Source organism: Pelodiscus sinensis, chromosome 18, assembly GCF_052426305.1.
Source record: "Pelodiscus sinensis isolate ZL-2025 chromosome 18, ASM5242630v1, whole genome shotgun sequence".
NCBI classification, from domain to species: domain Eukaryota; kingdom Metazoa; phylum Chordata; order Testudines; family Trionychidae; genus Pelodiscus; species Pelodiscus sinensis.
The window spans coordinates 4583312-4651583 of record NC_143069.1 but is presented as its reverse complement, the minus strand read 5'-3'; the positions used below and the strand labels follow the sequence as shown (position 1 = coordinate 4651583).

Genomic DNA, 68272 nt, shown 5'->3' with positions numbered 1-68272 from the left:
GGCTGGGTTCCTGGATGATTACGATGGAGGTGTGCTGCGTGGTTACTGGAAAGAATTTGTTTCCTTCCCTACCATCCCCTATATATTTTGGATCTGGACTTTTAATATTCCAGTCATCTGAAGAAGTGGGCTGTGCCCATGAAAGTTCACGATACCATCTACACATTTTGTTAGTCTTCAAGGCGTTGCTATTGGTTGGTTTTAAGTTTTTCCAGTTACAGACTCACTCGGCCACCCCTCTGAAATTTATTTGGGATTAAGGGTTTGTAAGCCCAGATAAATGTGTCAGTTTTGACAGTGCAATAGGGCTTGTGGTTTTTGCTGAAAGAGCCTAATACGACTACCCCTCTGAAACGTATTTCTTTGGTATGTTGCGGTGATGTTGAATTCCCGCTCTCTTGATTTCTCACCCTCCACTCTGGTTTTCTTCTCCCTGGAAAAAGTGGGTGGGAATAATAGAATCATAGAATACTAGGACTGGAAGAGACCTCGAGAGGTCATCGAGTCCAGTCCCCCGCCCTCAAGGCAGGGCCAAATACTGTCTAGACCATCCCTGATAGACATTTATCTAACCTACTCTTAAATATCTCCAGAGATGGGGATTCCACAACCTCCCTGGGCAATTTATTCCAGTGTTCGACCACCCTGACAGTTGGGAACTTTTTCCTAATGTCCAACCTAAACCTCCCTGGCTGCAGTTTAAGCCCCTTGCTTCTTGTCCTATCCCCAGAGGCCAAGATGAACAAGTTTTCTCTCTCCTCCTTGTGACACCCTTTTAGATACCTGAAAACCGCTCTCATGTCCTCTCTCAATCTTCTCTTTTCTAAACTAAACAAACCTAATTCCTTCAGCCTTCCCTCACAGCTCATGTTCTCTAGACCTTTCATCATTCTCGTTGCTCTTCTCTGGACCCTCTTCAATTTCTCCACATCTTTCCTGAAATGTGGTGCCCAGAACTGAACACAAGACTCCAATTGAGGCCTGACCAGTGCAGAGTAGAGCGGAAGAATGACTTCTTGTGTCTTGCTCACAACACACCTGTTGTGTGTGGGAAATGAGTGTGTGTGTGTGTGTGTGTGTGTGTGTGTGTGTGTGTGTGTGTGTGTGTGGGAAATGAGTGTGTGTGTGAAATGAGTGTGTGTGTGTGTGTGTGTGTGTGTGTGTGTGTGGGAAATGAGTGTGTGTGTGTGTGTGTGTGTGTAAGTAAGATAATTCCACTCTTGCTCCTTTCCACGTGAAAAGTTTTGGGGGACAGTATTCTCAAAAGTCAGAAGTTCTTTCTGTTTTTAAACATCATTTCTCTCCTTTTCCACCGGGGAGGAAAAGAGAAAGGACTCCTTATTTTAAAAAACCCACAGTGATGTGGAGGGGAGAGGAAATGAGAGAAATAAATAAGTTAATAAATGGGGGGACTCCGAACATTGGGAGGGAACATTGGGAGAGCCACCTGTGCCGAACTGCTCCGGATTTCGCCCCTGAATCTGTGGGTGGGTTCCCGTTGCAGGAAATCCCACTGTCGGAGATCCTGGCAGTGGAACTGGCCCAGAACTTCACCCCGGTGCTGCCGGGCGCCAACCTGCACTGCTTCGAGATCGTCACGGCCAACGCCACGTACTACGTCGGGGAGAACTGCGCTCCCGCCCCGTGCTCCGCCAGCCAGCAGCACAGCGGGGTCGGGCTGGAGGTGGCCACGGCCTGGGAGAATGCCATCCGCCAGGCCCTCATGCCTGTCATCCTGCAGGATGCGCCCAGTGCCCAGGGACAGGCCCCCCACAGTGAGTGAGAGCCCCGAGGCCTCGGATGGGCTCTGGGGCTGTCGGGAGAGAGCCCCCCCCCAGCCTGCTTTGTGCATCACAGCACCCCCTAGCAGTGGGCTGGGACATTTGGGCCAGCACTGTGGGGAGAGCGCCCCTACTGAGCATCCACGTGCTCCCTGCAGCACAGCGCCCCCTAGTGGCTAACTGAGCATTTAGCCCAGTGCTGGCTGAGGAGAGCGCCCCCCCCCCACTGAGCCTTCAGCTGCTCCCTTCAGCACAGCGCCCCCTAGTGGCTAACTGAGGCCAGTGCTCACTGTGGGGAGAGCGCCCCCTACTGAGCATCCACGTGCTCCCTGCGGCACAGCACCCCCAGTGGCTAACTGAGGCCAGTGCTCACTATGGAGAGAGCGCCCCCTACTGAGCATCCACGTGCTCCCTGCGGCACAGCGCCCCCAGTGGCTAACTGAGGCCAGTGCTCACTGTGGAGAGAGCGCCCCCTACTGAGCATCCACGTGCTCCCTGCGGCACAGCACCCCCAGTGGCTAACTGAGGCCAGTGCTCACTGTGGAGAGAGCGCCCCCTACTGAGCATCCATGTGCTCCCTGCGGCACAGCGCCCCCAGTGGCTAACTGAGGCCAGTGCTCACTGTGGGGAGAGCGCCTCCTACTGAGCCTCCACCAGCTCCCTGCAGCACAGCGCCCCCTAGTGACTAACTGAGCATTTAGCCCAGTGCTGGCTGAGGAGAGCGCCCCCCCCCCCCCACTGAGCCTCCAGCTGCTCCCTGCAGCACAGCGCCCCCTAGTGGCTAACTGGGGCCAGTGCTCACTGTGGGGAGAGCGCCCCCTACTGAGCCTCCACCAGCTCCCTGCAGCACAGTGTCCCCTAGCACTGGGCTGGGACATTGGGGCCAGCACTGACTATAAGGGCACAGCACCCCTTGCTGAGCTTCTGCCTGCTCCCTGCAGCGCAGTGCCCCCTAGTGGCTAACTGAGGCATTGAGACCAGTGCTGATTATGGGGAGAGCACCCCCTACTGAGCTTCCAGCTGCTCCCTGCAGCACAGCGCCCCCTAGTGCCACTCTGGGACTTGAGGGTCCTATTGGGCATCCCCTTTTGGGTGGCCATCACTGTGGCCTGCAGTGCCCTGGGCATCTCCCATCCGAGCGCAGGCTGGTCCCTGTTTGGATTGGCCAGGAGCCGAGCCCAAAGCACCAGCGTCCTGTCAGACCCTTCTGGGCCTAGCCGGGCAGTGTCCCGCAGGTGGGAGACAGTTGTCCTGCAGGGGCGACATCGATCTCACCGAGGGAGAACCCAGCTGGTTCTGGGGACGGAACTTGGTCTCCATGTAGCTGGAAGGAGCTCAGCTCGCAGACGCTGGCGCCCCTCGGGGATCAGGGTTGGGAGCAGGAATTTGACACGCTTTGTCCCGGGTAGGATTTCATGTCTGGTACACAGTATGTGGGGGGGAGAGTCCTGATTGGGTCAGGCCAACCCTGCCTGGTGCCAGTGCCAAATCACAGGCCCCTTTCCCCTTCCTAGGGCAAGCGTCGCTTAGGATCTCCGTGTCCAACAGCCAGATCGAGGAGAACGTGGTGAGTATAAGCTCCCGCTCCCGGTCTCTGTGTAAAGAGAGGAAACGTGAGCAAACGGGCCAGGAGGAGCACAAAAGAATAACACAAAACCAGAGAAGCCCAGGGCACAAAACGAGCTACATTCCGCAAGTGACAGAAAGGGAGCTAAGGAGAAGCTGCACAGTTACCCCCGGAGCAAGAGAAAGGGAAAAGGAGAGTGCAGGCCCGCTACTCAGCCGGGAAGGAGCACTAAAAACGGGGGCATCGGGAAGACGGCGGCTCGCCTGCCTGTTTTGCTTCAGTGGTTTCGGAAAAGGTTAATTTGCAACCAGGCACTTAACAGCAAGAAGAAAAGGGAAGCGGAACAAGCCCAAATAGGGGAAAAATCAGGTAGGGCTATTCTAGTCATCGGGTGAAATGCCCCCGGTGGTACTTACGGAACTAGCTACAGCAAAATCGTGGAACGGTTGACAAATATCTTCAAAGCCCGTGGAGTGCAGGTGAGGTCTGTGTGTCTGTCCGGGTGTTCAAGGACTCCTCACTGGTAAGTGTGAGGACCACCAAATTCATTACGCAGCTTCCTCTGATCATCACTTGAAGCATAGTCAGGTTTGGCTGTGCCAGGACAATGGGACACGCCTGGAATGAGATTGCGTCTCAGAAAAGCATACAGAAAAGAGACAGAATCACCAGGCAGGGGAAAGGGGCTGGCGAGGGGTGTGCCCCCCCCATCCAGGACTGCCCCCTCCCTGAGCCTCCCACCCTGTAGATGTCCTTTAGGAATGGTGGGAGGGCTGAAGCCCTCCCCCCCTGAATTCATAGGGGAACATTGCTGGCTGCCCCTTCGGCAGGGAGCGAAAGGAAAGTGCACAGTTTGCTGCATTCCTCACTCTGGCTGGGAGCCCACGGAGCAGATGAACCTGGACTTGCCCAAACCGGGGGTCATGCACCCCGGCTGTGCCCGTTGGAGCTGTGTCAGCCATGGAGAGGGGCTTCTCACGTGGCCCCAAGCTGCTGCGGTGGGCTGGAGTCGCCCTCTCTGCCCAGGGCAGCCTGCACCCTGAACCCCTCGTCCCCAGCCTCACCCCAGAGCAACTATTTACATGAAGCCTGGACGTTTTCATTTTATTTTTCAAAATCCCCTTTCAGCCGGCTGGTGGTGATGTCTCTTTTCTGTGTGGTTCGAAGAGACGCGGTCCCATTCCTGGCACATCCCCATTGTCCTGGCACAAACAAACCCATCCCTTGCTTTAAGTTATGCTAAGAGAAAGCTGCCTGTGAATTTGGTGATCCTAGCTCTTTCTGTGTAGGAGGAGTTCTCAGGCAGATGGACAGGCAGACAAACTCAAATTTAGAGTAAATTATCTATCCCTTCTGTAAGGGTGCGAAATAAGCGACGCAAATTCTGAGCTATGTCAATTGCGTATCATATTTCGAAATAGGGAGTGTCTACACAGCACTTATTTTAAAATCGAGCACTCTTCCTCTGACTTCTCTTATTCCCCGTACCATGAGGGTTACAGGAGTTGGAATAAGAAGTCCTCCAGCTGGACAGTATTTTGACACAATTTCGAAATAACTGCCTGCTGTGTAGACATGGAATAAGTTATTTCGGAATAGCGTTGTAGTGTAGACGCACCCTAACAGAGCCTAGCAGTCTGTTTGCTTTCTTAACTACGGCTGCTGCACATTGAGCGGATGTTTTCCAGGAACTATCCACATTGACTCCGAGATCTCTCTTGGCCGGTAATTGCTAATGTAACCCACACACCTAGGCTACATCTAGTCTACATCTCTTTTTCGGAAAAGGGATGTAAATTAGACGTATCGCAATTGCTAATGAAACAGGGATTTAAATCTCCCGTGCTTCATTAGCTTAAAAATGGCCGCCGCTTTTTTTCGGCACGGAGCTTTGCCGGAAAAAAGTGCCAGTCTAGACGCTGATCTTGCGGAAAATAAAGCCTTTTCCGAAAGATCCCTTATCCCTCTATGAAATAAGGGATAAGGGATCTTTCGGAAAAGGCTTTACTTTCCGCAAAATCAGCGTCTAGACTGGCGCTTTTCTCCGGCAAAGCTCCATGCCGAAAAAAGCGGCAGCCATTTTTATGCTAATGAAGCACGGGAGATTTAAATCCCTGCTTCATTAGCAATTGCAATACGTCTAATTTACATCCCTTTTCCGAAAAAGGGATGTAGTCTAGACATAGACCTAGTGTGGTTACTGAGTACTGCAAGTGGCACCTAGACCACTGGAACAGTTAAGATCAAGAGACCTCTACAGCATGGGCTGGGAGCCAGCTGGTTTTTTAGCTCAGCAGGTAGAGGCTCCTAGAGTCAGCTCCCGAGGTCCCAGGTTCTGGTCCTGTCCACCAGGGGGCAGCTAGCTTCCCTGGCCCCGCCCACTTCTGCCTGAGGCTCCTCCCCTTTGTGCCCCCCCTACCTTGCCTGGGTCCTGCGGTGGCTGTCGGCTCCGCTGGTGATCTACCACAGTTAGTTCTGCAATTTCATAATTGTGTTCCTTCAAAACTTGTGGTCCTGGGACTTGTTATTGTTTAATTAACCAGTTTGTTCCAAAAGTTCCTCTACAGACACCTCAGTCCGGCACTCTGTCCTCTGTGCCCCACCCCTACTCTATGCCCCGCCCCTCCATGTGGTGGACCCCCCCCCCCCCCCCGAGGGAGTGACATGACCCTTTTCCTTGTGCTCTTGCAGGACATTGCAACGGTGTACCAGATCTTCCCGGATGAAGTCCTGGGCTCCGGGCAATTTGGAATTGTCTATGGAGGTGGGTTCGGAGGCAGGGCCTGCCAGCGGGTGCTTCTGGGCTGGGCCGCGGGGGCTGTTTGCACAGGGATCGCTCCCCCCTGTGCTGAGATGCAGCTGCCTCTGGGGTGGAGCGCAGGGAGGCTGCAGACAAGTTTGCACAGAAAATGGAGGAAGCCTCCTGTGTCCAGCTCCTTTTTGAGTCGAGAAGACTGGCTGGCTTTGGGAGGGGGCGGGGGGGATGGGACACGGGCCTTCCCCTCCAGGGGGTGCCGGCTCTAACGTCTGTGTTCTGGCCCCCCCGCCAGGGAAGCACCGTAAGACGGGCCGGGACGTGGCCGTGAAGGTGATCGACAAACTGCGTTTCCCCACCAAGCAGGAGAGCCAGCTGCGCAACGAGGTGGCCATCCTGCAGGTGAGAGGGGACGGACGGACGGACAGATGACGCCAGCGTTTGGCTCCCCCCTCCCCCACGGGCCCCAGTTTTGGGGAGCCCTGGGGCTGGCTGGCTGAGAGGCAAAGCTGAGAGCTGGCCCTGAGGTTGCCGTTTCCTGCAGCGAGTTGCCCAGGTCTCAGCAGGGAAGGGAGACACCGGCTGAGTGGGCCAAGGCAGCACATGGGGCCGGGGCTGGGTGGCTAAAGGGTGGGGGGGGGGGTCACTAAATCTAGAGGGGGATTCCCTGCCCCCCACCCTGCTGTTATCCCTCCTCGCCGGCCCCCAGAGCCTGCGTCACGCCGGCATCGTGAACCTGGAGTGCATGTTCGAGACGCCGGAGAAGGTGTTTGTGGTGATGGAGAAGCTGCACGGGGACATGCTGGAGATGATCCTGTCGTCGGAGAAGGGCCGGCTGCCCGAGAGACTCACCAAATTCCTCATCACCCAGGTGAGCCCCCCGACTCCGCCCCAAACTGCCCCAGCTTCTCCTCAGCGCCACTGGGGGGGAGGGGGGAGCCCACATCTGTCCGTCCGTCTGTCAGGAGGGCTAAGCTCTGCTTGGGGCATGTCCCTGCAGCTCCTGGGGGTGGCTCGGTCCGGCCTGGTGCCTCAGCCTTCTCCCGGGCGGCACCGGCTCCCTCCCCTCTGGCTGACGGGCTCTGGCCTCAGACCCCAGGCTCCGCTGCCCCGGGGAAGCGCCCCCTGCTGGGCAGGTGGGGTGGAGGGGCCCCGTAAGCGCTCGGGGCAGCCCCAGTCCCGCAGGTGAGACCTGACCCGACCCGTCCTGTCCTGGCAGATCCTGGTGGCCCTGCGGCACCTGCACTTCAAGAACATCGTGCACTGCGACCTCAAGCCGGAGAACGTGCTTCTGGCCTCGGCCGAGCCCTTCCCCCAGGTGAGACCCCTGCCCGGCAGGGACCCTCCTCTGTCCCTGTGGGGAACCCCTGCCCCTCTGGGACCCCCTCTCCCAGCTGAGGACCCTCTCTCCCTCCATCACCCACTGTGGAGACAACTGCTGGGCCATTGGGAAGTGCCCCCCACCCTGCTCTCTGCAGCCCAGCGCCCCCTGCTGGACCCCCGCCACCCCACTCCCTGTGGCCCAGCGCCCCCTGCTGGGCCCCTGCCACCCCACTCCCTGTGGCACTGCGCCCCCTGCTCCCTGCTGGGCCCTTGCCACCCCACTTCCTGTGGCACAGCGCCCCCTGCTGGGCCCCTGCCACCCCACTCCCTGTGGCACAGCGCCCCCTGCTGGGCCCCCGCCACCCCACTCCCTGTGGCACAGCGCCCCCTGCTGGACCCGCACCACCCTGCTCCCTGCTGGGCCCCCGCCACCCCACTCCCTGTGGCACAGCGCCCCCTGCTGGACCCGCACCACCCTGCTCCCTGCTGGGCCCCCGCCACCCCACTTCCCGTGGCACAGCGCCCCCTGCTGGACCCGCACCACCCTGCTCCCTGCTGGGCCCCCGCCATCCCACTCCCCGTGGCACAGCGCCCCCTGCTGGACCCGCACCACCCTGCTCCCTGCTGGGCCCCCGCCACCCCACTCCCCGTGGCCCAGCGCCCCCTGCTGGACCCGCACCACCCTGCTCCCTGTTGGGCCCCCGCCACCCCACTCCCTGTGGCACAGCGCCCCCTGCTGGACCCGCACCACCCTGCTCCCTGCTGGGCCCCCACCACCCCACACCTTGTGGCACAGCGCCCCCTGCTGGACCCGCACCACCCTGCTCCCTGCTGGGCCCCCGCCACCCGACTCCCTGTGGCACAGCGCCCCCTGCTGGACCCGCACCACCCTGCTCCCTGCTGGGCCCCCGCCACCCCACTCCCTGTGGCACAGCATCCCCTGCTGGACCCGCACCACCCTGCTCCCTGCATTACAGCGCCCCCTCCTGGACTCCCACCATCCTGCTCCCTGCTGTGCCCCCACCACCCCGTTCCCTGTGACCCAGTCCCCCTCCTAGACCCCCACCACCCTGCTCCCTGCGTCACAGCGCCCCCTGCTGCTCCCCCTGCTCCCTGCAGCCCAGCACCCCCTACTGAGGCTCCCTAGCAGCACAGCACCCCTAGTATCCAGCCCTGCCTGCCATGCAGAGCGCCCTCTGCTAACCCCCGGCGCTCCCGCCTCCGCCAGGTGAAGCTGTGCGACTTCGGCTTTGCCCGTATCATCGGCGAGAAGTCCTTCCGGCGCTCGGTGGTGGGCACGCCGGCCTACCTGGCCCCCGAGGTGCTGCTCAACCAGGGCTACAACCGCTCGCTGGACATGTGGTCCGTGGGCGTCATCATGTACGTCAGCCTGAGCGGCACCTTCCCCTTCAACGAGGACGAGGACATCAACGACCAGATCCAGAACGCCGCCTTCATGTACCCGCCCAGCCCCTGGCGCCAGATCTCGGCCGGAGGTACCGGCTGGAGCGGTTCGGCTGGAGGCGCGGCCCAGGGGAGGGGCACCTGCGGGAGGGACTGCCGGGGGTGGGGAGAGGAGGCTGGCTGGAGGGCTCTGCCCCTGGGGGTGGGGTGGGGGTGTTCGGGCTGGGGGAGGGGGAAGGTGGCAGGACCCAGCTGTGGGGTTTGCACCTCAAGCTCTAATCGGGCGGGGCGGGGCCTCGTGGTTTGGGTCAATGCTGCCCTGTGAGGTGATAACAATCCCAATGACAGAACACCCCCCGGGCCCCACAGCACGGCCCCTCCTACACCCCCCCTTGGGCCCCATGGCAGGGTCCCCCCAGCATGGCCCCCCTGGTCACCCCCAGTCCCTGCCACACAGCCCCCATCCCCTGGTCTCAGAATGGCTCCCCTGAGCCCCACAGTATGGCCTTCTCCCCCATCATGGCCTCCCACCCTCAGTCCCTGCCGCATGGCCCCTCTCCCCCCAGTCCCTGCAATACGCCCTCGCCCCCTCCCCCCTCAGTCCCCCCTCAGGTCCCTGCTGCACAGTGCCCCCTCTCTCCCACAGCACGGTGCCCCAGCTGGAAGGCCTGGGTTTCCAGGGTGCCATATCTGCTATTCCCACACCCTGTGGCTTTCCCCAGGGCAAGCTCAAGCCCGCCCTGCCCCCACGGGCTGCTCCATGACTCCCCCCCTCTTTTCCCCCCTCCAGCCATCGACCTGATCAATAACCTGCTGCAAGTGAAGATGAGGAAGCGTTACAGTGTGGACAAGTCCCTCAGCCACCCCTGGCTCCAGGTAGGTAGGGGTGGTCCAGCCTCTGTCCGGCAGTCTCCCCTCAGACTCTGCAGCATCCCCCAGACCTGCCCATGTCTACATGCCATCACTATGCAGAGAGCGGGAAACTGAGGCACAGAGAATGGTTGGGACTTGCCTGAAACCTGAGTATGCAACTCAGCCCAGCGTGCAGCTGTTCTGGTCCTGTCCACCAGGGGGCGGCGCTGACACATGCTCCAGCTGGCCCAGGCCGGGGATGTTCTGGTCCTGTCCACCAGGGGGCGATGCTGACCCTGCTCCAGCGGGCCCAGGGCGGGGCTGTTCTGGTCCTGTCCACCAGGGGGCGACGGTGACCCTGCTCCAGCTGGCCCAGGGCAGGGCTGTTCTGGTCCTGTCCACCAGGGGGCGACGCTGACCCTGCTCCAGCGGGCCCAGAGTGGGGCTGTTCTGGTCCTGTCCACCAGGGGGTGACACTGACATGCTCCAGCGGGCCCAGGGCAGGGCTGTTCTGGTCCTGTCCACTAGGGGGCGACGCTGACCCTGCTCCAGCGGGCCCAGGGCGGGGCTGTTCTGGTCCTGTCCACCAGGGGGCGATGCTGACCCTGCTCCAGCGGGCCCAGGGCGGGGCTGTTCTGGTCCTGTCCACCAGGGGGCGACGCTGACCCTGCTCCAGCGGGCCCAGGGCGGGGCTGTTCTGGTCCTGTCCACCAGGGGGCGACGCTGACCCTGCTCCAGCAGGCCCAGGGCGGGGCTGTTCTGGTCCTGTCCACCAGGGGGCGATGCTGACCCTGCTCCAGCGGGCCCAGGGCGGGGCTGTTCTGGTCCTGTCCACTAGGGGTGATGCTGACACATGCTCCAGCGGGCCCAGGGCGGGGCTGTTCTGGTCCTGTCCACCAGGGGGCGATGCTGACCCTGCTCCAGCGGGCCCAGGGCGGGGCTGTTCTGGTCCTGTCCCCCAGGGGGCGATGCTGACCCTGCTCCAGCGGGCCCAGGGCAGGGCTGTTCTGGTCCTGTCCCCCAGGGGGCGATGCTGACCCTGCTCCAGCGGGCCCAGGGCGGGGCTGTTCTGGTCCTGTCCCCCAGGGGGCGATGCTGACCCTGCTCCAGCGGGCCCAGGGCGGGGCTGTTCTGGTCCTGTCCACCAGGGGGCGACGCTGACCCTGCTCCAGCGGGCCCAGGGCGGGGCTGTTCTGGGCCTGTCCCCCAGGGGGCGACGCTGACCCTGCTCCAGCGGGCCCAGAGTGGGGCTGTTCTGGTCCTGTCCCCCAGGGGGCGATGCTGACCCTGCTCCAGCGGGCCCAGGGCGGGGCTGTTCTGGTCCTGTCCACCAGGGGTCGGCGCTGACCCTGCTCCAGCGGGCCCAGGGCAGGGCTGTTCTGGTCCTGTCCCCCAGGGGGCGATGCTGACCCTGCTCCAGCGGGCCCAGGGCAGGGCTGTTCTGGTCCTGTCCACCAGGGGCGACGCTGACCCTGCTCCAGCGGGCCCAGGGCGGGGCTGTTCTGGTCCTGTCCCCCAGGGGGCGATGCTGACCCTGCTCCAGCGGGTCCAGGGCGGGGCTGTTCTGGTCCTGTCCCCCAGGGGGCGATGCTGACCCTGCTCCAGCGGGCCCAGGGCGGGGCTGTTCCGGTGCTGCCCCCAGGGAGCGGCGGGGGTGCACCCCTTCCCTGTTAACCCTTTGCTGCCCTGCAGGATTACCAGACGTGGCTGGACTTGCGGGAGCTGGAGGCCAAGATGGGCGAGCGTTACATCACGCACGAGAGCGACGACGCCCGCTGGGAGCAGTTCGCCGCCGACCACACCCTGCCCTACCCTGCCCACCTGCGGGCCCCCCGGGGGCTGTCTCCCGAGGAGGAGGAGGGGGAGCAGGAGCTGCAGGGGCTGACAGAGAGGGTCAGCATCCTGTGAGCCCGGCCCCCCACCCCGCGGCAGAGAAAAGACCCCCACCCTTGCTCCGGTGGAGGGACAAGACGGACGCCTGGGGACAGGGTGGGGTGGAGGACGCTCCTGCCCCCTAGCTGTGCGTTGGGGACGTGGCTCCCCCGATGGGGCCAGAGCGGACATGAGGGGCTCCCTTGCCTTGGCCCCCCTCCGCCCGCCTGTGCGCCCACCCGCCCTGCCAAGCTTGACTGAGCGTGGGGGCCACCCCAGAGCGAGCAGGCGCCCCTAGGGCCGAGGAGAGGCCGTCGGGATGTGAGCTGGGGCCCCTGGACGTGGCACGGGAGAGACGCTGTAGGAGCCCGGGGCCGGCCCCTTCCCCCGACCAGCGGCTCTGGGACAGTCAGGACCACGGGAGGGAAAACCGATCCTAAATCGTCCCTTCTCCAGGGGCCGGCCTGGCCCAGCTGCTGCGGTCGCCTGGCTGCACGGCACTGGGGTCCCGTGGTGCCCAGCCCCTGCCAGTATGGAACAGAAGCCGACGGGATGAGAGGCAGGGGCCTGGCTGGTGGGCGCATGTTGCCAAGGATCGGGCGGACCTGGCACTGTGATCTGGGGCTGGGCCGTCGGGGGAGGGGGTGCGTGTTGGGAGCTTGGGGGTGTCTGAAAGGTCCCAGAGATGTGATGAGGGGCATGGATGCAGGAGGTAGCAGGTTCCCATGGTTACAAAGGGGGGAGTCCCAAGGGTGGGGGGTCCTGTGGCTGTGGTTAGGGGCCTGCGCTATGGGTGAAGATTCGGGGTCCCTCCTGTCACCCCCTTTCCCATGTCCATCACTGGGGGCACAAGCAGGTCTCCATTTTCAGGCGCACTAAGAGCTCAGACCTTGCACCCCTATCTTCCGTGGGATAGACCCCCCAATCCCCGCACCTCTCCCCGTAAAGGGGTGCCCCCGCCGTCTTGGCCAGACCGAAGACCCCTGGCCCAAGCCCTGCAGCATCCGGACGCCGTGCTCCGCGTGCGGCCAGCGTGGTCGTGTGCGTCCTGGTCCGTGTTCCCGGCGGGGCGAGGGGACGGGAGAGACACCGAGGAGGCCGATGGAGCTGGGGCGGATCCTCGGGTGGATGCTCTTATGGGGACACTCGTGTGTGTGTGTAAATAAAGAATAAACAGGCCCTGCCTGGCCGGCCTGTGAACTGAAATGGGCGCAGCCCCGGCAGGGGGCAAGCCCCAGCCATTGCTCTCTACCGGCACCCGTGTGGGCGGCTCTGAGCCCAGGTTCGCTGCACCCCTCGGGTTACAGCAGAGCAGCCCCCGGGGGTGCACTTGTACGGGAGGGGGAATGTGCCATACTCCGTGGGCGGCAGGTGTGTAAGGCCAGGGGAGGCGTTGCCTTTCCCAGCCACCAGCCTGGCCCCGCCCACGGAATGCCCACTGGGGGTGGGGAGGCGGGGCCTCCTACTGAAGCTGGGGGAGGTGGGGCTTGGGCAGAAGGGGCGGGGCTGGGGGGAGGCTTGCCTTCACCCACTGCCCATGCATACTCCTACAGGGGGGCCGGTGGCATTAAGGAATAATCTCGCCCCCCTGACACAGGCGGGGGGGGGGGGGGGGAAGCCTGTCTCAATGTGCGTCCCGTCCTGTCTTTGGGGCTCCCCCAGCGAGTGGGGCTGGGGCCCGGCCTTTGCATGAACCGTGCCCTCGCTCTCCCTAAGGTGACTGGGAGGGGCTGGTGGCTGCGTTGGTTAGCCCGGCTGGGATTGCACCCTCCGGGGGTCGGTGTTTCCTAGCTGGATCGCGCCGTGTGCCCCGTAGCGCTGTTCAAGGGAGGGTGACGTTGTTCCCATTTTCTGGCCAGGGAAACCGAGGCACAGCGAGGGGCTAGATCCTGCCGGTGGTGGGCAGTGAATAGCCCCCCACATACACCCCGCGCTGCCCATTCCTCTCTCTGCTCGGTGCACAGGGCAGAGAAACAGCAGCGTGAAAGCGCACCGAGTTGGTTCACCAAATGGCCCTGGTGCAACCCTAGCCAGACACTACGGGCTGGACAAGCCCCGCTGGGCCCATCCACAGAGGGTCTGTGTCTGTGCCTGCCCTGCCCGACAGCTGCCGTGACACCCTAGCTCAGGAAGGCCCCAGTGCAATCCACAACGGGCCCAGAGAATCACCCGGCGGCTTGGCCCGGCTGTGCCTAGAGGGAAGCTAACTTTGCGGGTTCCACCGCTCTGGGTTCCCCAGCCCAAATGCAAGCTCCCCTGGTGCAGGGGGCGGCGTGTACGGAAACAGCGACCGCCCTTTACGCCAGGGACCGGCTTGCGGCCTGTGGGCAGGGCCGGATTAAGACTTTTAGGGGCCCTAAACACTGAAAAAAGTATGGCGCCCCCCAAATGTAATTAAAAACCCCACAATACTATACTGTAAAATAAAATTGTATTTTTTGAAATGACACAAAACTGACATGTCTTCTGAAACTAAAATAGCTTCTTTCTAGATTTTCTGATTGCAAAATTCGGGATACATTCATCGAAGCTGACTTGATCTGCTTCCGTACACAATAGGAAAAGTGAATCCGGTCTGTCCTGACACATTGTTGTTCCCTGAGGGGTTTATATTCTTTTCAGCTGAGAAAAAGAGCGTTCTGCGGAGTTCTGACTTTTCCCACCATGACAACTTCGATGCTTTTTTTGAAATATCAAATTTTTTCAAAAAAAACCCTCATTTTTTTTTGGTGCCCCTGCTTTGCTGGTGCCCTAAGCACGTGCTTAGTCTGCTTATTGGATAATCCAGCCCTGCTTGTGGGGTCTGGCCCGGGCGATGGCTGGTTACTGTTGTCCACGCGCAGGTGGCCGGATTCTACCCGTCTCCAGCCACGTGGCGTGTTCCCTGCCGTGCACATAAAGCCGGGACGTGAGGCGTGCGCTGATTGCGCACAAGTGGCTGGGAGAGCCGGGCGCTCCCTCCGCGGCCAATCGCAGCGCGGCCCCGGGTCCCATCGGCACCCCGCAAATCCGAGCTACGCTGCGCCGTGAGCAAACCTGTCCTAGCCCGGGCGCCCGGTTGGGTTATGACAATCTGGCCCCCGTTTCCAGGCCCTTGGTGCTGGTTGGGCTCATACAGGCTCCATCTTAAACCGCCGTCCTGCCCCCACCCACCGGGCAGCGTGCAGTACCTGACCCAACACTTCCCCTATCCCTGGATCTGGGAGCAGACGGGGGGCTGGGGCTCCGGGGTTCTCCTCTGAGCACTGTGAGGGGGATGGGCTCTTGTGGAATGGAGGGGTCCTATCCCCCAGCTCCTCAGTGTGTCCCCCTGGAGCAAATCGCTGCTCTGTGCCTCAGTTTCCCCCTCCATAGACTGTGGGGGATGACCCCCTGCACCTGCCCACTACAGAGTTGGTTGGCAAATCTTTTTCATCCCTGCCCCTGAGTAGGATGAGCTGGGGGGGGGGGGGGGTGGCACATGGGCACAGGGTGAAAACCCGGGTCTAGATGACCATCGCTTTAGGCTCGGAGCCGTTGGTTTCTGAGAAACGCTGGTTCCTTGCAGCGCTGGGGGCCGAATGACGCAGCGTCCCGCTGGGAACCACGCTGGAGCAGTCGGGCCCCTCCGCCCCCACCTCGGGGCCGCGCCTCTGGGGCTGGGAGGCTGCGCCGGGGGGACCCCGGGTTGTCCCCCACGTCTGGAGCCGTTTTTCAGTTCTCTGCTGCTGAAAATCCCCAGACGTAAACAGGAAACCACAGCCAGCAAGTATCAGATGGGGAGGGGTTGGTGTCTGACCACAGCTCTTGGGCCACACGGGAACCAGCGCGCCCTGACAAAAGACCTGTGTGGTCCGGGGGCCCTGCCAGCGATCGGGATGGGGGCGCAGCGCGCCAAGCCCTGCAGACGTGCCGGTGGGGCAGAGACGGTTGTGGGGGTGCACAAGCCCTGCTAGTTTCTGTCTCAGCACCCGGCCTGACTCACTTCTGGCTGACTTGTGACGGGTTCGTTTGGGGGGTTTCTGGGGAACGGGGCTTCCCGAGCCGCCGCCTCCAGCCACGCTTCATGCTCTCCTGCCCCCCCTTGCACCGTCCGCCCCCCTCACCGCCCCCAAGTGCTGGGGCCGCAGTCGGCGCCCGGGCTGGCCTCAGACCTCTCGAGTGGCAGGGGCATGGGACCCGTAGCTGGGATGTGGGGTGCAAAGCCTGGCAGGGTTTCCTAACCTGGCGGCCACTCCCCACCACTAGCTGGCCTGTCTGGGCTTCCCGGGGCGGCTAGTTCTGGGCAGGAGCGGGGCCGGGTGACTATCCCGATCGTGGATTTAACCAGCGCCTCTGGCAGGCTGGAGCCCCACACTCCGGGCGGGCGAGCCCTGGCGACTCCGCAGCCGTCGCCGACATGCAGCCACTTCTGGGGCGGAGCGGGGGGAGCGGTGACGCTATGCAGCTCTTTGGGTGCTGTCTCCTTGCCCCGGGCACTCCAAAGCCTCCCCCCCCACCCTCGGGCTTACAACAGCCCCTGGCGTGTCCCTGCATCCCCCCCCATTTGCTCCAGCCAGTGCCCACGGCTGGGGAGGGGGGGGTCCTCTCTGAGGCCACTCCCAGGCCCCCCGGGATCCAGCCTGGGTCCTTCCCCAGCCCCGAGCCACTCACGGCCGCCTTCACATGTTTGGCAGCGTAGGCCTGGGCTCACCGCCCCCCCCCCCGCAGTGCTCCATGGCTGCCCCTGCCCCTCCCTCCACACCGTGTGCACTAGAATGGACTCCCCAGCCCCTAGAGGGGGAGGCTGCGGTGTAGATTTGAATGGTGAGCTCGCTGCATGTCCACCTGCCAACCCCCACCCGCTGTCCATCCCCCCACCCATCTCTGCATCCTCCCCCCCACCCACCGTCCATCCACCATCCCTCTCCCATCACCCGGTGTCCATCCATCTGCCCACCACCCTTGCGCCCACCCACGCATCTCCCCATTGGTGCAGCCCAACTCATCACCTCCGTCCGTCCTGAAGCTGGGACCCCATTTCGTCGTGCTGGGCCTGGCCCGTATTGGCACCCAGAAGGGAAGGGGAGCCGGCCGTGCCACCCGTGTGTGTGCGGCGCCGGGCAAGCCACGGGCCAGCTGTGTGTGGCGCTGGGGAGCGTGTGGAGGGGCCACGTGTGATGGCTGTGCGTGGCACTGAACGGGTGTTTGTGGTGACTGTGCATGGTGCGAGGCGGCTGTGCATAGTGCAAGGTGGCTGTGCGTGGTGGCTGTGCACGGTGCAAGGTGGCTGTGCGTGGCTTTGGAGGAGTGTGCACGGTGGCCATGCATGGTGCTGGGGGCGTGTGCACGGCGGCCTGCTTGGCGCTGGGGGAATGTTCACGGTGGCCATGCGAGGTGCTGGGGGAGTGTGGATGAGGGCCGTGCATGGCGCTGGGGGAGTGTGCATGGTGGCCATGTGTGGAGCTGTGGGAGTGTGCACGGGGGCCGTGCGTGGCGCTGGGGAGTGTGCACAGGGGCCGTGCGTGGCGCTGGGGAGTGTGCACAGGGGCCGTGCGTGGCACTGGGGGAGAGTGCACAGGGGCCGTGCGTGGCGCTGGGGAGTGTGCACAGGGGCCGTGCGTGGCGCTGGGGAAATGTTCACGGTGGCCATGTGTAGTGCTTAGGGAGTGTGGATGGGGGCCGTGCATGGCACTGGGGGAGTGTGCACAGGGGCCGTGTGTGGCACTGGGGGGTGTGCCCAGGGGCCGTGCGTGGCGCTGGGGGAGTGTGCACGGGGGCCGTGCGTGGCGCTGGGGGAGTGTGCCCAGGGGCTGTACGTGGCGCTGGGGGAGTGTGCACAGGGGCTGTGCGTGGCGCTGGGGGAGTGTGCCCAGGGGCTGTACGTGGCGCTGGGGGAGTGTGCCCAGGGGCTGTACGTGGCGCTGGGGGAGTGTGCCCAGGGGCCGTGCGTGGCGCTGGGGGAGTGTGCCCAGGGGCCGTGAGTGGCGCTGGGGGAGTGTGCACGGGGGCCGTGCGTGGCGCTGGGGGAGTGTGCCCAGGGGCTGTACGTGGCGCTGGGGGAGTGTGCACAGGGGCCGTGCGTGGCGCTGGGGGAGTGTGCCCAGGGGCTGTATGTGGCGCTGGGGGAGTGTGCCCAGGGGCTGTACGTGGCGCTGGGGGAGTGTGCACAGGGGCCGTGCGTGGCACTGGGGGAGTGTGCACAGGGGCCGTGCGTGGCGCTGGGGGAGTGTGCCCAGGGGCTGTACGTGGCGCTGGGGGAGTGTGCACAGGGGCCGTGCATGGCACTGGGGGACTGTGCACAGGGGCTGTATGTGGCGCTGGGGGAGTGTGCACAGGGGCTGTGCGTGGCACTGGGGAACTGTGCACGGGGGCCGTGCGTGGCGCTGGGGGAGTATGCACAGGGGCCGTGCGTGGCGCTGGGGGAGTGTGCCCAGGGGCTGTACGTGGCGCTGGGGGAGTGTGCACAGGGGCCGTGCGTGGCGCTGGGGGAGTGTGCCCAGGGGCTGTACGTGGCGCTGGGGGAGTGTGCCCAGGGGCCGTGCGTGGCACTGGGGGAGTGTGCCCAGCGGCTGTGCATGGCACTGGGGGAGTGTGCACAGGGGCCGTGCATGGCGCTGGGGGAGTGTGCACAGGGGCCATGCGTGGTGCTGGGGGAGTGTGCACGGGGCCGTGCATGGTGCTGGGGGAGTGTGCACGGGGCCGTGCATGGCGCTGGGGGAGTGTGCCCAGGGGCTGTACGTGGCGCTGGGGGAGTGTGCACAGGGGCCGTGCGTGGCGCTGGGGGAGTGTGCCCAGGGGCCGTGCGTGGCGCTGTGGGAGTGTGCCCAGGGGCTGTACGTGGCGCTGGGGGAGTGTGCACAGGGGCCGTGCGTGGCGCTGGGGGACTGTGCCCAGGGGCCGTGCATGGCGCTGGGGGAGTGTGCCCAGGGGCCGTGCATGGCGCTGGGGGAGTGTGCACGGGGCCGTGCATGGCGCTGGGGGAGTGTGCCCAGGGGCTGTACGTGGCGCTGGGGGAGTGTGCACAGGGGCCGTGCATGGCGCTGGGGGAGTGTGCACAGGGGCCGTGCATGGCGCTGGGGGAGTGTGCACAGGGACCGTGCGTGGCGCTGGGGGAGTGTGCATGGGGCCGTGCATGGCGCTGTGGGAGTGTGCCCAGGGGCCGTGCGTGGCGCTGGGGGAGTGTGCACGGGGCCGTGCATGGCGCTGGGGGACTGTGCACAGGGGCCGTGCATGGCGCTGGGGGAGTGTGCCCAGGGGCCGTGCGTGGCGCTGTGGGAGTGTGCACGGCGGCTGTGTGCTGCCCCCACTCGGCTCTGCACCAGTGCGCTGTGTGTACACACTGCCCGTGCTCAGGGTGCGTGAACGGAGGCACGGTGCCCTTGGTGACTGCAGAGCCAGCCCCACACTGCTTCTGGGAGCCGCAGTGACGTTTCCCTCTTGCCTAGAACCGCGGGGGTGGGCAGCGTCTGAGCCCGCTGGCCCCGAGCGCCACCTTGGGGACCTCACTCCGCCCCCTGCCTCGGGAGGCTGCGTCAGGGCAGGGCACCCGCCCGCCAGCCCTTGGAAAGCCCCGTGCTGGCGTGTGTGAGATCCCAGACCGCGGTGCCCGGCGTGGGGGGGCGGGGGCGGGCAGGGGGGCCGCTGGCAAATAGCAGCGAGGCGGGCGGAGCTGCCAGCCATTCACATGCCCGGGGCTTCGCGGAGGGGGGGGGAGCCTTCGAGGCGGTGAAGGAGCCAAGATCAGAGGATGCACCTGTGCCCCTGACCAGCTCCGGTGCCAGCGCCCCCCCCACCAGCTGGGGGCTTCCACTCAGCTCTCCAGAGATCCTCTCCGGTTCGGTATGTCCCCCCACCCGCACCCCGCTCTTGAGACCGGTTCCTGGGAATGGAAGGGCTGGGACCCCCACCCCCAAACTGTGTATATGGGGGGGCAGGGAGAGGGGGGCCATGAAAAGTGAACCCCTCCCTGGGAGATCCACTCCCTATGGGCCCCACGGGGGGCGGGATTCTGGGGAAGGGGGGTCTGAATGGCACAGGCACTATCCTTGGTAGGGGGTAACTAGGAGGGGTAACTAGGGGCAGGGTGAGGAGAGCACTAAGTACCCCCTTCCTGCTGTCTTGGGGCTGCAGAGGCAGCGCCTCAGCTCCCAGGGACATAAGGGCCAAGCCAGATGTTTGCCCCCCCCAACTTCTCCCACACCCCGTGCCCCCCACCAGGGTTCCATCCCCTGCCCCTTTCCACATGCCCACATGCCCTGCACACGTACGGGGTTGGGAAGGAATTTTCCTCCAGGGTAGATTGGCAGGGGCCCTGGAGGTTTTTCGCCTTCCTCTGTAGCATGGGGCACAGATCACAGCTGGAGGATTCTCTGCATCTTGGGGTCTTCAAACCATTTGAAGGCTTCAATATCTGAGATGTAGGTGAGAGGATTATTCTAGCAGTGGGTGGGTGAGATTCTGTGGCCTGCACTGTGCAGGGGATCAGACTAGATGATCATAATGGTCCCTTCTGACCTTTGTCTATGAGTCTGTGTCCACAGAGAATCCTTCCCCCCCCCCCCGGCCATGTTAGATGCCATCCCTGTGACAGACACCCACAGCGGTCCCTGTGCGGCGGCAGCACACACCACCAAGCACCCTGCCACACACCGAGGCTCCACTCAGCCACAGATCCCCGCTCCCACAGATGGTGAAACTGAGGCACAGAGCCCGGAAGTGACTTGGCTAAGGGCAGCAGCAAGGCCAGGAATAGAACGCAGACACCCTGATTCATAATTCCCCCGCCTCCTCCCAAGCATTTTCCCTGCCCGGAGCCAGGAACAGAACCCAGGAGTCCTGATTCCCGCTTCCCCGTCTGCTCTAACTCTTAGACACCACTGCCTTCCCACAGCTGGGACTAGAACCCAGGAGTCCTAGCTCTAACCATTAGACCCCACTCCCCTCCCAGAGCTGAGGGCTCGGCTCCCAGTCTATTGGCCCACGCCTGCTTCACAGAGACGCCTTCCTGCCCCCCATAAAACCTCCTGCCTACATGTGCCACCTCAGTGCCCCCTAGAAGCTGGCAGGCCCAGCCGGGGGGAACCCCCACAGGCTCTCCACATCGGCACGCCCGGCTGCCGCGTGCTCTGCTCACCGCCTGGCACACGTGTTCCGCCTCGGTGGGCCAGGCAGGAAGCCGGGCCCGTGCTGGGAAGGGAAACGGTCGCACCGCAGCCTGCCTCACCCGCCCTTAAAGGGCCAGGGCCCTGGCTTTGGGAGCTGGGTGTGGTGTGGGTGGCGGGGGTCAGTGACCTCTTGGCGACGTGCTGGGGTGGGCGGGCGGACGTGGCCATGCCGGCCTCATTGTTGCCGGTGGGCGATACCCTGGGGGAGCCTTGGAAAAAGCTGGGTGTGTATTTGTGTCACAGCGGCACCGCCGGACAGGCCCGGCCCGGTGCTTGGCGCTGTACATTTGGTTGGCTCTTGGGAGCCTGATTGTAGCGCTCTGGGTCTGTAGCCATGGCCTGGGGTCCCACCGAGCCAGTGCTGGGCAAACAGAAAACACCCCTCCCCCCACGTGTGACAATGAGAGTGACGTTGGCTCCCTCACACGTACCACAATCACACGGTCTCTGTGCACGTGCGTGCGCACGCACAAGCACTACTCCCGGCTGGCACTCATGTTACACTGCAATGGAGCCCCGTGTGCACAGCTCGGGAGCACACAGCCCCACACCAACTTCAGGCGCTGCCTCCCAATCCCCCTTGCCTCCAGACCCACATCAGTTCTGACCCCGCTTTCCCATCCGTGTGTGTATGCTGCTGCTCTGTGTGTGTGTGTGTGTGTGTGTGTGTGTGTGTGTCCCTAATGTCTCCACCTGCCAGGGACAAGCCCTGGTGTGTGTGTGTGTGTGTGTGTGTGTGTGTGTGTGTGTGTGTAACCCTAATGTCTCCACCTGCCAGGGACAAGCCCTGGGGTGTGTGTGTGTGTGTGTGTGTGTGTGTGTGTGTGTCCCTAATGTCTCCTCCTGCCAGGGACAAACCCTGGTGTGTGTGTGTGTGTGTCCCTAATGTCTCCTCCTGCCAGGGACAAGCGCTGGTGTGTGTGTGTGTGTGTGTGTGTGTGTGTGTGTGTGTGTGTCCCTAATGTCTCCTCCTGCCAGGGACAAACCCTGGTGTGTGTGTGTGTGTGTCCCTAATGTCTCCTCCTGCCAGGGACAAGCGCTGGTGTGTGTGTGTGTGTGTGTGTGTGTGTGTGTGTGTGTGTGTGTGTGTGTGTCCCTAATGTCTCCTCCTGCCAGGGACAAGCCCTGGTGTGTGTGTGTGTGTGTGTGTGTGTGTGTGTGTGTAACCCTAATGTCTCCACCTGCCAGGGACAAGCCCTGGTGTGTGTGTGTGTGTGTGTGTGTCCTCCTGCCAGGGACAAACCCTGATGTGTGTGTGTGTGTCCCTAATGTCTCCTCCTGCCAGGGACAAGCCCTGGTGTGTGTGTGCAAAGACAAGCCATGCTCCTAGTATGTGTGTGTGTTGCTCCTTCAAATATATTAGAAGCAAGAGAAAGATCAAGGACAGGGTAGGCCTATTGCTCAGTGAAGAGCAAGAAACGATAACAGGAAACGTGGAAACGGCAGAGGTGCTTAACGACTTTTTTGTTTCGGTTTTCACCAAGAAGATGGATGGTGACGGAATGCCTAACATAGTGAATGCTAGCGGGAAGGGGGTAGGTTTAGAAGTTAAAACAAAAAAAGAACAAGTTAAAAAGTCACTTAGAAAGGTTAGATGTCTGCAAGTCACCAGGGCCTGCTGAAATGCCTCCTAGACTACTCAAGGAGCTGATAGTGGAGGTATCTGAGCCTTTGGTTATCATCTTTGAAAAGTCATGGAAGTCAGGAGAGATTCCAGAAGACTAGAAAAGGGCAAATCTAGTGCCCAACTCTAAAAAGGGAAATAAGAACAAGTCAGGAAACTACAGACCAGCCAGTTTAACTTCTGGGCCAGGGAAGATAATGGAGCAAGTAATTAAGGAATTTATCCGCAAACATCTGGAAGATAATAAGGTGATAGGTAACAGCCAGCATGGATTTGTAAAGAACAGATCATGTCAAACCAGTCTGATAGCTTTCTGTGATAGGATAACAAGCCTTGTGGATAAGGGAGAAATGGTGGATGTGGTATACCTAGACTTTAGGAAGGTGTTTGATATGGTCCCGCATGATATTCTTATCAATAAACTAGGTAAATACAACTTAGATGGGGCTACTATAAGGTAAGTGAGTAACTGGCTGGATAACTGTTCTCAGAGAGTAGTTATTAACAGTTCACAATCCTGCTGGCAGGGCATAACAAGTGGGGTTCTGCGGGGGTCAGTTTTAGGACCAGTTCTGTTCAATATCTTCATTAACGATTTAGATATTGGCATAGAGAGCACGATTATTAAGTTTGCAGATGATGCCGAGCTGGGAGGGGCTGTAAGTGCCTTGGAGGAGAGGGTCAGAATTCAAAGTGATCTGGACAAACTGGAGAAATGGTCGGAGGTAAATAGGATGAATAAGGACGAATGCAAAGTGCTCTAGTTAGGAAGGAACAACCAGTCTCTAGAATGGGAAGTGACCGTCTAGAAAGGAGTCCTGCAGAATTGGATCTAGGGGTCATAGAGGACAACAAGCTAAATATGAGTCAATAGTGTCACACTGTTGCAAAAAAAGCAAACGTGATTCTGGGCTGCATTAACTGGAGTGTTGCGAGCAAGACACGAGGAGTCGTTCTTCCGCTCTACTCTGCGCTGATCAGGCCTCAGTTGGAGTCTTGTGTCCAGTTCTTGGCACCACATTTCAAGAAAGATGTGGAGAAATTGGAGAGGGTCCAGAGAAGAGCAGCAAGAATGATGAAAGGTCTAGAGAACATGAGGGACGACTGAAAGAACTGGGCTTGTTTAGTTTGGAAAAGAGAAGACTGAGAGGGGACATGATAGAGGTTTTCAAATATCTAAAAGGGTGTCACAAGGAGTTGGGAGAAAAATTGTTCTCCTGGGCCTCTGAGAACAGGACAGGAAGCAAGGGGCTTAAACTGCAGCAAGGGAGGTTGAGGTTGGACATTAGGAAAAAGTTCCTAACTGTCAGGGTGGTGAAACACTGGAATAAATTGCCCAGGGGGGTTGTGGAATCCCCATCCCTAGAGATATTTAAGAGCAGGTTGGACAGACGCCTGTCAGGGATGGTTTAGTCTGGCTGGTGCTTGGTCCTGCCATGAGGGCAGGGGACTGGACTCAATAACTTCTTGAGGTCCCTTCCAGTTAGTGTGCTGAGAGTCTATGATTCTGTGTGTGTGTGTATGCTGCCCTCTGCTGTGTGTATCTCTCTGTGTGCTCCCAAGTCTTGCTCCCTGTGTGTGTATCTGAGTGTGTGCTGCCCTCTGCTGGAGGGGAAAAGCCCTGCTCCGTGTGTGTGTGTGTATCTGCGTGTGTGTGTGTGTGTGTGTGTGTGCGCGCTGCCCCCCTGCTGGAGGGGATGAGCCCTGCTCTGTGTGTGTGTGTGTGTGTGTGTGTGTGTGTGTGTGCTGCCCTCTGCTGGAGGGGAAAAGCCCTGCTCCATGTGTGTGTGTATCTGCGTGTGTGTATGTGTGTGTGCGCGCGCTGCCCCCCTGCTGGAGGGGATGAGCCCTGCTCTGTGTGTAAGAGGTGTGTGTGCGTGTGTGTGTATATGTATGTGTGTGCGCTTCCCCCCACTGGAGGGGATGAGCCCTGCTCCATGTGTAGGAGGTGTGTGTGTGTGTGTGTGTCTGTGTGTGTGTGTGTGTGCTGCCCCCTACTGAGGGGATGAGCCCTGCTCCCTGTGTGTGTGTGTGCGCGTGTGTGCGCTGGCGCCTGCTGGAGGGGACAAGTTGTGCTCTGTGTGTGTGTGTGTGTGTGTGTGTGCGCTGCCCCCTGCTGGAGGGGACAAGCCCTGCTCCATGTATAAGAGGTGCATGTGTGCAGCCTTGCTCCATGCGTAGGAGGTGCATACGTGTGTGCATGTGCATGCTGCTCCCCGCTGGAGGGGACGCGCCCTGCTCCGTACATAGGAGACCTGTGTGCTCTGTCGCTCCCATCGATCCAGGCCAGGGTGGGGTGGGGGGAGACACCCCCCGGCCACTCACCCTGCCGTGTCTTTGCAGCCCCCGCCAGCGCCATGCTGAACTCCAGCGCCCCCTGCCTGGCCAACGCCTCGCGCTGCGGGGTGGATTTCCAGACCGGCCAGGGACTTGTGGTCTCGCTCTATGGCGTCGTTTTCCTCCTGGGCCTGGCCACCAACGCGCTGACCCTGTGGCCCATCGTACAGCAGGTGCGTCTGGGCAACGTGCTGGCCGTTTACCTGCTGGGCCTGGCCGCCTCCGACCTGCTCTACCTGCTCACCTTGCCGCTGTGGATGCTCTACGTCTGGCACGGCCACCAGTGGACCCTGAGCGGCCTGGCCTGCCACGTGGCCGGCTTCGTCTTCTACTCCAACATGTACATCAGCATCCTGCTGCTCTGCCTCATCTCCCTGGAGCGCTACCTGGCCGTGGTCTACCCGCTCCGCTCGCTGGGGCTACGCAGCCGCCGCGTGGCCGCCACCGCCAGCGCCCTGGTGGCCCTGCTGATCTTCGCCTGCCACGGGGGCATCTCGCTGCGGAACCAGGAGCTGAAGAACGCCTCCTGCTACGACAGCTACCCGGTGCAGCCCGGCGTGGCCACGTTCAACTACTTCCGGGTGGCGGCCGGCTTCGCCCTGCCCTTGCTGGTCCTGGGGGTCTCCTACCTCAAGATCTTCCAGGGGGTGCGGGCCAGCAGCACGCTGCTGGGCTGGCAGAAGGCCAAGGTGAAGCGGCTCTCGCTGGGTGTCATTGCCATCTTCCTGCTCTGCTTTGCCCCCTACCACGTGCTGCTGCTGGTGCGGACGGTGGCCTCCAGGGTGCTGGGAGGCTGCGCCCTTTGCTCCTTCGAGCAGCGGCTCCACCTGCCCTTCTCCCTCTCCCTGGCTCTCTCCAGCCTCAACAGCGCCCTGGATCCCATCCTCTATGCCCTGGTGAGCGACAGCATTAAGGGCGACCTGAGGAAGGCGTTCGGCTGCCTGATCGGTGCCCCAGAGCCCAGCAGAACCCTCTCTGTGGCCTTGTGATGGGGACTGGGATGGCACCGACCGAGGGAGATCGGCCCGGGGGACGTCCGATGGCGCCAGACGGGGCGGGGAACGCCAGCGCTGACCAGGGGAGAAAGACAGCAGGGGGATGCCCGGAGGCACCAAGAGAAGCAACTGGCTCCATCGTGGCAGGATGCCCACGGCCGGCAGAGCGGTCAGCGTCTGTCATGGGGATTTGGGAGGCGTTACCCCCATCTGCTGGGCTATGCAGAGAATGGGCGACGGGCCAGGAGATGCTCCAAGGAGGGGGAAGGATTATTTAGGGACAGCAGCGGGAGGCGATGAAGACAGGGGAAATGGGGGTACAGGAGGAGTTGAGGCCGGGGACAATTGAGGGGCATGCAAATTGAGTGGCTAACAAGAGAGCATCTTCCCCCACAAGTTGTTAACAGCCCCTGTTCACTGACACAACACAAAAGCAGGGCTTGGAGCTGGACATCAAGTCTAGTGGGTGACTTTCACTAACGAAAATCGGGGAACCCTTTTCTTACATGGACCCTGAAAAAAAAAGAGGGAAACAGTCCAAGTCCGCACGGGGGTGGTGGTGTTCTTTTAACAAGGGGTCTTTATTGCCGTTAGCTATAGAAGGTTGTTATCGCTGCCAGCCCCTGCTGGAAAGTCTGATAAATAATGTAAGAAATGGATTGACCTTCTTTTTTTGCGGTGGGAAATACCAAGGGATTTCCCATGGTCTGAAGCTGCCGGCGGAGCCCACGCTGCCTCCTTTCAGACAAACACGCACGGAAGGGGAGGGGAAAGAGCGGCGAAGACAGGAAACGCAGCATCCGTCATGGGTGCTGCTTCTCCCCTGTGGTCTCCTTGATGGCAAATTCATGGCAGCATCGGGGCTCTTGGCTCTGCTCGCAGCGGCCCTTTCGGTCACACACCTGCTAACGTTGGAGTTGCGGCAGGGTTTGAGGGAAGCTGCTGAAGAAATGCTGCCCAAGTCTACAGAATGGGGCTTGTTTAGCCAGGCCGCCGGGGTAGACCTGGGACCGGCATGCATGGCCCAGCAGTGTCATTAGGGGCTGTTTCTCTGGCCTGGTCTGCTCAGGAGGCCCGTCAGGTCCAGGGACGGAGGCCGGGTGGTGCCCAGGGGTTGGTGGGGGTGGACCGACCGCTCTAAGCTAGGCTGGCAGTCCCACCGGCCAACTGGTGACCTCAGACGTCCTCCCATTTCTAGACCCTTTCAGCCCATTGCCATGCCGACACCTGACATTCCCAAGGGCCCTGGAGCCTTCCCAGCCGCATGCAACGCTCCACCCCAGATCTGGCCGTTTGTCGCCAACTTTTCCCACCCGTTTCCTGGAACAGGCTGACGACCTGGGTCCCCCTCGGGTGGCTGAAAATCCGGGTGTCTTTACAACGGGTGCTGGGGGGTGGCGCTGAGATGGTGCTGGGCTGTGCAGGGGTGCGGGACCAGCTAATGAAGCAGATCTGGGATTATGGGAGCCACTAGTAGATTCCCCCCACCCCCACACACACACGCACACGCATGTCAGATTCACAAGAAAACTTCTAGATCCAGACTCAGCAAAGATCTGGACCCCCCAGGCCACCAGGTGATGGAAGTGCCAGGAGCCACAAGGTTTGCCTGCCTATGATATTGATTTCAGGTGGTTGTCAGGGTCTCCTGGGTTGTAACTGACGGGAACACCCTTTGGCTGCACATGCCAAGAATGAAAACATGATTCCATGCCCTGACAGGTTCAGTCGGAGGTGCGATTTCTGGCTTGAGTAGATGTATGGATCAAGCTAAAAGGACACGCTGTAGTTGTGGCTTTCTAGGTTATCTGCCCCAAGTACCATGCTGGATAGGATGCTAGTTCCATACTCCGCACCCACTCCCGTTAACCCAAACAGAGCTAGCGTGGGTATGTCTGCTCCTCTTCCAGCTCCAGCGTGAATGTGCTCCCAGCTACGCTACCCTCTCCCCTGATGGTTTAGTGACAAGTGCCAAGCACTGGGACATGGTTATCCTGTCCCAGGAAAACAGTCACGACTTTGGGAAATTTCTCCGTCTCGAATGGCAAGAAAAAGTCCAAATCTCGACAACGTTTGCGACCCAAAGCACCAACGTTTGTTTTGATTCGGGACGCTGGAAACGTTTCGGTTTTGAACTTTCTTCGTTTCAGCTGAAACTCTAATTAGCTTCCATTTCTACCGGAAAAGGCCTTTCGCGCCAGGACACTGGAAGGCGCCGTTTAGAAGACGGCAAGGTGGGACAGTCTGACAATGTCTAAACTTTTTTTTTGTCACCATGTTTTCAAGTCAAGTAATCCCTCAGCGACGACCCTGGCCCTGCAAACAGGTTTGGTGTTTGACGAATCGACTTTTCTTGCTGAGAAAAGTATCTCAGTGACAATTTCCTGACTTAGCGACAGGTCTGAGACGTGCCCACCCCACGTTGCTAACATCTAACACGCCCTAACCCGAACACGGCATCGCTCTCTCGTGGCAAGGAGCTGGCAAGCAGTTTGTGACAGATCCAAGTAGGCCGCAACGTCCTAGGACTTTATCTAAGTTGGGCTGTTAGCCCTGGTGCTAGCTGGACTTGTGCAAGCCCCTCGTGCAGATGATGGTGTAAAGCCTTTTTTCCTCCTAGAATCTTTTTCTTTCTGGCCACCAGAGGGGAGTATGGTCTAAGATGCATGAGTCCAACTCCTTTCTTCTTTGCTAGAGTTGGGGTGACTACACTGGGGGAGCAGGCCAGAGTCACTGATGGGGCAGGCCACAGTTTGGGGGCTTGGGTCTGTGATGCCGGCACCTTTCCCCAGCACTAAATCCCCTTAGAAGTTAACCAGAGGGACAGAGGCAGCGTTTTGATCTCAGCTTCAACCTCTGGACACTGATCCTATTAATCCCCCGCCTCAGGCCCTAATCCTGTTAGAGCTGGTTAAATCTCTCCCGCCGCTTCCCGTCTGCACAGGCTGCCGTGGCTTGGGGAAAGGGCAGCGTGCCTGGCCCCAAGCCCCTCCAGCAATTCTTCTCTCCCTGGAGCCGGGACCCTTTTCCCTACGTCCCCGCTGCCCCCCTGTTATGTGCACGGCCGTTTTCACATGCCTCGTGCTTCGCCAATGAGACGGTGACGTGAGCCCTGTCCCTTGGGGCCACACACTGACTCCTGGGCCCGGCCATCTAGGAGGGGAAGGAGCTGGCAATTTTCAAGGCGAGGCAGGAGGTGTCGTTAAGATCTGCTCCGGTGCAAACAGGGAGTCATTCATTCAGGGCCCTTCTCTGCAGCCTGCGCTGTGCAGGCAGCTGGATGAAATGATCGGTGACTCCCCGTGACACTGTGACTACGATCAATGCGATCCTTTCCGGCCTGAGTTCTAGTCCGTGGCTCGCACGGCTCTTGCACCGAGCCCTTTCCACATCCGCCGCCGGATGGGCTGAGCTAAATCCCTCCTGGTCCCTCCAGCAAAGCAGACCCCTGCTCTGTACGGTCTGGGACCCACGTGCCGGATTTCACGCTCATCAATAGCTCGTTGTGCTGCCCGATGGGAATGAGGGGGCATGAGGGGGAATGGTGGGCCCTGTGGGATTTGCAGATGTATGGGGAGACCAGCAGGGGTGCGGCCGATACTAGGGGGTATCTAGAGCAGCAGAGGACGGGAAGTTTTGGGAGGAGGGGAGAATGGGGGGTGCAGTGGGAGCGTGGCAGAGCTGTAGGAGTGGGGCAGCAGAATGAGTTTTGTGGAGCCCATGGAGTGGAGGGACTGTGGGCTGCCTTGGGGCAGGAGCCATAAATGGGGTGCAGGGGGCATTAGGGAGGGGCTAAGTGGGGGTGTACGTTGGGAAGGGCTGAATGATGTGGGGGAGGGGCTGGACGAGGGGTGTGGCACTGGTGAGGGGGAAGGAGGAATGTGCCAGGTACATTGGGGAAGGTGCAAGGAGGGGCAGAGAGGACTGGGAGGGATGAATGGGGAGGTGGGGCTGGAGGGAGGGGTGCATAGGAGTGGTCAGAGAGCACCAGGGCATGGATTGATTAGGAAGGTGCATGAGGGAAGCCAATGGGGGTGCATTGGGGGAGTGGATGGGGATTTCATGGGAGGGGGGACAGAGAGCACTGGGGAGGGGACCCTGCAGTAGAGGTTTGTGGGTGGTGTACTAAGGAGAAGCACTGAGGTGGAGGCTTTCAGGGGTGCATTGGTGGCAGGGTTGGGGGGTTGCACCAGGCACACACTCCGGGAGGGGAAAGCGGGTTGCCCTGCGTACACTAGGGGAGTGAATGTCTGGATGGCTGGGGAGGAGGGGTATTGGGAGAGCAGGTTAGCGGAGGGTGCACTTTGGGGAAGGGAATAGGATGCATCGGGGCAAGGGTGCAGATGGGGCACCGGGTTCATCTGCAGGAGAGGCTGAAGGACCGTTGGGGGAGGGGATGTGCATTGCTTTTAGCTGAGGTGCACTGGGGAGCAATTAATGGAGGTGCACTGGAGGTTTGTTGGGGGAGGAAATGGGGGCCCATGGGGGTGTGGAACTAATGGGGGGTCCATTGGGTCTGGTGGGGGAGACGCAGGACCATTGGAAGGCGATGGGATAGGCTGCACTGCATGGGAGATTAGTGGGGCGCAATGGGGGAGGGACTAGTCTGGATGCATTGGGTTCACTGGATGGATTTTGGGGAAGAGGGTGGGGCTGCAGGGCTGCACTGGAAGTTAGGAGCAGTGCATGGGGAGCCATTGGGGGAGGGGTGCAGTGGGTTCACTGGGGGGGGGGTTTGAGGAGCCATTGGGGGCTTTACCAGAACCAACAGCTCCCCACCAAGCCCCTGTCCTGGGTCTGTACATAGCAGGTAACCCAAGGGCTCAGCCCAATCAGCTGCTTGAACATCTCATGGTAGGGGGAGTGAATGATAGCCACGCCCCTTTTGAGGGCGGGGCTATCGCTGACTCCCCCCAGGGATGGAGTGGATTAACCAATGGCTGGGTGAGGGAGGTGTGGCTATGCAGATTTCATTCAGTCTCTCAGCAAATGTCAGTATCCATAGATGTGAGTATGCAGAAAAGCATGTGCAAATAAACCAATGGCTGGGACGGGAGGTGGTCCCGCAATTAAATTGAGGGGTGAAGCCAATAGTTAAATTTAGGGGCGTGACTATACAAATAGGACAGGACAGGGGAGCCAATGGCACCATCTGAGGATACGGCTCTATAGAGAGCACAAGAGCCAATGGGGTGGCTTGGGGGCGTGGCTATGCAGTTAGATCAAGTGAAAGAACCGATGAAGCCGTGACTATGCAAATAAAGCAGGATCTGACAACCAATGGTTCATTTGAGGGCGTGGCTATGCAGATAAGTAAGTTCTGGAGAGCCAATAGGTTGCTATTAAGCAGGCTATGCAGATGAGCTAGGGCAGGAGCACCAATAGCTTGATGTGGGCGTGTGGCTATGTAGAGAAAGCAGAGCGGAAGAACCAATTGGTCGGCGGCAGGGGGTGGCTATGCAAAGTAGGCAGAGAAGGCGAGCCAATGCCTGTGCCTGGAGTGGGGTCTATGCAGATGAGGCCGGGCCGGCGAGCCAATGGCCGTGCTGGGGGGGTGTCTATGCAGATGAGGCCGGGCCAGGAGCCAATAGCTGTGCTGGGGGGGTTATGCAGATGAGGCGGTGACAGCGCGGAGCCGCCGCAGGCGGAGCGCTGTCCGGGGCCGCAGGGGCAGCAGCGGGAGCCGAGCCGGGGCGATGATCCGGGCGTTCTCCTTCCCCGTGAGCCCGGAGCGGGGCCGGCTCCGGGGCTGGCTGGAGGGCAGCCTGGCCGGGCTCTGCGAGCTCCACCTGCTGCGGGAGCGGCAGGCGCGCCGGGTGCGGCAGGCGCTGCGCCTCGGCACCGAGCCCGCCGAGCTGGCGGCGGGGGAGACCGAGCCGGGCAGCGCCGGGGAGCCGGACCCCGAGGAGCAGCTGGTGAGTCCCGGCCGGAGAGCAGGGGGCTGGCGGGGGCAGGGCCGGGCTGTTTGCCGGGGGCTCCCCATGGCGGAGCGGCTGAGGCCGACAGGGGCGGTGGAGTTTGGTGGGGGAGATCGGGGTGCGGGGCAGCCCCCCAGCTGTGCGGTGTGGGGGGCACCGCGCGCTGCGTGGCGTAGTGGGGGCTGTTTGGGGGGTGTTGTAGGGCTGCAGCTTGGGGGAGTGTGGGGCTGCTGTGGGTGCGCGGGGACAGCCCCCGGCGTGGTGTGGGAGAGGATGGGACTGTTATATGGGTCTGGGGGAGCCCCCCAGCTGTGCGGCGTAGGGGAGGATGGGGCTGTAATGGGGGGGTGAGAGCAGCCTCCCTGTGTGGTGTGGGTGTATGTGGAGGATGGGGGCATATGGTGCTGCCATGGGGGTGTGGGAGAGCCCCCAGCTGTGCGGTGTGGGGTCTATGGGGCTGTTATGGGGTGTGTGAGCCCCCAGCTGTGTGGTGTGGGGTCTATGGGGCTGTTATGGGGTGTGTGAGCCCCCAGCTGTGTGGTGTGGGGTCTATGGGGCTGTTATGGGGTGTGTGAGCCCCCAGCTGTGCGGTGTGGGGTCTATGGCGCTGTTATGGGGTGTGTGAGCCCCCAGCTGTGCGGTGTGGGGTCTATGGGGCTCTTATGGGGTGTGTGAGCCCCAAGCTGTGCGGTGTGGGATCTATGGGGCTGTTATGGGGTGTGGGAGTGCCCAGCTATGCGGTGTGGGGTCTGTGGGGCTGTTATGGGGTGTGTGAGCCCCCAGGTTTGCGGTGTGGGGTCTATGGGGCTGTTATGGGGTGTGGGAGTGCCCAGCTGTGCAGTGTGGGATCTATGGGGCTGTTATGGGGTGTGGGAGTGCCCAGCTGTGTAGTGTAGTGTGTGTGTGTGTGTGTGTGTGTGTGTGTGTGTGTGTGTGTGTGTGTGGGGAGAGGGGGTCTGTGGGGCTGTTATGGAGTGTGTGAGCCCCTAGCTGTGCAGTGTGTGGGGGGGGGGGGTCTGTGGGGCTGTTATGGGGTGTAGGAGCCCCAGGCTGCACAGTTTGTGTGTTCTGGGGCTTAAGAGAGTCCCTATTTCCTGGGGCAATTGAGCAGGCGGCTTCTCCCGCCACCCCCCTTTCTTTGTATGTTTGACTTGCATAGAAACATCTCAGCCCCCCGGCCTCTGGGAGCCCCTGGGCCTGGCCTGTTGCCTGTCTCAAGGTGATGGCACCACCATGTCCTAGGTCCCGTGCCCTGTGGCTGGACTCTCTGTCTTCGGCTGTTTCCTGTATGGCGGTGGTTAGAGCAGGGGGCCAGTCCGCAGTTTTGGGAGGGTAGTGGGATCAGTAGTTAGAACAGAGGGGCTGGGAGTCAGGCCTCAAGGGATCTGTTCCCAGCCCAGGCCTGGATCTGGATGGGCTTGCAGTTTAAACTGCTTTGGGGACATGAACCCAGCAAGCAACGAAGCAGAGAATGAGTGTGTGACCATGAGCCACGATTTGGTACATCTTCCGCTAAGTGTAACAGCAACTGACATTTTAGTGTTGGGGAGGAGAATATGCCTGACATCTCTGGAAAGGAGATGGACTCGAGGGGGAAAAGGAGGCATTTGAAGTTGCAAGGTGATAAACAGAAAATGATTTCTCTCCGTCAGTGATGCTGGGGCAATTGGTACAGTGGGGTGCTAAGAGCCGTTAAACCCAACTGTAAACACTGTCTAGGATGAAAACCACTTCAGGGCAGGGTGTGTGGTAGTATCCGTCCTTCCAGCACTAGACTGCCTTGTGCAGCACAAAATTAACTTGTGGAATTCACTGCCACAGGATGCCCAGTGTTTGGGTGGGCGTTGGAAAAAAGTGAAGATTGTTTCTCACACAAAACCCCCAGCGCTGGCAGGGAGATAAGATATTTGAGGCTATTCACCCTCATGCTTCAGAGCTGATCACAAGCTAGTGGTCAGGAAGGAATCCTTTCCCCACCAGCATGCAAACCTAGTGCATCGTTAGGTCTATTTCCTCTGTGCTGTCCAAGAGAGACTATGGCTCCAGACTGGCCCATTGGTTTGATCTGGTGCAGGAAGGAAGGGGATGGTGAGACTCTCTATTTCAATGGTTTCTGTTTTGGCATCTTTAGTAACAGAACTCAGTCTGTGCTCAGCCTCAGTGCTAATGTGGCAGCGCTGTGGATGAAGGAAGGGCTGTCTTGCAATTGACATATTAGACGACGCGCCCAGTGTCTTCTCCCTGTGCGGGTGAATGGGAAGATCCGGCAGCCTTTGCGAGGGGGGGGGTGGATGCTGGCACAAGGTGGGAGGCTGGAGATTGCAAGTGAGGTGTTTTTCTGAGTCATGCTGATGAGATCTGGCTGGTAGTTAGTTTCGCTCATAGCTAGGGCCCCAAGTGGGGATTGGGGCCAGTGTTCTCTGTAAGCTCTGCGATGGGGGGGGCGGGTGTCGCTCAGGAGAAATGTCAGTGCTGCCCCACTGATCAGCAGAGTGCCCAGACCTATGGTTTGTGTTTCTACGCTGGTGCACATCTGCACGTCTCAGCGCACATAAAATTATTCCGCACATCGATGAAAAAAATTGGAGGGAACATTGATCGGGGCCCCGCTGTGCTGAGTGCTATGAAAAGTCCCTGCTCCAAAGGCCTTAACATATAGGGCCCAATCCCCAGAGAGGGTAAATCAGCTTTGCTCTGCTAAGTTCATTGTTGCCTCTTATTAAGCGGGCATCTGGCTGGTGTTTCTGCCGAGGTCAAACTGTCTCCCTGCAAGGGAAAGTGAGTTAAGCTGGCAAGCGAGTGGGATGTGCCGGAGGGGCGAGAGAGAGGGAGCATCCTTGATTAAAAGACTCCTTTCTGGATGCCTGGGCTACATCTACACTGGCATGATTTTCCGGAAATGCTTAAAACGGAACAGTTTTCCATTATAAGTATTTCCGGAAAAGGTGCGTCTATATTGGCAGGATGCTTTTCCGGAACAGCGTCCGTGCCAGTGTAGATGCGCTTTTCCGCAAAAAAGCCCCGATCGTAATTTTCGCGATCGGGGCTTTTTTGAGGAAAACACTGCTGTGCTGTCTATACTGGCCTTTTTCCAGAACAGTTTTCCGGAAAAAGGACTTTTGCCCGAATGGGAGCAGCATAGTATTTCCGGAAAAGCGGCTGATTTCTTACTGTCGATCGTCAGTGCTTTTCCGGAAATTCAAGGGGCCAGTGTAGACAGCTGGTAAGTTATTCCGGAAAAGCAGCCGCTTTTCCAGAATAAGTGGCCCAGTGTAGACACAGCCCTGTTGTGGGGCCCGTCTGTCCCTCCATCTCTGCCTTGTGTGGCAGAAGAAAGGGTTTGAAAAGCCACGTGTGGCGTCCTTCCTGTCTATCCAATTCGCCGCCGCCTTCTCGGTGCACCACGGAAAGCCCTTTTGGGGAGGTGTCTGTCTGCCTGCCAGCAACTCTGGGGCACCGGCCCTGTCCTCCCTGCTCTTGTTCCCAGCCCGCTCACAGAGGGGCAAGCCACTGGGGTGGGAGTTGATGAGTCAGGGGGAAGGGGGCACTCTTAACACCCCCCCCCCCCCATTCTCCAGTCATTGTTGGATGGCCAGTGTCACTGTGCCGGTGTCAGGTAGGACTTTGGTGAACTTCCTTGCAGCTGTGTCCTCGCCAGGGAGGGGCTAGGGTTGTGGTGAGCTTCCTCACAGCAGTGCCCCGTCTCTCAGAGCTCAGTCTATAGCTGTGGGCGCTGGGTAGGGATGAATCTCTCTCTCTTGCTGGCCTGAGGAGACTGTATTTGGGGGCGAGGAATGGGGCAGGCTCTATTCCCTGGTGTACATGTAACCCACACACCTGCTGAGTGTGGAGCACCATTGAAACCAAGAGAGAGAGAAAAAACAGGACTATGTAGCACTTTAAAGACTAACAAGATGGTTTACTAGGCGATGAGCTTTCGTGGGCCGGAGTTTAGTATCCTAGGCTCTGGGAGACAGACCCATAGTCTCCTATAGACAACCACCTAACCTCAAGATGATTCTTACCAACAACCACAGGACATACCACACTAATACCAACCCTGGTACCTTCCCTTGCAACAAACCCCATTGCCAGCTTTGTCCACATATTCACTCTGCTGATACCATTCTTGGACCTAATCAAGTGAGTTATAAGATCAAGAACACATATTCCTGCACATCCAGAAATATAATTTATGCTATCGTGTGCCGAAAGTGTCTGTCTGCTATGTACATTGGACAAACGTCTCAGACACTTCGCCAAAGGATCAATGCCCACAAAACAGATATTAGACAGGATCACAAAGAAAAAACAGTTTCTTGCCATTTCAACCACAAAGGACATTGTCTCAACGACTTGATTACCTGCATCCTGCTTCAAAGGCCTTTTAAGACTGCACTTGAAAGAGAATCCTCTGAACTGTTGTTCATGCTTAAATTCGACACTTTACACTTAAGTTTGAATAAAGACTCTAATTATCTTACCCATTACAAAGATAGCTTCCCCAATTATCACCTCTAATATCATTAGCTCACAGACATTTACCTCCCCCTTTTGCCCCCCCCATCTCCCTTCTGTTCTGAAATTTGATTTGTCCTTTTCATATGTGTTCATTTTTTTAAATTGTATCCTTTGCTATATATGGTTGTGACAATTTTCTTCCACTATTTGATCTGAGGAAGTGGGTCTGGCCCACGAAAGCTCATCACCTAATAAACCATCTTGTTAGTCTTTAAAGTGCTACACAGTCCTGTTTTTTGTTTCAGCTACACCAGGCTAACACGGCTACATTTCTATCAAGAGAGAGGGAATGAGTCTGCTCTACAGCCTTTGCTGAGAGCCAGCAGGCTTTTAGCTCAAGCGGTAGAGGCTCTTGCACTAAGCTCCAGAGGTTCCCGGTTTGGTGCCACCTGTCGGTGCTGCATGTGGTCTGAGTGTTGCTAGGATCTGTCCCACCTCTGAGCTGACCTGTGGTACCCAACCAAACTCTTCCTGCAGTGGGGTCAGGGGATGCTTTCTGAGGTCAGGTGCGTGGGTCTCATGTCACTTTGTGTACTGAGCTGTTCACAAGCCCTGGGCAAAGCGGGTCTGCTGGGCCCACATGGGACCAGCTTTACCTCTTGGAAAGCATCTGCTAGAGCTCATCTCGTTGGAGTACTCCCTTGGGTGCATCTCGGCGGACAGACGCTGCCCATGCAGTGGGCACTAGAGCAATCATGGTCATGCTCCAGGGCCAGAGCTGGTCCCTGGAGCAGGGTCAGGAAGGGGATTTCTCACCTGCCCCTGCAGTGATTCTGCCAGGAGCAAGGTTGATTTTGAAGCATGGGATGTTGATCGGTGCTGAGGTCAGGGTTCCGGTCTGGGAGGCGTCTGATGAGATGGGACACACATCTTCACCCCCACCCCCAGTTCTAGTATCTCTTCGCATGGCTATAGAGGGGCAGCTAGGACGTGAGTGGCTTGGTGAGCTTCCTCCAAGCAGTGACCAGGGTGGATTTTACATAAAGGGAGCTACAGAGGCACAGCATGGAGAGGTCAAGTAACATGCCCTGAGATCACCCAGCAAGTCAGTGTCAGAGCCAGCACTAGAAACCAGGGCTTGAGGCACCAATGCTCTCTGCTGTAAGCACTAGACCCCACTCCCCTCTCAGAGCTGGGGGTGGAACCCAGGAGTCCTGCTTATCCCTCGCCTGTGCTCTAAGCACCAGCTGATCCTTCCAACCCTCTTGCAAGGTGCTCTGTGTTTTCCATACCAGGGATGTACTAGTGAAGTGGATTAAGCGATAAGCAAAAGCTTCTAGGTTAAAGCTATAGGCTACACCAGTGGTCACCAACCAGTCGATCGGGATCTACCGGTCGATCTTGGAGCCTCTGATGGGTGATCCTGATGGTTTGGCCAGGAAGCTCTCAAGGGCCGACACTTCAGTTGCCCCTGCACCCGCTGTCGTGCTGTTCCTGTCCTCTTGCCTTGGAGCTACCCCTTGGAAGTCTCCTGCTTGCTGTGCAGGGTGTGGGAGGGAGAAAGGGGGGGGCGCTGATGTCAGGGTGTCCCTCCTCCCCCCAATCCTGCACCCCATCTCCACACAGAGAGAAGGGGATGGAGGGAGCTCCGCAATGCAAATCTCTGTCATTCTCACATGCTGTGTGCGTGTGTGTCTGTCATTCTCACAAACACACGTTGTCCTTCCCTCATCTCTGGACCCAACACATACATGGGGGTTGTGACTCCTTGTGCTGCTTGCAAAGTGGGTGATTTTTAGGGTGTGGATGGTCTGTGCATTTCATCCTTTGCATTTCTCTCATGCCTAACTTTAATTCTTTGAGTGCTAAAATGCCTAACCTGTCCAGTCTGGAGTGATTATCCCTATGGTCAGCGCCGGCCCGAGCCAAAAGGCACCCTGGGTCCGGGCACACGGCGCTGCCACCGGGTGCACGGCACATGTGTGGGCCCGCCCCCCCAGGGCACACAGCGCATGCACGGGCCGGCCATGGCCGCTGGTGCGCAGTCCGGGGCCCACCCCGGGGCGCACAGCACATGCACTGTCCAGCCAGTGCTTTTGGCGCACGTGCTGGGTCATGCAGGGCCCTGTGGCCGTGGGGGGAAGGGTGCTCTGGCCGGTGCCGTGGGGCTGGTGCTGTTGAGTGACGGGGCACTCTGGTGTGGGGCTGGAGCGCACTGGCTGCCGTCCCCACCCCTGGGGGCTGTAGACTAGTCGAGTAAGCGGTAAGACTTCATGAGGCTCGTGGACTATTCGTTTAACCCATATTTAACATACCATGGATTTCACAGCTTGGCCTGGACGGCTGTGAGAGCTGTTGGCATCTGACCTACTACCATTTGGACCCCGAAAAGCCTTGTTGTGGCATTACTGCGTCAGTAATGCTGGGTACATCTCCGCGTCCCCACCCCCATTTCAGCGCCAACACTGCTGGCTATTTACTGATTTAATACAAAGATTTTGCGCCCCCCCCCCCCCCCCGAATTAATTACATCGACTTCACGTTTGCAGAACCGCTGTCAAAAAGCCCGGCAGCGTCTTCCAGCAGGGGATTAATGGGGCGAGCAGCTCACAGCCAATGAGAAGCATCTGCTTTGCATAGTGATGAGCTCCTCCGAAGGGGAGTGGGGGGAGGGAGCCGGACTGAAGGCTGCTCCTTGGATTGAGTGTTGGAGGGGGAGGCTGCTGGAGCTGCGTGGCCCCCAGGGACGAGGCTGCAGGCAAAGTTGGATTCGTCCCGCCGCGGATGTGAGCTGCGTGCTTGGGTGCTGATAAGGCTGCCCCAGCGGCGTGATAACGGGCCGACGGTCCCGACTGTCTGGGCTCCAGCGGGGGGAGGAGGGAGAGAAGGAGTCAGCCGGAGAACAGGCTGCCTGGACTTCAGAGCTCTGTGTCCTGACCCCCCCCCCCCCCCCTCCCATCTACACCATGCGTCAGTGGCAGGGTGAGCGGCCTCCCAGCTAGACCCCAGGGCAGGGCAGGAGGGCTCAGCCTCACATAGGGCACTTTCTTGGCTCCGCCCCCATGCCATGACTCCGCCCCCTTGGGTTCGACAGGGCCACGCATGCAACCCTCCTATTTCTCACCCCTTTTCTTTGGCCTTCAAGCTGGGGACCCCTCGTGAAATGGGGACGCTCCTTCCTCCCCCGAGACACCGTTGGGAGTTTTTCTCCACCAAATATTCCCCTCCCCCGCCCCTGAGAAATGCCGATCCGCTGAAACCCAAACTGTTTATGGGAAAGTTTTTTGGGGTTTGACAAACTCCCTGATGTTTGTGGGGTTGGGTGGGGGGAGAGGTTAGGAGCCATGTTCCCTTTAATCTTCTCCATCCACGTGGGGAATAATTTTTCATGCGCCCCAAGGCCTGTGCGAAGGTGCACCATCACCAAACCTAGCCGTGGGTGCACCACTAATCAGCTGGGCGGCTTTTGAGTCTTCGCCTGAGCAGACGCACAAGTGCCCAGCGTACGGGGAACACTGGTTAGGAATGGTCGCCGCCTCCCTATCGCTGCATTTTCCAAAACGATCAAGGGCCAGGCTTGTGGGGGGGCCGAAACAGAAATGTGAAGTTTAATAGGTAGGTGAAAAAAGAGAAACGGAAACAGGACACGCGAGACTCAAAAAGGTTCTAAACAGCCCAACACCTTTCCTCTGGGTCAGGTCGTCGTCTTCGACTTCCTCTTCTGAGATTGCTGGTTGGGGAAAATATTCAGGGTTTGGGCTTTTCTTCCCAATTCAGGAGAGGAAAATTAGAAAAGTCTTGGGGGTCGGGCAATCTGGCTCCTGTACCCCTCTGTGTGTGGGGGGACAGAGGGGCTTCTGACATGGTGTGGTGAGCTTCCTCCGGGAGGTGCCCTGGCTGGCGGGAAGTGAGGCGCCCCCCTCCCCCTGGATGTGGTGAGCTTCCTCAGAGGAGTGCCGGCATCGGCGGAGTCTTGAGCCCTGGCCTGGCGGCCCTCAGCTGGCCGTGTCTTTGCGACATGCTGCCCGGCATGCGCTCTGGCTGGCCTTCAGATGCAGCTGTGGCCTGCGGGAGCCTGGCCGGCGGGGGGATCATGCGAGTTGTCTGGAATGGGCCGAGGAGGAGCCGGCGGCGGGGCTCATGCCTGCAGCATGACGGCTGCGGGCGGCTTGGCGTCCGGACTGGCCCCGGTTTAGGGTTTCCTTGGGAGAGCGGCTCAGACAAAGCAAAGCCCCGCCACGCGGCCCCCGCCCCATGGGCTTTGCCTGGGGGCCTGGTTTCTCCCCTCGGCTCCTCAGTCCTGCAACGGCAAAAATGCACCGAGCCAGGGACGGTGGGGCTGGATCCTTGGGCGGGGGCAACGCTCCTGCCTAGAGGGTGCTGGGCCCGGCATGGAGCTGGGGGGGATATGGGGGAGGGGGGCTGCAGAATTGAGGTGAAGCTGGGGAGTAGCGAAGGGGGGGGGCTTTGGTTACACAGTGGGGAGCTGAGCAGACGCCCCCCCCCCCACTGGACTTTAAATCAGTGGGGGAGGGCTCGGCGTAGTCTGCATGATGCAGGGGTGGGTGGCAATGACAGCTGCATGGTCAGGGCCTGGGGGGGTACTTGGGGCAGGCTGTGGGCCCTCTGGCAGGGCTGGCTGGAGCTGGCTGGCTCTGCAGGCCCCCTCCCCTGATTCCTGGCTTCTGAGGGGTGCTGAAGGGGTGCACGGGGGCAGGCTCCTGTCTGGTGCGCCGCCTCCCATCCCCCACCCGCCCGTCCTGCGCCTTATCTCTGCTTTATTACTTATGGGCCATAACCGCTGGGCCGAAAGGAGCGAAACTCCGGCCTGGACTGTGGGAGGGAGGGAGCCGTAGCTAGTGAATCGGTGCAGGGGGATGGATGGGGGCGGGGAAGCAGACGGGGCCCTGATCTCGGTCACTGTGTGTCTGGGCGGCGCCCGGCCCGACGGGCCCCGATCTCGGTCACTGTGTGTCTGGGCGGCGCCCGGCCCGACGGGGCCCTGATCTCGGTCACTGTGTGTCTGGGCGGCGCCCGGCCCGACGGGGCCCTGATCTCGGTCACTGTGTGTCTGGGCGGCGCCCGGCCCGACGGGCCCCGATCTCGGTCACTGTGTGTCTGGGCGGCGCCCGGCCTGACGGGCCCTGATCTCGGTCACTGTGTGTCTGGGCGGCGCCCGGCCCGACGGGGCCTGATCTCGGTCGCTGTGTGTCTGGGCGGCGCCCGGCCCGACGGGGCCTGATCTCGGTCGCTGTGTGTCTGGGCGGCGCCCGGCCCGACGGGGCCTGATCTCGGTCGCTGTGTGTCTGGGCGGCGCCCGGCCCGACGGGGCCCTGATCTCGGTCACTGTGTGTCTGGGCGCCCGGCCCGACGGGCCCTGATCTCGGTCACTGTGTGTCTGGGCGGCGCCCGGCCCGACGGGGCCTGATCTCGGTCGCTGTGTGTCTGGGCGGCGCCCGGCCCGACGGGGCCCTGATCTCGGTCACTGTGTGTCTGGGCGCCCGGCCCGACGGGCCCTGATCTCGGTCACTGTGTGTCTGGGCGGCGCCCGGCCCGACGGGGCCCTGATCTCGGTCACTGTGTGTCTGGGCGGCGCCCGGCCCGATGGGCCCTGATCTCGGTCACCGTGTGTCTGGGCGGCGCCCGGCCCGACGGGCCCTGATCTCGGTCACTGTGTGTCTGGGCGGCGCCCGGCCCGACGGGCCCTGATCTCGGTCACTGTGTGTCTGGGCGGCGCCCGGCCCGACGGGCCCTGATCTCGGTCACTGTGTGTCTGGGCGGCACCCGGCCCGACCGGCCCTGATCTCGGTCGCTGTGTGTCTGGGCGGCGCCCGGCCCTACGGGGCCCTGATCTCGGTCACTGTGTGTCTGGGCGGCGCCCGGCCCGACGGGCCCTGATCTCGGTCACTGTGTGTCTGGGCGGCGCCCGGCTCGACGGGGCCCTGATCTCGGTCGCTGTGTGTCTGGGCGGCGCCCGGCCCGACGGGCCCTGATCTCGGTCACTGTGTGTCTGGGCGGCGCCCGGCCCGACGGGCCCCGATCTCGGTCACTGTGTGTCTGGGCGGCGCCCGGCCCGACGGGCCCTGATCTCGGTCACTGTGTGTCTGGGCGGCGCCCGGCCCGACGGGCCCCGATCTCGGTCGCTGTGTGTCTGGGCGGCGCCCGGCCCGACGGGCCCTGATCTCGGTCACTGTGTGTCTGGGCGCCCGGCCCGACGGGGCCCTGATCTCGGTCACTGTGTGTCTGGGCGGCGCCCGGCCCGACGGGCCCTGATCTCGGTCACTGTGTGTCTGGGCGGCGCCCGGCCCGACGGGCCCTGATCTCGGTCACTGTGTGTCTGGGCGGCGCCCGGCCCGACGGGGCCCTGATCTCGGTCACTGTGTGTCTGGGCGGCGCCCGGCCCGACGGGCCCCGATCTCGGTCACTGTGTGTCTGGGCGGCACCCGGCCCGACGGGGCCTGATCTCGGTCACTGTGTGTCTGGGCGGCGCCCGGCCCGACGGGGCCTGATCTCGGTCACTGTGTGTCTGGGCGCCCGGCCCGACGGGCCCCGATCTCGGTCACTGTGTGTCTGGGCGGCACCCGGCCCGACGGGCCCTGATCTCGGTCGCTGTGTGTCTGGGCGGCACCCGGCCCGACGGGCCCTGATCTCGGTCACTGTGTGTCTGGGCGGCGCCCGGCCCGACGGGGCCCCGATCTCGGTCACTGTGTGTCTGGGCAGCACCCGGCCCGACGGGGCCCCGATCTCGGTCACTGTGTGTCTGGGCGGCACCCGGCCCGACGGGCCCTGATCTCGGTCACTGTGTGTCTGGGCGCCCGGCCCGACGGGGCCCCGATCTCGGTCACTGTGTGTCTGGGCAGCACCCGGCCCGACGGGGCCCCGATCTCGGTCACTGTGTGTCTGGGCGGCACCCGGCCCGACGGGCCCTGATCTCGGTCACTGTGTGTCTGGGCAGCACCCGGCCCGACGGGGCCCCGATCTCGGTCACTGTGTGTCTGGGCGGCACCCGGCCCGACGGGGCCCCGATCTCGGTCACTGTGTGTCTGGGCAGCACCCGGCCCGACGGGGCCCCGATCTCGGTCACTGTGTGTCTGGGCGGCACCCGGCCCGACGGGCCCTGATCTCGGTCACTGTGTGTCTGGGCGCCCGGCCCGACGGGGCCCCGATCTCGGTCACTGTGTGTCTGGGCAGCACCCGGCCCGACGGGGCCCCGATCTCGGTCACTGTGTGTCTGGGCGGCACCCGGCCCGACGGGCCCTGATCTCGGTCGCTGTGTGTCTGGGCGGCACCCGGCCCGACGGGGCCCTGATCTCAGTCACTGTGTGTCTGGGCACCCGGCCCGACGGGCCCTGATCTCGGTCACTGTGCCTGGGCAGCACCCGGCCCGACGGGCCCTGATCTCGGTCACCGTGTGTCTGGGCGGCGCCCGGCCCGACGGGCCCTGATCTCGGTCACCGTGTGTCTGGGTGGCGCCCGGCTCGACGGGGCCCTGATCTCGGTCACTGTGTGTCTGGGCGGCACCCGGCTCGACGGGCCCTGATCTCGGTCACTGTGTGTCTGGGCGGCGCCCGGCCCGACGGGGCCCTGATCTCGGTCACTATGTGTCTGGGCAGCGCCCGGCCCGACGGGCCCTGATCTCGGTCACTGTGTGTCTGGGCGGCGCCCGGCACGACGGGCCCTGATCTCGGTCGCTGTGTGTCTGGGCGGCGCCCGGCCCGACGGGGCCCTGATCTCGGTCACTGTGTGTCTGGGCGGCGCCCGGCCCGATGGGGCCCTGATCTCGGTCACTGTGTGTCTGGGCGCCCGGCCCGACGGGGCCCTGATCTCGGTCACTGTGTGTCTGGGCGGCGCCCGGCCCGACGGGCCCTGATCTCGGTCGCTGTGTGTCTGGGCGGCGCCTGGCCCGATGGAGCCCCGATCTCACGGGGAAAAAAAAAATAACAAGGAAGAAAAAAAAAATGGAGCCCCAGGGAGCACGCAGACAGAATTTCTTATGTGCTTTTGGACGAGTCCATTGACCTTGGTGACCCACCTGAGCTGGGTACCCGGGGGTTTTCATCCTGCCTGACCCTGGCCAGCTTGTTCCACCCCCTTCTCGTACCCCCTGCTTCATGAGCACACATGGCACTTCTGTGTAGCTGGGTCTTTGTATGGTCCCCATTGCCATGGCAACTGAGCACCTGGTCTTCCTAGCTCCCCATTTTACAGATGGGCAAGTGCCGTGCCTCAGTTTCCTCCAGGTTACACAGGAGAGTCACCTTTGTTGCCACAAGGCTGGAGGGTGAGCAACAGGCCCAGATGGAAAGATGAGAGCTTGTGAGTTCTGGGTGTGCGCTTACAAATTATTTTTGTATAAGGAGAGATATCTGCGCAGGTGCCATTGGCCAAAAATCTGCCACACCCCTGTGCTATGCAGTCCTCTGCTCCAGAGGTGGTTGCCTTTGGCTGCTGCTGCTGAGAGCCATGCGCACAGCTTTTGACTATATTTGAGATCCATTGCCCTCCTCTGGATACACTTGGCATGGCTCTACTGAATGTCCTAAGCCCTATACTGCAAAAACCCAACCTTACGGGAGATTCTCCTTTTACCCCAGGGCGGCTTTTGTGGCAGGAGGCTCTGGATTGTCTCCCTGTTGCTAGTGAGAAGTTTTGAGCTGCCATGGACTTTCCTGGGGGATCTTTCTTGCGAGTGTCAGTGGCTTGCTGGAAAGATTACCATGCTGTGCGGTGCCGCCGATTGTGGTTTCAGTTCAGGTGGAGGCATTAGCAGCTGTTCAATGCCGCAGGAACAAAAGAATCTGCTTTTATGCAAATATCCCCTGTAATTAAGAAGACAAAAAAAAGAGAAAAACCTACTGAGGGGGCGGAAAGCCACAGAGAACATGCTGAATGCACAGGGATGTTGCTAAGTATAGCAGCGGGTAAATCAACCATGGTATAACTCGTGTGAGACTCAGGGGTGTAATTGCTCAGTCACTTTTTTTTTAAAAGTCGTTTGGATCCAAGACCCACGTGCAGTTCCCCTAAAGGTCTTCCCTAATAGAGAAAAGATCTTCTATGGAGAGAAATATGCACGTAATCACATTTTCTTTATCACTAGCAACTAGCGTGGCTCGGGTCCTTAACTTGGTTAAGGGTGGGTTTGGGTTTTTTTGAAATAAAAGGAAAATGTACGTGCTTTATTTCAGTGATTGTATTTTTCAAAGCCGGAGAGCGAGAGGAAAGTGCACAGCTCGTAAACCCCCTGCGCTCCCCAGCCAGAGTGAGGAATGCAGCGAACTGTGCACTCCCTGACAAAGGGGAACAGCCAACAATTTTCCCCATAGGAATTTGGGGGGGGCTTTCATCCTTCCGTAAACTATGCCTGGGGGAGCAGTCCTGGTGGGGGGAGCGCCCCCAGCCAGCCCCTTTCACCTGCCTGGTGATTCTGTCTCTTTTTTCTTTATGGCTTGATGAGAAACAATCCCATTGTCTTGGCACAAGCAGTCCCATACCTTGCTTTAAGTGATGATAAGAGGAAGCTGTGTCCGAAAGTGATGGTCCTCGCTCTCCCCGTTTGGGAGGAGTTCTGGAACAAACCGACGGAGAGACAAACTCTTTCAAACATAGAGACGTGCTCTGGCCCATGACCACTTACAGAAAAGGGCACAGCACAGCCGTTGGGATCGAAGAAAAATAGCCAACCCAATACCTACCAGATACGGGAAAAAATCCCCCTCCAAAATTTCCCCATAGGTGCTGTCTTGAAGGGATTTCCACCATGCAGGGTTGATACTTTGGTTCAGTGGCTCTCAGCATCCCCCCTATAAAAAATCAATTCCTGCACCTCTGTGTTCCCCCATATCTAGCTAATGAAAGCAACTCGGTGGTGGAAATGCGGATCAGAAACCTCAGCCTGTTTCCACCCAGTTCCTTCCCGCGGCTCCAAAGCTGAGATTTCCCTTCAAGAAGGGATGTTTTTTCTCACAGACTTGCTCAAGTTCAAACCGTGCTTAACTTGGGGGGTTAAATAAATATATAATGGAGATTGCCTATCTCCTAGAACTGAAAGGGACCTTGAAAGGTCATTGAGTCCAGTCCCTGCCTTCACAGCAGGACCAAGTACCATCCCTGATGAATTTTTGCCCCAAATTCCTAAATGGCCTCTGTGAGGATTGAACTCACAACCCTGGGTTTAGCAGGCTGGGGCTGTCCCTCCCCCCAGATGATCACCAGAAGCCGATAAATGTCATTCAAGACTCCGTCCCGTTAAGCCACCCTGGATTTTTGTGCTGAGGAAGGAAGTTGTGTTTCCCCCTCCAGGGCTTCAGGAATCAATAGTCACCTTGGAAGAGTGGTCATTTACAAGTCTTTTTGAAAGCTTAGAAAGGGAGAAATTTCCTGCTTGGTCAAAATTGACAGTTTCATTTTAACTCCCCCCCCCCCCCTCAACAAAATTGTTGGTGACACGAAAGCTTTGCAGAAATTCAGTGTTGCTATGGGAGCGCCTGGGCTTCTTTAACAAGCTTTGTTCTAACGATGTAAATCTCATTCCAGAAATTATGACTGGGAAATAAGTAACCTAGGGGAGTTAGATGCTTATGGAATTCACAGACAAAACTCCCTGAGGAGATTCCCGTCCTGTACATCATATAATCATGGAATCCTAGAACTGTAAGAGAGTTCGAGAGGTCATCACGTCCAGTCTCCTCACGACAGGACCAAGTGCTATCAAGATCATCCCTAACCATACCTGGCATCTCACCAACAGCAGTGTGTCTGTGCCTGACACTCACTGGTGGATTTTTACCCTTCTAGCTCCTGTCTGGGATAGTCTGACTTTATAGCTGGAAATCTGAGCCTCCCCTGAGCTCACCGAAAGAAGAATCTGAATCCATTGGCTGCCCAAGGGACTTAGACACTTCTGGTCAGGCCCTTTGGTAAAATCCCAAAGGTGCCTCTGCATCTTGAGGCAGCTGAATCTCTTTGTAAGCCTGGCCTTCCGTGCCCAAGCCAAATGGAGAGGGTGGGGGGAGAAGCAACGGGAAGTTTAAATTCTTCTCCTTTTTAAAATCACGTAATGCTTGCTGTTTGTATGGTGCTTTTCACCCGCAGGGCGTGATGCGGATTAGTATTGTGGCCTCACCCCCCCCCTCCCACTCCCACCTCACACACACTTTTACAAAAGGGAAACTGAGGCACAGCGTGGGGACAACAACTCTCCCTACTTCCTTCAAGGAGCCAGTGTCAAAGAATCCGGGAGCCCTGACTCCTCTAGCTCTCACTTTCTTCTCAGAAGTGGGATAGAGGCCAGAGTCCCGGCTTTCAATTCCTGTGGCTCTAACCACTGTGTCACGCAGCTGGGAAAACAACCCAGGAGACCTGAACGTTGGTGCGAAACGTCCGCCTTAGAGGTCAGGCGCTTTCCTCTGTGCTTTGTACACACACAACGTGCGTCTCCAGCCGCTGTTGGTTTTGTGTGGCGGCCCCGTTTCTCCGGTCAGGAAAGCAGCCTGGACTATCCAAGAGGAATGTTTTCCTGCGGAGCCGCGCTTTCCTCCAATAGACTTTTATGGTCCCTCATCTCCTCTGGGCCGCGGGGGGAGGGGTCGGAGGCGGAACGGCAGCTTCTTGAAGGGAGTGCCGGAGCGAGAACCGGCGCAAAGCTCGCGCGTCTTATAACCTGCAATTCCCGGGGCGGCTGTTGGCTCTCAGGATCCGGCATGCTCACGGAGAGCTCTGCGATTGCTCTGTCAGCCATTGGCTCTGAACAACACCGCGGGGACCAGCCGGAACTAGCTGCTTCGTGCAGTGGTTCCCAGCCACCGCAACTCAGTGATGCTGGATTGCTGGGAGGGTGCAGTTCGTGCTTTGGAGGCAGTGTGGCCTAGTGGCTAAAAGTGGCGTGGGATTCCGGAGGTTCTTTTCCTGGGTGAGCGGCCATGCCTCAGTTTCCCCAGCCCTTTGAGAGTTCATGGCGATGAGTGAGGCTCCCTCCTTCCTCTCCGTTCAGCTGGAGGGGGGGTGCCTGCCCCAAAACTCATATGCCGGCTCCCTGCAAAATCATGACATGGCCTTATGTTGTTGGAGGGGGGGGGTCCTCTCTGTTTGCCATCTGGAGCTATTAGGGGTCCTGTTCTCTAGCTCTGTCCAGCCCTACAGACACAGATCAAACCATGGCACGATTAGGGCCTGGCAGGCTTGTGCCAGGGAAGGACATGCCCCAGCTTGCCACGTGCTAACTGCTCATCTAGACAAGCCCTTACTGTATTAAAGGGGACGGTAGCCGCCAGTATTCTCCCATGACTCCAGGAGCTGGGTCTTGAAGTGCCCAAATTGGCCAGGCCGTATCCCAGAAGGACTCGGGGGCGGGAGCGCTGTGCTGCTGCCAAGTCCCTGTGCCGAAGAGCTCATGGGCCAGGCAGGAGGAGAAGCAGAGAGCAGCGTATAGTCCGGGCACAGCCAGCAACAGAACCAGGGTGGGGTACCTTGGGCCATGCTGCCTCTAGCTGTCCCAACCTCCGAAGTGTGTGTGTGTGTGTGTGTGTGTGTGTGTGTGTGTGTGTGTGTGTTAGCCAGAGGGTTACACCTTCAAGCCAGGTGGTGTGTGTGTGTGTGTGTGTGTGTTAGCCAGAGGATTACACCTTCAAGCCAGGTGGGGGGTGGGTGTGTGTGTGTGTGTGTGTGTGTGTGTGTGTGTGTGTGTTAGCCAGAGGGTTACACCTTCAAGCCAGGTGGTGTGTGTGTGTGTGTGTGTGTGTGTGTGTGTGTGTGTGTTAGCCAGAGGGTTACACCTTCAAGCCAGGTGGTGTGTGTGTGTGTGTGTGTGTGTTAGCCAGAGGATTACACCTTCAAGCCAGGTGGTGTGTGTGTGTGTGTGTGTGTGTGTGTGTTAGCCAGAGGGTTACACCTTCAAGCCAGGTGGTGTGTGTGTGTGTGTGTGTGTGTGTGTGTGTTAGCCAGAGGGTTACACCTTCAAGCCAGGTGGTGTGTGTGTGTGTGTGTGTGTTAGCCAGAGGATTACACCTTCAAGCCAGGTGGTGTGTGTGTGTGTGTGTGTGTGTGTGTGTGTGTGTGTGTGTGTGTTAGCCAGAGGGTTACACCTTCAAGCCAGGTGGGGTGTGTGTGTGTGTGTGTGTGTGTGTGTGTGTGTGTGTGTGTGTGTTAGCCAGAGGGTTACACCTTCAAGCCAGGTGGGGTGTGTGTGTGTGTGTGTGTGTGTGTGTTAGCCAGAGGGTTACACCTTCAAGCCAGGTGGGGTGTGTGTGTGTGTGTGTGTGTTAGCCAGAGGGTTACACCTTCAAGCCAGGTGGGGGGGTGTGTGTGTTTTGGGGGGGGGGGGAAGCCGTAACAAGACCAGCAAGTGCCTCCATTCTCCTGCTGGGGGAGGAGAATGGGGCTGAAATGCTTCCTGTATCTTGCTTTTCTGGACCAGCCTCTGCCAGCAGGCCTAATGAATCTGAAGGCAGCTCTGGATGCTGGCTCAGGGAAGGGTGGAACACCGAGAGCTGGCAGGAACACCCCCTCACCCCTGCCACTGTGATATCCTGTGGAACTCCCTGCCACTGGATATTTGTCAAGCCCAGAGCATAGCAGGATTTTAAAGGAGGCTTAGAAGCGTGTGGATAGAAGGCTGTCAGCCGTCATGCTGCAGGGCATATGCCAGCCCGCTAACCTAGGGGTCTGGCAGGAAGGTCTGCTCCCGGTGGAGTGGTCCATCATTCCCCGCTGGGGACCAGAGGACAGATGCTGCTTTGGGCAGACTCGCTTCCCATGCTCCGTCCCTTTATCCCGCCGTGGTTCTACAGTGGGTGGAAACAGCCCCTTGAGAGCCACACCTGTGCACGGGGATCTTTCCAGCCAGCATCATCTGGGGGAAGGACCCAGATCCCAGCCCTCCTATAGGGGGTAGATTGTGGGTGTTGTGGGAGCACCCTGTGCTGGGGCTATTCTCTGCCCCCCTGGGCCCTAGGAGGTGGATTGGGGCATGGCTGGTGCACTCTGCTCTGTCGCTATTCTCTGCCCCCTCGGGCCAATAGGGGCAGACAAGGGTGTGTCTGGGGGGCCCTGTGATGTGACCATTCTCTGTCCCCTAGGACCTGTAGAAGGTGGATTGGGATGTGGTGGGGGGGCATTGCATTGTGGCTGTTCTCTGTCCCCGAGAGGCAAGCGAGTGAATCAGAGCAGCCTCCAGGCTGCTCTAAGTTAACACGGGGGGTTGGGGAAGGGCTAGAATATGCCAGGGAGGGGGCCTGCAACCACCTCCCATCCTTCTTGCCACACAGAGGCTAGCTGGGAAGTGGTCCCCACGATCCTGCAGCAGGCCAGGTGCTGCTCTGATCTGGCCCCGGCGGCGTGGCATGCGGCGTGGCAGGCAGAGCAGAGACTCATGTGGCAGCTGAGCCCTGCTGATGTGCTGAGCAAGCCCCACGGCCGGCGTCTGGCCCTCAGCCCTGCGGGATGTGTGGCTGCTGCATCTAGCTTACTGAACAGAAATCGACTTTGCCACCCCTTTCTTGTGTTAAGCTTGTCCGGAGCCACGATGGGCGCGGAGTTTTATCCGCCTGGATTCGGCCAAGCCCTGGAAAGTCACGGGATCCATCTGACGGCACTTTTTCCAGTTCGGCTTGGTGCGAGTTCTGCTTAAGCGCCCGGCTCCCCGCGTACCCGGCCGATAACGGCTCTGCCCGGGGTCTGGCTTATGTCTTTGTCTCCTCGGGGCTCCGACATCCAGACGTGCGTTTGAATGCAGCCCCATGCAAACTCGCGTGTCTAGGAGCGGAGCTTGCCAGCTACAGCGGGGGCTGTAGCCACGGCCCCGAAACAGACTGGGGAGTCGGTGGCGGGGAAGGGGGGGGGAGGCTGTTGCCTGGTATGTTTACACTGCCCACGAAGTCCAAGCGCTGAGTCCGGTTTGAGCCCAACCCCCTCCTCTTTCTGTCCACGCACAAACTGCTCTGATGCGATGCAGCAAGCGCTGACCCCGGTCTCACGGCCTTTGTGTTCGTGGGGCACATCGGCGCACGGACTCCGGCTCGCAATGCAGTGTAGACACCCTGTCTGCCAGCCCCATCCTGGACCTGCCAACCAGCTCCCATGCAAGGCCCTGGCTTGCTGGCATTGGAGCAGGGACTTGGATCCCAAGCGAGCTGGGCTGCCCGGCCTGTCTTTCTGGCCAGTGACAGGTGAATGTTATTACCAAGTGGGACAGCTCTTCCCATCCGATGCTCCAGCCGTGTGGGTGGGGCGCTCATGGGGGGAAATGGGAGATTCCAGCTCCATTCCCTGCACCAGGTTCTACCACTCTGCTGGAGAACTGAGACACCCCTGGCTCGTTTTAAAGGGACGGCGTGGGGCGTAATGGGTAGAGCGGGGTGGGGGTGGGGAAGTCGGGACTCTTGGATTCTGTTCCTAGCTCTGGCAGGTCTGAGCAGCGGGGCTGGGAGTCAGGACGCCTGAGTTCCATTCTTTGCTCTGCCGTCAGTGCTCTGATGTTAGGCAAGGCCGCGTGCCTCAGTTTCCCCTTTTGTAAAACAGAGATAGTGTTAAGCGAGTGGGGCTGGGAATCCGGACTCCTGGTTTCTAGTCATGAGAACGGCCATACTGGGTTTGATCAAGGGTCTGGCTAGCCCGTTAGCCTGTCTTCCAACAGTGGAGCGTGCCAGGTGCTTCAAAGGCAATGAACAGAACAAGGCTACCATTGCATCTTACACCCCTTGTTTGTCCAGTCCCAGCTTCTGCCAGTCCGAAGTTTAGGGGCACAGAGGATGGGGTTGTGTCCTTACTTGATCTGTCCTCCCGGAACGTATCTAGTTCTTTTTTGAACCCAGTTATACTTTTGGCCTTCTCTGTGCCCCCAGGCAATGAGTTCCACAGGTTAACGGTGCATTGGCCAGTGGGAGAACAGGGATTTTGTTTGGTTTAAACTGGCCACCTATTAATTTCCCCTTGTCCTTGAATTCTGTGAAAGGGTAAATAATGCTTCCCCTGGTCCCTTTCCCCTCACCAGTCCTATTCCCCGAGGACGTGAACCTTGTTGTCCCCTATCCAGGGGAGCACCCTGCCTCTGGGCCATTGGCCGTTCCAGGTTGGAGCGCCCTCTCTTCCGCCTTTGCTTGTGTTGAGTCATTCCCAAAGATCTCAGTTTGTGCCAGGGCGAAATAAAAGCGAAATTTGAAACCTTGACATTTTCCGTGGAGGGGGATTCGTGCTTTCCGGCCAAACCCAGAGTTACCTCTGTGCACAGCTACTGGCACGGCCTGTCCCCGCTCCAGATAGGTGAGCAAGTCCAGGTCTGGGGGGGAAGGACCTTGATAGTCCTTTTAGCTCATTGAAAAAACACCCGAGAGGCCCCTGGGTCATGGTGCATAAGCATCCACGGAGGAGGGGGGATCTCTTGTGTTAATCTACTACACAAGCCATAAGATGCAATGCTTGGAAATCCAGACTGGACATAAGACTCGAGGTGTGAACGGGAAAAGGGACTAACCTCAGGAGCGACCGACCGAGGGGCAGGGGTAGATCCTCCACCCCCTGGGGGCTTTATGCCCCTCTAGCTCGACCACAAGATATGGGCTGGGAGGGGTTGGAGCCTGGTTTGCTGGGTCCCCAGCGGGCCCCCGCTCTGGGCCGGGTTATACAAGCCAGGCAGGCTGATCAGAACGATAGCTCCGTCTGGGCTCCTCTGAATCACTGGGGTAGCCCCCCGCCCCCATCACCACTCCCTGCAGAGGTTAATCCCACCCCTCTGATCCCAGATCTCTTCCTTCCCCTTTCTGCACGGAGCCCCGCATACTGCTGGGGTTGTCACTGTTCCTCTGCTTGTCTCACTGTGACTCCGGGGCGCCTCGTTTGACTGTACGCCCCTGCTGCTGGAGGAGGCGCTGCTCTGTAATCTATCCCATACGCTCTCCCTGGCCCGGTCTCTAATTCGGCAGGGGATGGTTCTGCAGAGCGGCGGCGCAGGATGAATGTGGCGGAGTCCCACACCTGGTTCTCATTTGAGCTCTCTTCTGGAGAACTGAACAAGCTGTGTTTAGTTTTAAAGGGGATGGGGTTTAATTGCCGGAGGAGCGGGGAGGCAGTAATTAGGACTCCTTGGTTCTATTCCCAGATCTGGGAGGGGAGTGGGGTCTAGTGGATTAGTCTGGGGGGGGGGGGTGGGTTGGGAGCTAGGACTTTTAGATTCTATTTCCAGCTCTAAGTAGGGAGTGGGGGGAGTCTAGTGGATCAGAGCAGGTGGGGGTGTGGCCGCCAGGACACCTGGGGTCTATTCCTCGCTCTCTGATTGTAGGGAAAGTCAGCGTGCCTCAGTTTCCCCCTTTGTGAAACCGGGATAGTGCCAGGCCAGGGCGCAGCAAGGGTTAATATGTGTACAGCGTTCTGGAGGTGTGGAGTGCCGCATATGGAATTACATTTGCTGCCTCGCGCTGGCAAGAGGCAAGAAGTGGAACCGATTAGAAGCAGAGCGAAAACAACCCAGCTGTCTTTTCTCAGGGTTCCTGAGCGTGATGAAATGCAGGCGGGAAACGCACCGCCTAAATAGGATCTTTGCAATCTCTAACCTCTAAAGAGATCAGCTCCATTTCCCCCAGGCAGGTTGCCTGCTCCCGCGTGGCAACTAATCTTAGCCACAAAGCCAGGAGGAAAGTAAGTTAGATTTAAATACACACCAGGTCTCTTCAGGCAGTTTTTTTTAAAATGTAGCTTTCTATGATTTTAAAAATCGGGAGGGGAGAGGATTTCATCCAGGGAGCCATATTGATCCTCGCCAATGTTCCCTCTACTTTTTTCCCCCATCTATATGCAGAATAAATGTTGTTATGTGCACCAAGGCTTGTGTGGTGCACCACCCTAGCAGAGTGCACAGCCTAGCAGGGTGCCCTTGAACTGTCCGTATCTGGTAGCAGTAGTAGGTTGTTATCTTGTCTGTGGATCTGCCACTAGAGGGTGGGGGTGAGACACGTACTTTGTTTAAAGGTTTTGCAGCTCTGTGCGGACACCAGAGGGATGTTGAGACTTCTGACCAGTTCTCCTCCTGTCCCATTCCACCTCTCTCTCTCTCTCTCTCTCTCTCTTCCTCCCTACCTGCAGCTCTTCTGTTCCCCCATCCAGCCTCTTCATTCCTCTCCCCTCTACATTCCAGCCTGTCTCCTCTTCTGCGCTGCCTGGCGCCAGCCGGAGGAGCACTCAGGGTGCAGGAGAGACAGTCTCTTTGCTCTTCATTCCGCATCGCTCCCCTAGCATCCGTGGGAGCAATTTCCAGTAGTTCTCCTCAGCCCCTAGCTGGTGCATGTTCAGGTGCTTTGGTTGGCATGTGGGGCAGATTCTCATAGGAATAGCAGACGGCGCAGCCTCACTGCCAGATTTCAGGTACCTTCTCCAAAGCATGGGGATGCTAGAGCTTTTCTACCCATCGGCTGCAAGTTTCTTTCTTTCTTTCTAGACTACAAAGAAAGTCAGAAAAAGAAACACAATTGCATTTCTTTCTTTCTTTCTTTCTTTCTTTCTTTCTTTCTTTCTTTCTTTCTTTCTTTCTTTCTTTCTTTCTTTCTTTCTTTCTTTCTTTCTTTCTTTCTTTCTTTCTTTCTTTCTTTCTTTCTTTCTTTCTTTCTTTGCTTTTCCGAAATTTGGCACGTCTACACGGTGCCAGATTTTGGAAAAACCCGCTCTTTCGCTCTTCCTCATCCAACGAGGTTTACAAGGATGGCGAAAATGCGTCCGCTTTTCCTAAGCTTTTTTCGGAAAAGCGGACACGTTCCTTGGATGCGGTGTTGCTTTTCCCGGATACCTCTGGTATTCCAGAAAAGCGCTGCACTCTAGATGTAGCTTTTTCTTGCTTGCTTGCCACAGTGCTGTATTTCCCCCAACTTTGTTTTCAAAACCAGCTGACCTGTTTTAGCTGAAACTTTCCCGAAAAATTCAGCCTGACGCCCGGCAGGGAAAAAATTCAACCTGGACAGCTAAAGTTACAAGACAGGCTCTTAAAATGGAAACTGTCAGACAACCTTAACACTTGGCATTCCTGCAAGGGGCACCGATAACACACCATGCACACCACAGAGCAGTCCTCCTGGTCTTTGTCCCACAGAGGGTATCTTCCAGCTCCATCCTTTGCCAGAGGCTGATCGTGGCTGCTGGCTGTTGGATCGGGTTTGGTTGTTCAACCCCATTTTGTGTGTGGATTTGGATGGTTGAAAAGCGCCTGCACCATGTATTACAGAGCTTAGCCGGATTCCAGAAGGGATTAGCTATTTATATGAATAATTTCATCCCACGTGCCCGGATGAAAATGTACAAGGAATATAAATCCGCCTGCTTCGGCAGGTAAGCCCAGGCTATTCCCCTTCTCTGTACCTTGAGCCTGCCTCCGCAGTACCTGGCCCAAGCCAGGGGAAGGGGGGGGGGGGGCTGGGTACGATTGGGCCATGGCTGGAATCTGGTTTGAAAAAACGTGTTCTGGTTTAAAAATCTTTGGGCCGGGAGCTCAGCTGATGCGAATTGGTGTTACTCCGTTTGTTCTAATTGAGTGACACCTGTTTATACCAACTGGGCAGTGTTGGGGGTGGGGGTCTGGTCTAGACCCTTAGCTGACATTAGTAACTCAAAGACAATATTTTGGTTTTGATCAGGCCCCTTGCAAAAACTTTTTTCCATGCTGACAGACCAAACAGACTGCCTCTGCAGCGTTACGGCTGCCATTTGAACCCCCAGGATGCCCGGGTTCCCAGCTGTGGGAGGGGAGTGCGGTCTAGTAGATTGGGCAGGGGACAACTGGGAGACAAGATTCCTAGGGTCTCTGCCTGGTTCTTATGGGAACTGGAGTCTAGTGGTTAGAGCAGGAAGGGCTGGGAACCAGGATTCCTGGGTTCTATCCCTGGCTCTGGGAGGAGAGTGGAGTCTAGTGGTTACAGCAGGAGGGCTGCGAGGCAGGATTCCTGGGTTCTATCCCTGGCTCTGGGAGGAGAGTGGAGTCTAGTGGTTACAGCAGGAGGGCTGCGAGGCAGGATTCCTGTCTTCCGTTCCTGGCTTTGGGAGGAGAGTGGAGTCTAGTGGTTACAGCAGGAGGGCTGCGAGGCAGGATTCCTGGGTTCCTTTCCTGGCTCTGGGAGGAGAGTGGAGTCTAGTGGTTACAGCAGGAGGGCTGCGAGGCAGGATTCCTGGGTTCTATCCCTGGCTCTGGGAGGAGAGTGGAGTCTAGTGGTTACAGCAGGAGGGCTGCGAGGCAGGATTCCTGGGTTCCTTTTCTGACTCTGGGAGGAGAGTGGAGTCTAGTGGTTACAGCAGGAGGGCTGCGAGGCAGGATTCCTGGGTTCCTTTTCTGACTCTGGGAGGAGAGTGGAGTCTAGTGGTTACAGCAGGAGGACTGCGAGGCAGGATTCCTTGCTTCCATTCCTGGCTCTGGGAGGAAAGTGGAGTCTAGTGGTTACAGCAGGAGGGCTGCGAGGCAGGATTCCTGCCTTCCGTTCCTGGCTCTGGGAGAGTAGCATGATTTAGTGGTTAAACTGTCAAATTTCCAACCTTCACCATACAGCCTGGCTCAGGGCAGGCCTGGAACAACCCAGGAAACTACAGACCAGTCAGTTTAATGTCTGCACCAAGGAAGATAATGGAGCAAGGAATCCATCTGGAAGATAATAAGGTGATAGGGAACAGCCAGCATGGATTTGTAAAGAACAAATCACGTCAAAACAATCTGATAGGAGATCAAGCCTTGTGGATAAGGGAGAAGCGGTGGATGTGGTATACCTAGACTTTAGTAAGGCATTTCACATGGTCTTGCATGACCTTATCAATAAACTAGGGAAATACAATAGATGGGGCTACTATAAGGTAGGTGCAGAAGTGGCTGAATAACCGTTCTCAGAGTAGTTATTAACGGTTCACAGTCCTGCTGAAAGGGCATAACAAGTGGGGCTCTGCAGGGTTGGTTTTGGGATCAGTTCTGTTCAATATCTTCATCAAGTATTTAGATGTCGGCATAGAGAGTACGATTATTAAGTTTGCAGATGATCCCAAGCTGGAAGGGGTTGCAAGTGTTTTGGAGGAGAGGGTCAAAATTCCAAATGTGGACAAACTAGAGAAATGGTTGGAGGTAAACAGGTTGAAGTTGAATAAGGACAAAGTGCTCTACCTAGGAAGGAACAATCCGTCTCTCACATACAGGATGGGAAGCGACTGTCTAGGAAGGAGTCCTGCCGAAAGGGATCTAAGGGTCATAGTGGACAAGAAGCTAAATATGAGTCAACAGTGTGACGCTGTTGCAAAACAAGCAAACGTGATTCTGGGCTGCATGAACAGGAGTGTTGTGAGCAAGACACGAGAAGTCATTTTTCCTCTCTACTCTGCACTGATTAGGCCTCAGTTGGAGTCTTGTGTCCAGTTCTGGGCACCGCATTTCAGGAAAGATGTGGAGAAATCGGAGAAGCTCCAGAGAAGAGCAGCAAAAACGATGAAAGGTCTAGAACACGTGAGCGATGAGGAAAGACTGAAAGAATCGGGCTTGTTTAGTTTAGAAAAGAGAAGACGGAGAGGGGACAGGATAGCGCTTGTCAAGTATCTAAAAGGGTGTCACAAGGAGGAAGGAGAAAAATTGTTCTCCTGGGCCTCTGGGGACAGGACAAGAAGCAAGGGGCTGAAATTGCAGCAAGGGAGGTTGAGGCTGGACATTAGGAAAAACTTCCTCCCTGTCAGGGTGGTGAAACACTGGAATAAATTGCCTGGGGGGTTGTGGATTCTCCATCACTGGAGATATTTAAGAGCAGGATGGACAGACATCTGTCGGGGATGGTCGAAATGGGGCTTTGTCCTGCCGTGAGGGCAGGGGACGGGACTTGATGGCCTCTTGAGGTCCCTTGCAGTCCTAGGATTCTCAGTGACGTTGGACCTGCCTCTGGTAGAGGACAGGTGTAGCAAGCACATGGGTGTTGCTCGCAGATGGTTTCAGCACAGCGCTTACAGGTGTATTTAATGGGGTACCTATGTGCCTTGCCAGCATCCCCTACCATAGCAGAGTACGGTGCCCAGATACCGTGGCGATGGGCACAGAGGTAGCAGGGCAAGAACCTGGTGAGAACAGGGCTGGTGCCACTGGAGGATTTGACAAGGGGGAGAGTCCACTGGCCAAGGACACCGAGGGCAAGTCTCCAAGGCCTGTTATCCATACCTGGGACCGTTAGGTCCTAAAAGGGAGTTCTGGCCTCCAGTGTGGGTGCTGCCCCCTTCTGGAGAGTCTGCATAACAGCCACCACCTGGCTTCCGGGCCTGCTCTCCCGCCAGCATCTGAGCACGTAAGAAACTTCAGTGTGAGGATCTTCACCAGGCAGGGCAGCTCGACCCAAGGTACAAAGGGGGAAACTGAGGCACAGTGTGTCCAAAGCCTCCCCCCGCCCCATTCCGGGAGGCTGTGGTGGAGCAAGGAATGGCACTCAAGTCCAACACGTCTCAGTCTGAAGTTGGGGTCCCTAACCACTAGGCCGTTCCCCCCCCCCCCCAGCCTTGCTTCACTACTATGCCGATGCTGAAAGACACAAAGGAAACAAACTCTTGGCTCCACCCCTCCCTGAGTTTTACTGTTTTTTGAGTGGGGGGGGGGGATTAGGAAATTCACCATATTTACATCCCATGCCTGCTTGAAATGACCAGACCCCACCCATCAGCCTGACCATGGAGGCCTCTGGGAGACCGGCATGGAAACAGGGAAATGGGGGCAAGTATGTGCCAGGGGGACAATACAGAGTTGGGGCTCAGAAAGGGGGGGCACGGCCCTTTCCATGGGGGAATTTATCTGATGTCCCTGAGTGAGAATGCCCTGCAGGGTGGGGGGATGGGCTATGTTTATAGAAGAGGGGGGTGGGTCGGGGGGGGGGATCAGCATATTTCCTCCCAGACCTTGTCCTCCCCCCCCCCCCCCCCCGCTCCGGTGTCTACAGCCCCCTGCATGGTCATGTATTCATTAACCTCATTGTTGTGTTAGGAATAATTGATTCCCCCCCCCCCTTTTCCCAGGAGCTGTGATAAATGACCCCCCCAATCCCTGAGCCGAAATTCACCCCAGGCGGAGGGAAGGCAGCTAGGCATGGAGCTGAGATAGTGGGGAAGGGGAGGGGCAGTGTCCAGTGCGAGTCTGGGGGGTTCTCCCCTCCCCGCGGGGAAGGCCAGGCAAAGGGGGGCTCTGCCTTGCGGGGTGGGGGAGACCTTCCATTCGCTCCTCTTCCCCCCGGTTCGTTCTCTCCCGGGCTGGTTTCTCTCCTTTCTTTTGGCCCTGTTCTGTCTGTCTGTCCCTGTGTGCACCCGTCTGTCCCAGCATCCCTCCTATCCGAGTTCTCCGGAGGCGGGGGGGGGGGGGAAGAGAGGTGGTTTGAAAGCCCCCCACCCCCGAAGGGCCGGGCTAGCACGGGCATGACTGGAGGCGAGGGCCGGTGTGACCGGCCGCGCCGGGTCCGAATGGACCCGTGGCCGGGATGCTGTGCAACGACCCCCGGGTGTTACACTAGTGTGACGGGCTGTGTCGGTGACGCTGGGAGGGTCCTGCCCGTGCTCTCGTCGGCTGTGTGTCCTGCGGCTTCCCAGCTACGGTAATTCCTCATTTAACTCTATACATGCATTTCTGAAAATGTTCGTGCTAAGCGAAAACGTTCTATGCGGGGTCAATTTTCCCGTTAAACATAATGGGAAAGGTAGGGGTTGCGTTTCCGGTGGTGGTGGCAAAGTCAATTTTTTGTTGGTGCTGGGTCGTCACCGTCAACATTAGCTATGTAGCAACACAAGTCGCCGCGGTTTGTTAAAACGCAACGAGAAAGACGTGAGCGAGCAGAGGAGCGCTGTGGCCACGTGAGTTCATCCACTCGTGCGAATGGCCGCTGTTTTCACCAACGTCTACGCTGCACGAAATAGTCCACTACTTGATTATTTTCATGTTATTTCGGGGACGGTCGGGTGGTTTGAAAAACGTTCCCTAAAAAAAAAAAAATCGGGCTATTGCGAAAACGTGTAAGCGGGCACGTGTTAAACGAGTAATTACTGCGTTCTCAAATGGGCGGATGACGGGATGTGGTTAAACGAGGCTTTTCGTGACTTTTTCCCTCCTTGGTCAGTTTTCTGCGCTCTCCTCCCCTTTTATTCCTCTTTCCTGGTCTCCTTTTTCCCTCTTTTCTTCTTTGCTTCCTTCTCTTGGCCTCTCCCCTGCCCCCATCCCAACTGGGTCTGGCTTCCCCCCCCCCCCCACCTCCACCCCTGCGCTCAGCTGCCTCCTGCTTTCTTTGCCTTATAGGGGAGGGAAGAGGCCAGCACCGGTTCTACGGGGCCCCATCTCCTGGCTCCCTGGGCAGCTGTGCTCCCCTTATCTAGGGGTGGGGGATGGGGTATCCCGCTGCTGCCCCCCCCCCCCCCCCCCCGCTTCCCTCCAGCCCTGGAGCTGTCAGCTCCCCACCTGCCCTGGATGAGAACCCCCCACCCTTGTCTCCAGCAGAGTCTGATTGACAGCCCCAAATGGGTCTCATTGTCTCTCCCCTCCCATCTGTCTGGAGGTCAAAGGTCACCCAGCAGACCCTACCCCCCCCCCTTCCCCGTGTGGGCCGTCAAAGTTCAACTGAATCTAAACATGGGGGGAGGGGTGCTCCGGGGTCCCTGCCCTACCACGACTGTCGACTGCCGGTGGGGGGCAGTTTGACCCCTGATTTTGGAGGGGTGACATACAGTGGCTTCGGGGGGAGGGGTGTCACTCCCTCCTCCTCCCCCGGCCGCCATGTCCCTGGGGTATCTGTGCCTGGCTAACACCCTGCCCCTCTGTTTCCTTTCCAGGATGCGCTGCCCGGGCTGATGTGGGAGCTGGAGCAGCAAGTGGGGGGGCTGCGGCTGTACCCCGAAAAGGCCTGCGGGGAGGCGGCCGAGACGGACAGCTGGCCCAGCTCCGGTAGGGACCGCGGCGCTGTGATGTCTCAGATCGGGGGGGAGGGGGGCGGGAGAAAGGCCAGTGGATCTCCACCCGCGCCCTCCGGTTACCCCTGCAGGGAAACGGCACCCCAAAACTGTTCCTCAAGCTCAGGGCTGCTGCTGCTCCCATCCCTTCTTGCAGGTCCATGGTGCCCCCCCATCAGCAGTTCTCTGTCACCTGCCTGTCCCATCGCCCCCCCCCCCCCCCATCCCTGAGCCTCCTGCCCCAGTTCTGGGCTGCCTCTTCCCTCCCCCGCCCCGTCTACAGCTGCCATCTCTTGCAGGTTTCTACGAAGGTGCCTCCTCGGCGGTGGCCTCAGACTCCCCGGCCTCCGGCTTCGGGGACTCCTCCGGCTTCCCCTCCGCCTCCGGCTCCTGCTCCCGCATCGGCCAGGCCGAGTGCCGCGGCAGCTATGCCAGCGAGCGCCCCAAGTCCATGGGTGAGTGGCTGCTTGGCTCCCGAGAGACCGGTGCGGGGCTGGGGTCTCCCAGCTGATTGGAGGCCGGGGGGCGGGGATATTCAGCCAGACGGAGCTGTGGGTCGGGCCCTGGGGGGGTGAGGAGCCAGATGGGGCAAAGGATCAGGCCTGGGGGGTGCAGGGAGCCAGACAGGGCCAAGGGTTGGGCCCTGTGGATGTGGGGAGCCAGAGGGGGCCATGGGTCAGGCCCTGGGGGGGCGGGGAGCCGGGTGGGGAGCCAGACGGGACCATGGGTCAGGCTCTGGGGGGGGGGGGCCAAGTGGGAGGGTCAGGCTCTGGGGGGGCCAGATGATGCTGGTGGGTTGGGACCAGACGGGGCCAGGTTTGGGCCTTGGAGGAACTGGGGCCCAGTTGGATTGCAGGTTGACCCTGGGGGGACAGGAGGCCGTGGGTCGGGCCCTGGAGGGATGGGGGCCAGACAGAGCTGGCCTGTCTCTGGGCCTGTGTTCGTCCCTGTGACGGAGCACTGCCCCTCCAGCTGGAGCCTCCGTCCGCAGGTCTGTCCGTCCCTCCGCCCGCGGGTCTGTCCCTCAGTCCGTGTCTCTCTGCCCCACAGGCGAGGTGGGCAGCAGTGCCAAGGACGGCGCCACGCGGGGCATGGTTCCCCGCTCCTACTCAGCCCCCTACGCCAGCGCTCAGGACTACCCCGCCGAGCCGCCCCCCCGCCCGCCGCCCCGGGACAGCCTGGACCCCTTCCTGTACCCCAGCCCCCTCCACGCTGTGGCCATGCAGAACCCGCTGCTCCGGGGCCACCTCTACGACGCCGTCCCCTTCTCGCCGGGCCTGGCCTTCGGGGCGGAGCAGGCCGGGGGGTTGGAGGAGTTCGGGGAGCAGGAGCTGCCGGGTTACCCCGAGGCCTCTCACTGCCACAAGGTGGAGAGCTACATCTCCCGGCTGATCCGCCGGCGCAGCCAGCTGTCGCGTGGCGGCAAGCCCCGGACTAGCCTCAACGCCGAGCCGCCCGCCAAGGGGGTGGCCCGCCAGAACAGCCTCTGCACCAGGCCCTCGGAGCTGCTGCCCCCCCCGGTGGAGCGCAGACCCCCCCCGGCCATGGAGCGGGGCAGCAGCACCCCGTCGCCCTGCGGCTACGAGGGGGGGGCCGGGGTGGCCGCCCGCATCTGGTCGTCCTGGGATGCTGCCGCGGAGAGGACGCTGGCTGCCAAGGGGCCCCCCGAGGGCTACGGAGCCCCCCCCTCCAGCCTCAAGAAGCCCCCCAAGCTGCAGGCGCTGGCCCACCTCCGGCCTGCCCTCTCCATGGAACACTATGAGGAGGGGCCGGGCGAGGAGGGGGGCCCCCCCAGGAACGGCCAGGAACCTCCTTACGAGGAGAGGGGGGGCCGCGCCCTGCCGGCGTGCGCCGAGGACGGGGCCTGCCAGATGGTGAAGGCCCAGTACATCCCGGCCCAGCAGCCCCCCCGCGCCCAGCAGGCCCACCGCGGCGCCCGAAAGAAGCCCCCGCCCCTCACCAAGGGGCGCTCGGTGGAGCTGTCGCCGGAGCGGGCCCCGGTGACCCCCCGGGAGAGGCCCCGGGCGGCGGCGCTGCCCAAGAAGTGCCGCTTCACGGAGGAAGGGGGGGAGGCGGCCGGGGGGCGCCGGGGGGGCGCCCGGAAGGGCTCCCCCCGGGGCAAGAAGGCGGCGCGCTCGCAGTCGGAGAACAGCCTGCTGAACAAGCCGGGCGCCTCCGGCCCCAAGTACCACACGGTGGAGCGAGACGAGGGGCCGCTCAAGCCGCCCCGGCCCCGCCGCCCTCCCGCCGGCGCCGCCGGCTACCGCAAGTGGCGCTCGACGGCGGAGATCTCCCAGGAGGAGGCGGGCGGCGGGGAGCCGCGGCGGAGCCGGCGGGCCGGGCGGGGCGCCGCCTCGCCTCCCCGCCACGTGCTCTACGGCTACGCCGGCAGCGACTCGGAGTGCTCGGGCGGCGGGGCCCGGCGGGCGCCCGTGTGCCGGCTGGAGGAGGGGCTGGCCTACGGTGAGAGCGAGTCCAGCCTGAGCGAGGGCGGCTCGCCCACCCTCAGCACCGGCTCCAGCGACACGGACGAGAGCAGCGGCCTGGTGTGGCCCCAGCAGCTCTCGCCCCAGCTGGTGGCCAGCGCCGGGCCAGGCCAGGCCGCCGGGCGGCCCAAGGTCTTCGTCAAGATCAAAGCCTCCCACGCCCTCAAGAAGAAGATCATGCGCTTTCGCTCCGGCTCCCTGAAAGTGATGACGACAGTGTGAGACCCTGGGGGGGAGGGCGACGCTGCCCCCCCATTAAGCCTCCATGCAGCCTGGGAGTGCCCTGACCCACGCTCCGCAAAGCCCCTCCACCCCATACCCCAGTCTACCCTATGCTCAAGGTGTGCCCCCCACCTCCCAGGACCTGGGGGAGGACGACACTGATTTCTCCCTTCCCCCCGTTTCCTCCCTCCAGCTTGACCCTCCCCAAACCTGCTGCAATCCCTCCAGGACCTTTCAGCCCACCCCCAACCAACCCTAGTCTTGGGGTCCCCCATAATCCCTGTTTCACCCCCCCCAAACTGACCTGGCCCTCCCCAGATCTATGCACCCCCCAAGCTGGCGGCATCCCCTGACCCATTCTCCTCCCCTCGCCTGGGGCTGTCTCGGTCTTTACTCCCCCTCCTGTTTTGTGAGGGACACGTCACCCCCTCACCTGCCCTCCCTTGGGTCTCCGCTGGTCTCTTTTCCTGCTGTTCCAGTCCTCCTAGCACTGCCAGTTTTGGTTGGATGCCTGGAGGTTTCACCTCAGGCTGTGATATTTGATTTAAAGATTCCTCTTTGATGCCTGGAGGCTCAAGGCCAGTCCTGTAGGGCTGGTAACTCTGTCTCCTCCCCCTCTGCCCCAGATCTTTCTACCCCTCCTCTCAAGCTCCCGTACTTGGGCCCAACCTCCCTCGCCCCCTCCCCAGCTCTGCTGCAGCTGAGGTCCCATGACATGAGGCTGGTGCATCCAAGCCCCCAGATTTAAGTTTAGCACAGGAGCAAGATGCCCCCGTTCTCCCGCAGGCTGCATGAGCAGGGGGAACCCTTGACGGGTCAAGGGGCGCTGGCTGCCGAGGGGGTTTCAGTGGCAGGGAGCTGGTGCTAAAATGAATGGGGGAGGGAATTGGAGGGGAGGGGCGCTGCATTCTGCTCTGGTTTCCCTTCCCTACGCGTCCCCTTCCTGGTGCATGACCCCGCGGGCGAGAGCCCCCGTGCCGCTCCCACGGCTGAGCCAGGTGAAATCATGGCACCGAGGAACTGGGGCGCGAGGGGGAGAACCCCCGTGCGAAACGCCTCGGTGAAACCAGGGCACTAGTGAAATGGGGGTGTTAGAGGGATGTCCCCATGCGGGGAGGCCGTGGCACGGATGCCAGCATGTCTGAACACCCCCAGGGTGACACCGTAGGAACTAGGGAGCTGGCACAAGCCAGGGATTGGGCACGACCGCAGTAACCGTGCTCCACCAGTGTTCAGCACCTTGCAGTGTTGCTGGGATCAGTCCCTGTCATCTGGGTTACCCGGACCTGCCTCTCCCTGCGGCTGTGGGTCATGCCCCATGGACCCGCTCGAGGGCTAGACGGGAGGGTCCCCATCGGGCCCTGTCCCGGCAGAGGTAACGTTTCCTCTCTGTGCCAGGGAGGGGTGGGAGCCCAGAGCCAGCTACTAAACGGAGCCAGCCTGTTCTGAAATAGACACCTGGGCCTGCTACAGCGTAATTCACTGGCCAGCAGGACCCCGCTTGTATCACATCCTGGCTGCACCTCCCCGCCTCAAGGGGTCCGCACTTCCATTTTTAAATGGACGTATTTATTATTCTCCTCTGGAGTCCGCGCTGTACATAGGGAGCTCCCTGGAATGTGTGGCAAAGCCGCCCGCCAGTCTTGTATTTCTATATATAATTCTCCCCGCATCCCCCCCCCTTTTTGTAAATAAAAATCAGTGTTATTTGTGGAAGTGCTGATTAACAGGCGGGGGCAGAGATAAAAGCGCACACAAAGCTAAGGGGGGTGGGTGGCGGAGCAGCAATGTTCATGATGGTAACACAGAGCCCCAGTGGGGATCAGGGGCCCCGTCGGGCTGGGCGCCGCCCAGACACACAGCGACCGAGATCAGGGCCCCTTCGGGCCGGGCGCCGCCCAGACACACAGCGACCGAGATCAGGGCCCCTTCGGGCCGGGCGCCGCCCAGACACACAGTGACCGAGATCAGGGCCCCGTCGGGCCGGGTGCCCAGACACACAGTGACCGAGATCAGGCCCCGTCGGGCCGGGCGCCGCCCAGACACACAGTGACCGAGATCAGGGCCCGTCGGGTCGGGCGCCGCCCAGACACACAGCGACCGAGATCAGGGCCCGTCGGGCCGGGCGCCGCCCAGACACACAGTGACCGAGATCAGGGCCCGTCGGGCCGGGGGCCGCCCAGACACACAGTGACCGAGATCAGGGCCCCATCGGGCCGGGTGCCGCCCAGACACACAGTGACCGAGATCAGGGCCCGTCGGGCCGGGGGCCGCCCAGACACACAGTGACCGAGATCAGGGCCCGTCGGGCCGGGGGCCGCCCAGACACACAGTGACCGAGATCAGGGCCCGTCGGGCCGGGCGCCGCCCAGACACACAGCGACCGAGATCAGGGCCCCGTCGGGCCGGGCGCCGCCCAGACACACAGTGACCGAGATCAGGGCCCGTCGGGCCGGGCGCTGCCCAGACACACAGTGACCGAGATCAGGGCCCGTCGGGCCGGGTGCCCAGACACACAGCGACCGAGATCAGGGCCCCGTCGGGCCGGGTGCCCAGACACACAGTGACCGAGATCAGGGCCCCGTCGGGCCGGGCGCTGCCCAGACACACAGTGACCGAGATCAGGGCCCGTCGGGCCGGGCGCCGCCCAGACACACAGTGACCGAGATCAGGGCCCATCGGGCCGGGCGCCGCCCAGACACACAGTGACCGAGATCAGGGCCCGTCGGGCCGGGCGCTGCCCAGACACACAGTGACCGAGATCAGGGCCCGTCGGGCCGGGCGCCGCCCAGACACACAGTGACCGAGATCGGGGCCCCGTCGGGCCGGGCGCCGCCCAGACACACAGTGACCGAGATCAGGGCCCGTTGGGCCGGGTGCCGCCCAGACACACAGTGACCGAGATCAGGGCCCGTCGGGCCAGGCGCCGCCCAGACACACAGTGACCGAGATCAGGGCCCCGTCGGGCCGGGCGCCGCCCAGACACACAGTGACCGAGATCAGGGCCCGTCGGGCTGGGCGCCGCCCAGACACACAGTGACCGAGATCAGGCCCCGTCGGGCTGGGCGCCGCCCAGACACACAGCGACCGAGATCAGGGCCCATCGGGCCGGGCGCCGCCCAGACACACAGTGACCGAGATCAGGGCCCGTCGGGCCGGGCGCCCAGACACACAGTGACCGAGATCAGGGCCCGTCGGGCCGGGTGCCGCCCAGACACACAGTGACCGAGATCAGGGCCCGTCGGGCCGGGCGCCGCCCAGACACACAGTGACCGAGATCAGGGCCCGTCGGGCCGGGCGCCGCCCAGACACACAGTGACCGAGATCAGGGCCCGTCGGGCCGGGCGCCGCCCAGACACACAGTGACCGAGATCAGGGCCCCGTCGGGCCGGGCGCCGCCCAGACACACAGTGACCGAGATCAGGGCCCCGTCGGGCCGGGCGCCGCCCAGACACACAGTGACCGAGATCAGGGCCCCGTCGGGCCGGGCGTCGCCCAGACACACAGTGACCGAGATCAGGGCCCGTCGGGCCGGGCGCCGCCCAGACACACAGTGACCGAGATCAGGGCCCGTCGGGCCCGGTGCCGCCCAGACACACAGCGACCGAGATCAGGGCCCGTCGGGCCGGGCGCCCAGACACACAGTGACCGAGATCAGGGCCCCGTTGGGCCGGGCGCCGCCCAGACACACAGTGACCGAGATCAGGGCCCGTCGGGCCGGGCGCCGCCCAGACACACAGTGACCGAGATCAGGGCCCGTCGGGCCGGGCGCCGCCCAGACACACAGTGACCGAGATCAGGGCCCCGTCGGGCCGGGCGCCGCCCAGACACACAGTGACCGAGATCAGGGCCCGTCGGGCCGGGCGCTGCCCAGACACACAGCGACCGAGATCAGGGCCCGTCGGGCCGGGCGCCGCCCAGACACACAGTGACCGAGATCAGGGCCCGTCGGGCCGGGCGCCGCCCAGACACACAGCGACCGAGATCAGAGCCCGTCGGGCCGGGCGCCGCCCAGACACACAGCGACCGAGATCAGGGCCCGTCGGGCCGGGCGCTGCCCAGACACACAGTGACCGAGATCAGGGCCCGTCGGGCCGGGCGCCGCCCAGACACACAGTGACCGAGATCAGGGCCCGTCGGGCCGGGCGCCGCCCAGACACACAGTGACCGAGATCAGGGCCCGTCGGGCCGGGCGCCGCCCAGACACACAGTGACCGAGATCAGGGCCCGTCGGGCCGGGCGCCGCCCAGACACACAGTGACCGAGATCAGGGCCCGTCGGGCCGGGCGCCGCCCAGACACACAGCGACCGAGATCAGGGCCCGTCGGGCCAGGTGCCGCCCAGACACACAGCGACCGAGATCAGGGCCCGTCGGGCCGGGTGCCGCCCAGACACACAGCGACCGAGATCAGGGCCCGTCGGGCCGGGCGCCGCCCAGACACACAGCGACCGAGATCAGGGCCCGTCGGGCCGGGCGCCGCCCAGACACACAGCGACCGAGATCAGGGCCCGTCGGGCCGGGCGCCGCCCAGACACACAGTGACCGAGATCAGGGCCCGTCGGGCCGGGGGCCGCCCAGACACACAGTGACCGAGATCAGGGCCCCATCGGGCCGGGTGCCGCCCAGACACACAGTGACCGAGATCAGGGCCC

The 68272-nt window shown here is 60.2% G+C and overlaps 3 protein-coding genes across 4 annotated transcripts in view; all 3 read left to right on the top strand.

Moving 5' to 3' along the window:
* Nucleotides 1-12760, top strand: part of PRKD2 (protein kinase D2) — a 39111-nt gene extending 26351 nt beyond the window's left edge. For both annotated transcript variants that reach the window (XM_075915006.2, XM_075915005.2), the window contains exons 10-18: nt 1505-1775; nt 3296-3348; nt 6040-6112; nt 6399-6505; nt 6813-6974; nt 7323-7421; nt 8655-8922; nt 9621-9706; nt 11375-12760. In XM_075915006.2, the coding sequence (XP_075771121.2) occupies nt 1505-1775; nt 3296-3348; nt 6040-6112; nt 6399-6505; nt 6813-6974; nt 7323-7421; nt 8655-8922; nt 9621-9706; nt 11375-11590 (1335 nt within the window). In that variant the 3' untranslated portion in view covers nt 11591-12760. The remainder of the gene's footprint in view (nt 1-1504; nt 1776-3295; nt 3349-6039; nt 6113-6398; nt 6506-6812; nt 6975-7322; nt 7422-8654; nt 8923-9620; nt 9707-11374) is intronic.
* A 6388-nt stretch (nt 12761-19148) lies between these two features.
* LOC142823835 (putative G protein-coupled receptor 132) lies at nt 19149-29250 on the top strand. Its single transcript, XM_075915435.2, has 2 exons — nt 19149-19354; nt 24647-29250. The coding sequence occupies exon 2, from the start codon at nt 24661-24663 to the stop codon at nt 25627-25629; it is 969 nt and encodes a 322-aa protein (XP_075771550.2). The 5' UTR covers nt 19149-19354; nt 24647-24660; the 3' UTR covers nt 25630-29250.
* Nucleotides 29251-31267: 2017 nt separating this feature from the next.
* Nucleotides 31268-65345, top strand: DACT3 (dishevelled binding antagonist of beta catenin 3). Its single transcript, XM_075915137.2, has 4 exons — nt 31268-31550; nt 60795-60906; nt 61211-61366; nt 61962-65345. Exons 1-4 carry the CDS (start codon nt 31332-31334, stop codon nt 63617-63619), a joined length of 2145 nt encoding a protein of 714 aa, XP_075771252.2. The 5' UTR covers nt 31268-31331; the 3' UTR covers nt 63620-65345.
* The last annotated feature ends 2927 nt before the right edge of the window (nt 65346-68272 follow it).

Bases quoted from the DNA above. Each gene is read 5' to 3' on its own strand.
- DACT3 (XM_075915137.2), top strand. From the start codon at position 31,332: ATGATCCGGGCGTTCTCCTTCCCCGTGAGCCCGGAGCGGGGCCGGCTC. The intron at 31,551-60,794 runs GTGAGTCCCGGC...TTTCCTTTCCAG, and splicing joins CGGACCCCGAGGAGCAGCTG to GATGCGCTGCCCGGGCTGAT. The intron at 61,367-61,961 runs GTGAGTGGCTGC...TCTGCCCCACAG, and splicing joins CGAGCGCCCCAAGTCCATGG to GCGAGGTGGGCAGCAGTGCC.
- LOC142823835 (XM_075915435.2), top strand. From the start codon at position 24,661: ATGCTGAACTCCAGCGCCCCCTGCCTGGCCAACGCCTCGCGCTGCGGG.